This window comes from Hesperophylax consimilis, chromosome 1 (genome assembly GCF_061612785.1).
Source record: "Hesperophylax consimilis isolate HC1 chromosome 1, BYU_Hcon_1.0, whole genome shotgun sequence".
Lineage (NCBI taxonomy): Eukaryota > Metazoa > Arthropoda > Insecta > Trichoptera > Limnephilidae > Hesperophylax > Hesperophylax consimilis.
The window spans coordinates 34,814,959-34,883,320 of NC_142836.1; the positions used below are offsets into that span (position 1 = coordinate 34,814,959).

The following is a 68,362-nucleotide window of genomic DNA, read 5'->3' on the forward strand; positions in this document are numbered from 1 at the left end:
TTCATTTGATATTGATAGTTTCAGCAGATTGTGATTATTGTCCTTTTATCTGATGTCTGATATTTTATGCATTTGAAATAATACATAGAATACATGCGCAAGTCACATCCATCGTAGATATTGTTTTGACGTTTCATTTGATATTGATAATTTCAGCAGATTGTGATTATTGTCCTTTTATCTGATGTCTGATATTTTATGCATTTGAAATAATACATAGAATACATGCGCAAGTCATATCCATCGTAGATATTGTTTTGACGTTTCATTTGATATTGATAGTTTCAGCAGATTGTGATTATTGTCCTTTTATCTGATGTCTGATATTTTATGCATTTGAAATAATACATAGAATACATGCGCAAGTCATATCCATCGTAGATATTGTTTTGACGTTTCATTTGATATTGATCATTTCAGCAGATTGTGATTATTGTTCAGTATAAGTAAAAATGCGACCGGCACAGTTATATACTCTTAAAATCCTTTGAAGTAAGTCTTTCATAGTTTGCCGTATTAATACGATCCATAGAAAACACTTTCAATATATATTTTTTATTCATCTCCCCAATTGGAACAAATGAGGTAAATAAAGATTGATTCTTAAGTCTAAACAATATTGATGTTTTAAATGATAATTATGACTGTTAATTGAATGTTCTGAGATTTTGTGAACAATACTTTTTGTCAATCTGTCTTTTTGAATACATAAAGCTTACACAAGTTAAAAATGAATTACTACCCTTTTTTCTTATCAAAATCGCATTAAAAAATATTGAAATCAAAATTTGGGGTTGTATGTATTATCAGATGAAAAAGCAGAAAAAAAAAAAACAAAATTCGTTGAAAAAATAAAATAGATCTTGACAACAGCGCTACCTATCAGGTCCAAATCTATCCTATGTTTCAAGCCGGAACCAACCACACAAATTCACAAAATTTCATTGAAATCCTTTGGGCGGTTTCGGAGATTAGCGTGTACGAACACAGTGACACGTGATTTTTATAGAATTCAATTTTTCCGTACTAAATATTTGCTATAAAAATAAAAATTATGTAATTCGGTTAGGTATTTTGGCCTCAAATCCAAATTAAAGTTTTGTTACATACAACATTGCTTTTGTTTTGCAGAACATAATGGGACTTGGTCTAGTTATGGATTCCTAATAATAGCAAAGGGCACTTCTAGTGTATTCTTTATCGAGATTTTTGTACTAGCGTTAATTTTATTGCAAGGGATGTTTATTAAATGTTATTTACACAACTCGTGATGTCATTATAAGTTACATATTATTCGAACTTTTCAATTTTGAAGACAGTTTTGTCTGTTCATTCTTTGGGTCTTTTTGAATATTATTCGGCATAAACAAGATCAGTTATTTTATTTAAGAATGAGAGTAAATACATATGATACTAGAAATAATTGAAAATCCATCACAGGTATTCAAATAAAGATCTAAGATAGGACATATGATTAAATCTATATAAGTACATAATATAATATGTACATGAAAATAATGTTAAATTTAATTACATAATATGTATTTATGAAGTTAAGTCTTATTTTAAAATTTTTGCAGAAAAAAAATGTCTCTTTATAAATTAAGTCTTAAAATGACAGTTAAAATCAAAACATAATAATTATTAGATAATAAAATCGCCATGGATGCATTTTTCACACATTTAACTTAGTTCATAAATCACGAATGTATATTATTAGAGTAATGTTCTGGCAATAAAAGGTAAAAACATTAACTTATTATAGTTAATAAATGTTTTCTGCCAAAATGGATAGTATTATCATCTTTAAATACTTAAAAAATTTGCACACAAGAGTGATTTTTCAGTGGCAGAGATTTACATAATGGTAAAAAGGATGTTTGAAATTTCTATAAGCATTCCATAGACATCCAAATTGATAGACTTGCCCATACATGAAATCTGGATAGCATTTCGGCGAGCTGGAGGCAAACCATGTGACCATATTTTTGGCACCAGGGGGGTTTGAGAATGCTTTGAATTAACTACGACATCAGTCATACAGTGACCACACATCGAAATAACTAGACCTTGCGCAGAAAAGTAAAGTTCACTAAAGTAAGGCAATGGTTTGTAGCGTGGTCCATTGTGGGACTTTTCTGACCAGGATGTGAATGTTCGTAAAAACAGTTAAAAAAAAACCAAAGTGCCTTTTAAATTGGGTTGCATATCGACACTAAAAATGAGCGAGGTGGGTAAATTACAACACATTTATAACTTAACAATTTAACAAAATATTGAACTTTGGAAACAGGTCTGAACTTTTGTTTACCCGATTTGGAATTTGTAGATAAGTTTCTTACGCAGCCAGCAATTAGCGCGTCATTATAAAAAGGACTAGTAATTCATAGGCAGATTTTAATTTCCCAGACTAAATGGTGATATCACAATACGACGATAATATCAGATTAATTTATTGACAAATTACAGAAAGGAGCGAGATGGTCACTCCCCTTCCCCGCTCCGTGCAACTAGGTTGGTTCCCTTTTCCTGATGGGCTATTCTTAGTTATAGAAACAAAGGTTGTGTATGCTGACGAAAGAAGAGACACTATTCTGGTTTTTAAAATATAATTATTGAAAGTCATTAAAACAATATGTCATGAGGTATTGAAATGCATTATGTATAATAATGTATATGTGTTGTTTAACCCCCTTTAACCCTAACAGTTTTTAAAAGGTCCAATTAATCACCCCCAATGTAAACAGGCGCATATTTGGATTTTTTTTTTAAATCAGTTTCTTTTGCCAGTTTCTTAAATTTTATTAAATGGTTCGTTAACGGGATTTTATTTATGAAATTTTTTACTCCGTTATAAATAAACCTCTCATTTTTGGCTCTCCTAAAAAATTTCCAAATATGAGATACACCCGTTTGTATTGTGGGTGACGAATTAGAGGTCCTACTGGTATTTCTTTATGTATGTTTGATATTACTGACATGAGATAATGCATATCAAGGAACGCCTAGCATATCAAAGGCGAGCTTGGTCTGTTCGGGTTAAACAACAAACTTCCCTATCTCTCAATAGAAGGGGTGCATTACCGAACTCCGTATTATTGCATATTATAAAATTATTGCTTTTTGTAACCATAGGGTACCGAAGAAAGGCTGTAAGATGTTTCTTATACTGAAAACAGGACAGTCCTTAACTCTAACTCTCAATTAATTAATTTATTGGGTTCATTTGATTGTAACACCTTTGGTTTTAAAAAGTTAGTTACAATAATTTCACACTTCTCGCCATGAGTGAACATTCCAGACGTTGTACTAGCGTAATGTAGGGATATCTGTACATGAGTCAAACGTTATTTTCTTAAACGTACAATGAAAATAACTGTAGGTAAAATACAATAACATGAATTCTTTATAAACCTTTGGTAGAACAAACGATAGAATAATATTCTTGGTTTTGAAACAATACCATATAACTCATTTGTTTATTGAGACTATAAAGGGAAAAAGAGACTCTTACGTATTATAATAACAACTATGTATTAACATATTGTTTCTACTTGTTAATGCACTAATTCTAATGTTAATGCTTTAATACATCAACTAATGGGAACACAAAATAAGAATACATAATTATATAAATATAGTATAGGATTAATTTAAGCGCAGGTCACTTCAACTTCAGGGCTTGTTCTTCTTGGTTTTCTTCTTGTTCTTGGCTTGCTCCCCGCCCGCCCCCGCTGGGGGCATGTTCCTCGCAGCCCCAGGGGTTGACTGCCCAGTCTTTGTGTATAAGTTATTGAGGAAATCTTCTAAATTGGCATCATGAGAGCTGCAAATTATAATAACATATATTAGGGGTGTTGGTGTTCTGTACAATGCAGAAATAGATAGAAGACATTTCCCAACCTTCCTTCATCTTCACATATACATAAGATGCCTGAGGGAGATATGTTAGTTACCTGCTATTGAAGCTTTGTTTTCCACCGGGCGCGTTGCTCGCTTGTGATTTATTTCCCAGAACGATTCTGTACTGTACATGGTGAGAGTTGGCAACCAGGTGCTTCAAATTCTTTTTCTAAAACAATAAACACATAATAACATCAATTATTTATTTACTTATAGTTGTAAACGGTTAATGATTTTACAGATTATGAAAGAAGATACATATAGAAAAGACTATTAACTCACAATATAATATACAAATTTCAACAATATTAACGGCCGCTGTTCCCAATCCTAATAATCAAATTCTAAGCGAATCACCACTGCACTACGTAATTCCAACACACAATAATTGCTTAAGCAAGCCGCCCAGTCTAAGCCAGCCGGACAGCTGGATTAGCCATTTAAGCAATATGTAAGGAAAAAAACTAGTTACAAAAAGTGTCGACAGAGTGAAAAAATACCGCGAATCAATGATCAAATGTCACTCTGACAATCGACAGTCGCGCTCCTTTCAGTTTTTTGTGTTGCATTTGTCATTATCGTTTTAAAATGGATAGAGAAGTTTTAGACATTTTAGATATACTAGATATTGCGGAATGGGCCGAAGTAATCGATGAAAACATCGGGTTATACAGGCGGCGACGGGGTGTGGATGTCAATTACATCGAACTATTAAATGACAAAGAATTTTTTGACCGTTTTCGTATGACGAAAATGTGTTTTTTGTATATTTTGAACCTAATTGAGGAGAATTTAACTTATGCAAGCGAAAGGTAAGTTTTTATTTACGCAAGTGTCATTTTTGCGATCAATGTGCAAAATATTTTGCCCTTACCTCATGTCAGATCTGAAAACCTTTCTATTCTATCAATTTAATGTTATTCTTCGCACGCTTTGCTTTGATCTCCATTTTAAGGTTTGTTTGGGTTTGTTTTGCTGTCGCACGGAGAAAAAACTTACGTCGATCTGCCAAATCAAATGGGAAGTCCCGATTGTGGCATCACGTTCAAGTTGTCACTTTATTTTTAATATATTATATACGTTAGTTTAAAAAATATGAAATACCAGTTTATGAATAACGGTATTTAAAAGAAGTAATGTGTATTAATAAGAGCTACAATAATTAACTCTTTAATATTAATTTAACATAGAAAGTTTTTAATTTGATGTCATTTTATTGTCTATGGTAATGTGCGGTAGTGTGTGGGGCTACTTAAGATTTTCAAAGATAAAATGATGGGAACAACGCAAATCGAATGTTCCCTACAAAATGCTTAAAAATCGCTTGGCTGAGCAAAAACAAAGATGTACTGGACGGGAGTCCGCACAAGACTGTAGATTTAGGCGCCGGGTCCAAACCGTGTCTTCAACCGATGAGATGCTCCTTTACGGCCGATGATGATGATTGTAGTTGATATTGGTGATGAAATCTGCCTCCCGCACCCAGGCTTGGTGAATGGTGGGCACTGGGTGTGCTTTCGTCTCTGCTCGCTTCTGGTGTTGGCGGTTTTCCAAAGGAGGGCCGGCTGGTCTCGAAGAGGTAACACCAGAAGATCTTGGAGCAGAAGACTCGGCGAGGTGAGGCAGATGTTGAGCAGGAGTCACTTGTTGATAAATAAAACGCTTGGTTTTGGTGGTAAAGATGAACTGATTTATTTTGAATTATGGGGCTGCTTATATTTAATTAGCCTGACTCGCGCCCGACATTGGGCTAGGAGCCCAAAAGTGGTGGGGGGTTGTACCCGCGCCAACAATGAGTTTATAGCCTCCGACAAACTGTTGCATATTCATTTTGTCGGTAGTACTGGTGATAGTAGTCGCTTAAATTTGAGAGTTAGAAAAGATTTTGAACGCTTACATGAATGATAATTACATAGTTTAAAAGCATAGTAGTTATGAGAATGTGTATCTTGACAACTAGATTTTTTGTTTGCCAAGATACGACAAAAAATAAGAAATGTTTGTAAAATAAATGTGTAAAAATGATCTCAAGCGATCAAATTTGTAAAATATGTTAAGTTAGTATTTTTCCGAGGTCCCCCGTAACATAGCGCTCAGAAAGAGATAAGATTCACTATGCTACGAGGTTCCTGGATTTTTGTACACGCAAAAAAGGTAAAAAATATTGTTCAAAAATGGGTTTACATATGGGTGAAAAACAGCTTTTTTAATATCTCCTCAGCGGTAGTATATCGAAAATAGTGTTTATTTGACTACCGCCGAGAGGATGAACAAGTAAAATATACATATTTGCAATGTTTAAAAATTGATTTTTCTATGTAAAATTTACATAGAAAAAATGCTGGACATTGATCCACGCGGCAGGTAAGCCGGCGATGTGGTATCGAAGCCGTTCGGAGTCAAAGTTTTCAAGCCGCTTGGGCCGAAAACTGGACAAAATGACCAGTGGCGGGGAGTGGTGATTTTGCCAGTGGCGTGGAGTAGGGACATTTTATAAAAGTAAACAATTTTTATGAAATTAAATAATATGGTCAACTACGTCCGTTACAAAAGATTTGAACTTAGATAACGATTAAAAAGTTGGGAACAGCGGCCGTAAGTGTATTAAACTATTATATTTTTCCTTAATTAGAAGTAAACTTGAGCAACAATTCTCCCGTCTCCCACATTGCAAAAAATATCGAAGAATGTCAGGAATACTAAAAACTAATGAGAAATGGATTTTTTTTTTTTTAATAAAAAAAAAAAGAAAGACAAACATTCCCGGGTTACGAATAACCTGACAATATTTGAAAATCTCCTAATACCACCACAGTAAGCTGAAAATGTTGCTTGTGTTGTGATGGAGGACTTAGCCAGCCGAGGAATTGAACACACTACACCCGAGTGGGGCCCAAGCGCGATGTCAACTCGGCCACCGACCGGTCATTACACATAATTTTAAGACAACCCAAATTCAAAACCATGAAAAAACTACAATAATCTCCCTTCTGTGAATTGCACTGTTTTATAAAGCAATCAGACCAAATAAATAAAATTAAACAATAAAAAAAATATATTTTATACAAAACATATATGTAATATTTTTTAAATTTTTATAAATGACTATTTTAAAAAGTAGTTATTCACAGTCCTCTTCACTGGGTATTCCTATTCCGAGGTGGACTGCAGGCGTGGGTATGGGTTTTCATGATCATCATCTTTATGTATGTTGACTATATGTTGTGTTGGTTACTTCATAACTTTAATGTTTTCCTCATCTTCATGTTTAGTTTAATGTCATTTTTAAAGTTTTTTATCTCCATGGTGTTTTTAATTTCACTTGGAAGGGCATTACATATATAATTTTGTAGCATGGAAATGATGGTTTTTCTGGCCAAAAGATGTATTTAATTTAGGCATGTTCGGTAGATTTGAGGTTTTCGTCCTTGTTGGTCAGTATAAGGGACTCATGAAAAAATTAAAGTTTTTAAAAATTTCTTTTGTTGGAGTTCTTATGGGCACTTTTAAAATTATTTTTATTATTACTTTTTGTGTTTAAACAAGCTGCTTCATGTGGGTGTTTGAGGCAGATCCCCATCTAAATATCCCATATTCTATATGTGATTGGCAAAGAGTATGGTAGACTTTATACAGATCATTTTTACTTAGTATATTGCATATGTTTTGAAAGTAGTACAAAAGCTTTGTGAGTTTCTTTGTGATGCTGTTTATGTAGGAGTCCCATCGAAGATTTTTATGAAACACAAAAAAACATCAAAAATTTAGTTTTGTTAACATTAAAAGTGGGAGTGAGTTTTGCTTAAGCCATTTTTGCAGAAGGACAAGCCCGGATTCAGCTTCTTTGTACGTGGTTATCCAATCACTTTCATTAAATAAAACTACTGTGTCTTCGGCAACATACTACCAAAGTAAGAATCGTGGCTCCTTTATCAGACACAAGAGTTCCTCTTTTTTGATAAGGACATGACTGTATAAAATTAAGTCACTATTCGCGTCTGTCTGTTTGAGAGATTAGTTCATCTAAACTGCGCAACGGATTTTGACAGGGTTTTCACTATCATTTAGAGAATTTCTTCCGGAAGGTTTATATATACAAATAAGACATATTATGTATATTTATAAAAAGTAGAGAAAAGTTGATGTTTATCTTAGAATTCACAACCTCAAAACTTTACCCTAAATCATTCACAACCCCGAGCAACACCGGGTACACATCAGCTAGTTTACAATAAAACAAAATAAAATTGGTTAACTTAAACGATAAAAGGGGGGTTAATAAATTAATAAATAATGTAAAATTCATTAAAATTTTGGTTAGAGGAGAAATATGGATATATTTTTGTTCTCACATACCTGGCAAGATGCCCATTGCGTTATTTGATAGACAGCTCCGTCCATACAAGCGAAGTACATCCAAATGAAACCCCAGAAGTTGGATTCAGCCCAAATGTCACCCTGTTGGAGAGCAATTAAAAATTTTATAACTCGTCCATACTTACAATTAGCATTCATTGACTCGAGGAAAACGAGCCGGCGGGAAAGATAATGCAATAATTGAACAACCAGAATATTTATCGGCACATGTCACTGATTCTTAAAAGAAGGTACATAATATTGGGCTAAACACAGAGGTGTAGTGGTGTGAAAAGCAAGGAGCATGCAGCATTACAATCCCTGGATAGGAAGTAAATGTTCTCTAGCAGTCTAGCAGGGGCTGATAGTAACTGATATGGTGGGTCCATAACCACTCAGGTGATTTTCGGCATATTATGGTAAATTTGCAAAAACGTTTTGAGCGTCGCTTGTGTTTTGAGTGTTTAGGATTATGGTCGGGTACCGAATTTAGATAACATATTTACATAGGATAAACGGTGAAATCTTGGTGGATCCATTGGCTTTAAACCATAGTAAGCAGTTCACATGTTTCAATATTAATATTTTGAGGAATGATATTAATTAAAAGTGTGTATATATATGTATATATACAACCAATCACTGAAGTGGATAAGGACCAATGGCGGCCAGTGACTTTTTGTAGAAGTGATGCTGGACAACATGTATGTACATTACTACCATCAAATATACAAATCAATGGACTGGCCCATGAACAAGATAACAAGTACTCACCAATACATAACAAGTAATCACTGACAAATTTAGTACGTGCATGTATCAAGTCAGCTCTATAAATCTTTTATGCTCCGCAACATCAATAATGGATGCTGTTGTCAAATACGTATTTAGCATTCAAAGACCTAGGCAGGCAGGACTGAATGTGCATGATGAAATTCAAATACTTTCGAACTTTGTGGATGCGGAAAAAACATAGAATTCGCTCCACATATATGCAAGCATATTTCTGTGTGTACTGTGTTGCCAAATGCACGGTTTTTACCATTTTTGCATGGTTTTTTGGATCGTTTATTATTTTTGGGCCAGTATTTCAAAATGCTCTACTCAAATAAAGTCAATCAAGAACCTTACCGACCAACACACCTACAGTGCTACAACTATGTCTAGAAATGTATTAAATTGGAACTAAATTTTTCATTACTATGGCAACACCGAATTAGTTGCTTTGTCTATGACGTTTCGTATGTCTGTCATGTTATGGTCATGTTGCTCCGATTTACTGTCTTAAATCCGTGTATGATCCGCTCATTTAATAATTATTTTTTCATTGTTTGCCTGTATATTGTTTGAATTTAATTAAAATGAACAAACCGATACGTAGTGGTGCAAGAGAAGTTATATACAGCGTTTTTCAACGCTGCCTAGCCGAATATCGCGCGAAGATGCTCCTATCTAATTTAGAAGATGTTTACAAACGAACTGCAGAAATGACTGGTACGTAGTATAGTTTTTTTAATAAATTTCATTAGTATTAGAAGATTTATGCCAATTTTCGAGCGATTATAACCGTTACAATCTGATTTGAGGTTATGCTTAACAATCCGAATTTGACATTTCCTTTTGACAGTTCATATGAGGCCACAGGAAAAAGGGAATAACTCAATTAAAAAAAAAATTTGCAACTTCTTTAAACTCATAGAAAAGTAACTTTTTTCTTAATTTTATCTTTCTTTCTTTCTTTCTAAATGAATATTATCTAGTATGTGTTTTTTTAACTATAATTTTTTTCTATAATACTAATTTTAATGATGTTTTTCACACACAGGAAAATCTGAATCAACGGTAAGACGAATCGTCAAGGAAGGGGAAAAGGCAGACGGAAAATTTGAAACACCGGGAAAACGGAAAATAGGACGCCCTAAAAAAGAGTTGGATGATTTTGATATTTGTGCCATTCGACAAAAAATTCATTTTTTTTACATAGTGCGAAAAGAAGTCCCAACTTTAAGAACATTACTAACTGTACTCAAAGAAGACATTGGATTTGATGGTAGCCGGGAATATTTAAGAAGAATTTTGCATTCCATCGGCTTTGTTTATAAAAAGTGCAAAACAAACAGAAGTGCTCTTATTGAAAAAACAAATATTGCGGCGAAAAGAGAGCATTACTTAAAAATTATCATGGATAACCGAAATTTACCTGAAGAACTGCAAAAAAATATTATTTACTTGGATGAAAGTTATATCCATTCATCCTACAAGCTAAAGAAATGCTGGCAATCTATGGATGTGACAGGAGTTCAACACGATATTTCAAAAGGTAAGCGCTGGATCATTGTTCACGCTGGAAGTGAAATGGGTTTTGTCCCTAATGCCCTATTAATTTTTAGTGGAACAAACAAAAAAGAGGATTACCATTCTGAAATGAATGCACATAATTTTAAAAAGTGGGTTGTTGAGAAGCTCATACCCAATATAGCAGAGCCCTCCATTATTGTCATGGATAATGCGCCTTATCACAGTGTTGTGAGAAACAAGGCACCAACAACCTCAACGAGAGTTAATGACATAAAAGCATGGTTATTACATAACAACATTGTTTTTGACAATTCATTAAGGAAACCATCATTGTTGGCTCTGGTTAAAATGCATAAGCCAGAGCCTGTATATGATATTGATGAAGTATTAGGAGAGCATGGTCACACGGTTGTAAGGCTTCCCCCTTACCACTGCGACCTTAACCCGATTGAGCTAATTTGGGCACAGGCCAAACGAAAAGTTGCATCTCAGAATATTGGAAACACGGTCAATATAAAAGAGCTGACAGAAAATGCTTTTAATAGCATAAGTGCTGATGATTGGAAAAATTGTTGCAAACACGTGATGAAAATTGAGGCAGAATATTATGCACGAGGCAGTACTCTGTATGATGATATCGATGAACTGATAATACGTTTAGATGAAGATGAAGATACGGAAGAAGAAGAATCGCATGAGGACGAAGATAATAATTACATGTCAGGTGTTGAATTAATAGACTCAGATTTTTAAATACCTTTTGTACCTACGTTTTTATAGCGAAATAAACGCCCACTTAAGACTTGTTTTGTTTTATTTTACTTCCATTTAAATTACAGTTTTTTGTGCAAAATTTTTGAAAATACAAATACGTTATGAAATATGCATTTTGGCTGAAGTGTTTTTTTTTTAACATACATTCATTGTCCTATGAGCCATCTTGGTGTTGCCATTTAAAACCTAGAAAACGATTGCAGCGCCATCATTTGTTTTCTACACTTAAATGTCGAGCTGTACACTACAAGGTTTTATTGAAAAAAAAGTTGAAACAGACTTTGTATTTTTATGGTCATGAAAAATATGTACTTTTGAGTGAGCTATGATTTTTTTAGAATGGGTCGCGTGGGGGAAATCCCAAATTCAGGAAAGTATTTATAATATGGGGTCACAATGTCCCCTTATCTAATTATTATCTTTGTCAATAAATAATAAAAACACATTAATGATATGAAATGATATCACGTAAATTTGATTAGGTTACCTAACCTAACCTAACACTGTAAAATGTAGAAAAAATAAATTAATGGACTTCGGGGGGAATTTCTTCTCCTTCATCTCATGGATATTAAAATACCAATACTATTTTTTTTAAATATTTTAATATTATTACATAATTTAAAATGGAGTTATTTTTTAAATAATTTTTCTTCGTATTATTCAAAGAAAATTTTTAATGAGGCTTTATGGATAATTTACTTTGGTAACGTCGCATTCTTATTTAAATTCTCAATAAAAAGCTTACGGAAAAAATGTATTTTTTACCCCTGAAATAAGGCTTTTTATTTTTAAGATATGGCATCACTGACTGTGTTTATTATGTGTGATTCGAGTATATTCGAGCATTAATAATGTACATGTATTTCGACTCTCTCCGTGCATTGTGTTAAGTCTCCGAGGACGGGATGGTGTTAATAACTACAATGGTGCTGTTTACGGCTAGAAAAAATAAGCCCAAAAGCTTTTTAATTGAAATAAATAAATAATTTTTATCGACTCTAGAACACAAGGGATGCAGAGCATCCAAAGCATGTATGGAGGGACCGCGCTTGGTCCAGATGCGCATAGTGTGTAACATAATTAATGTATGAACGGCACACAATCTCAAATCGAATCCTGTTGTATTATGGGGGTTTGATAAACACCTCTTTGGCAGCGTGGTGAATCTTGCACTGGTGGCAGTATCGCGCAGCGTAGGCGGGCCTGGTGGTGAGCGTGCGCGCATGACGCCGCGAGCAGTTGGTGCAGCGGATGGTGGCAGCGGCGTGGCGCACCTTGTCATGCAGCTGCGCCAGAAGCTCTGACACCTCGGACCAAGCCGCCTCCATGTGCGCCGATTCCACCAGCTTGCGGTCGTAAGCCTCGCGCCGCTCCTGTAACACACAATACATTCTCATTCACTCATAAGTCCCAGAATTCACATGTTACATCAATGTTTATACATAACCACATTATATGCCTTAAGACAGTAAAATGTAGGTCAATAAAGTAGAAAAGTTGCTCACAGGTTCACCGATCAGGTCAAAGGCATGTTGCAATATCTTAAAAGCTTCCTCCGCCCCCGGCTGCTGATTCTTGTCTGGGTGAACAAGGAAGGCTTGTCTTCTGTAGTATCTCTTTATGTCGTCATCACTGCACTGCACACCGACACCCAAAATACTAAAAAAACATTAAAACAATGGTAAGTATTAATACAACATCTACATGTGGTCAAATAATTTGTGAGACTTAATTATCATGTTCATTATTAAAAAGTTAATGATGCATAAAAAACTTTCTAAGTGTCATTTAAACAAAAAACACTGGAAAGCAAAGGAGCATTATTTAAAGCAAGTTTAAATTCTAAATAGAATTCCTTAAAATTTTTAAGTTGAAGGTATGCCGTTGTCATGTACAGCTAGTAACTGTTTCAATGCAATTCACACCATAAGCAGGGTATCAACATAACTGTTGAAGTACACCATTGTCAAGAGTCGGGTACTAACCTATATGGATCCTTTCCTTTGCATGCGAGTAGCCGTTTCATTGCATCATCACCAGTGGCTGGCAGAGGTATATTAGATTTACTTTTCTTTTGGTTGTCCTTTTCATCTTCATATTTAGCTAATACAAATAAAACAAAATAACACTTTCAATAATTTATAAAAAAACATGTTATTTATTGAATATTTTTACAATAATTATTGCTACAATAGTCTGAGACGTCACTCAACAGTAGAGTTATAAACAAACTACAGTGTTTTTGCCTTTTGGAATCTACAATTGGATAGATGGCTGATGTTGATACAAAACAAGTGGTTGATAAAACATGGTGGCAAACATGTTTGGGTTTGATGCACATATTTAAATGTTTGTTGAGCATTGCTTCTTCAATAAATGCATGTTATATTCAATTAATATACTTAAAGGAAGAAAAGGAAAGGGGCAAAAGCACCACTTGAGGGATCCAAGCAGGCCGTAGGAGTAGCAGCTTGCCATACCAAAATACATTTTGAAAGGTGGGTCAAATCCCAGCACTGGGAGGAATAGGAAAGGCACCCGGAATGAGGCAATCCAAAGTACTCATAAACGGACCAGACCCAAGGAGAACAAGACAACTACTCAATACGGACAGCAACTCACTGAGGGAACTGGTAGGACTACTAACGGGACACTGCCGTCTCAGGAGACATTTGCAGTTGTTGGGAGTGGAAAACACCAACAGATGCGTGAAATGTGAAGAGGATGAAGAGACTCCAATTCGCCTTTGGTGCCAGAACCAGAAGATAAAGCCACAAGTGGCGGTTCTTCCCTTAGGTCAATTGGTGTTTGACCCCCCAAAATTATAAGACAACAATAATAATGAATTATGTGCATCAAAACAACTGGTCTTATTCTTAATTTATTTAAAATGTGACGCGAAACAGCGGTGGCGGCGAGTGACTAGCAGTGACATCTGTTGTCTCTAATAGAAACTTTCATTCACAAGTCCACACGATTCGCTGGCTCAATTTAAAGAATGTCTACTTTGGCATCTTCTGTCCCTATGCGCGCCATATAATAAACGAGATGGCACTATATTTTTCGTCGAAGTAAAAATTAGGTACCGAAGAAAGCTTAGGGACGCTTAGATCATGACCGTGGGGGAGACAACACGATGAATATTATATGTTTTACAGGGATGGTGACATAGAAATGTCGGTATTTCATTTTACACGCTTGTAGTGTGTGGAACAATGGTTGTTTTTCAATTGGATTGTTCGGGAAAGGTTTGGAATAATTATTTAAGTTGTTATCGATTTAGAATGAAGCTGAATAATGAAAAAAAACAAAAAACGTAAAAGATCACTGTCAAATAGAATCAAACTCTTATTTTATTTACTTTAATGTTGTGCAAAACTACATTAAAACTTAATATCTTCAAAATAATTTGCCATAAGTACATGGATTGTGTATTTCCAATTTACTATATTAACATAATATGTATGTAGAGTTCGCGACGCAACAAATTGATATAGATAATAATATTTGGGCATTTTTCACAATATCAAATAAAGATTAGTCACACATTTTTTTCAAATGACCTACCACGACTGGATCCTTAGAGCCGCCTCTGATAGGCACATATCCAATGACAACCCTGGTGAACTTTATAAAAGGGACCGGGTTACTGTTAAAGGAATGTGGTAAAATGGGAGATAGCACAATGGGGCCTGTGGCGTAAGTGCTCACGGGAAACTTACGTCAGAAGTCTCCTCATTAAAAAAAAAATAAATAAAGGAAGAAAGGAAACTTGCAATTGCAATAGGATGATAAAAACACTGCCAGAGGGAAATATGTATATTGAATTCACACCACAGTATGATAATTATATATATAATGAAACTCACAGTTCATCTTCATCCATTTCAATTTGCGCCAAAACCCGAACCATGTGTGTCCCATTTTATTGTCAATATAAACTCCAATACTGCACAACCATTCCGTGCTTGTAGCCTTTTCCTTTATCAATATCCACAGTTCTGATGCCCAGGAATAAGTATTTTTGCATGTCATTGAAAAGCTGAAAAAAAAAAAATTAACTCATATTCTGCGAAACTAAATAAATAATATTGAGGTGAATTGATTTTATCAATTTAAACCAAATAAACTTGATACAACTTACAAATCAACGGAGAGCTGAGCGCTCATTTGAAAAATGTCTGACACCAGATTGAAGAACCATAACAGAACATGTTTCAAGATAATGATCCAACTGTCCATGCAGTTCTGTAACTTGCCCATATAACCTGAACCCTTAGATTTCTTCTGGCGATTCTGCGAGTTCTTTTTATTTTTTTCAGAAAGTATTTTGCGAGAGGCATTGCTTGATTTATCTTTATTTTTGCGTTTCAATTTATCTGATTCGTTGATTGTTTCTTGATATATGAATGGATCAGCGTCACTGGTATTATATTCCGAATTTATTACATCGGGCTTCTCACTTTTTTTTACATTGGTTGTTTCATGCTTTTTAATATTCTTCTTTTTTGGGTTACCCTTTTCCTCTGGTTGTGAAACAAATACAAATTCTGAGTCACAGTTTGTGTAACCAGGCTTCTCTTCTACGGTTGGATCGTTGTCGTTGGAGAGATCATCCAGAGACACCCACTTTCTGTTAACATTGTCACCTTTGGCTCTATTCTTGCCATTCAGTTTGTGGCTTTTAATAGGAAACTCAATATTTGGCTCACCACTCTCACTTCCCGATGATACCTGGCTTTGGAAGACAGTCTTGCGGCCAGAATCAGACTTCTTACTCTTTTCATCAGTTAGTAAAGGCTTTTCACCCAATGCAAAATGATTCCTGGCTTTATCAGACTTAATGCCTCCGGCCTTAGAGGAATTAGGTTTCAATTGTTCTTTGGCATTGTAACCCTTCTTTTTATTGCTTTCAGGAACATTGGGACCCTTGGGTGTTTGAGATAACACAGCAGAATATGAAGGTCGCATAGGTTTCACTTCGGCAACAATTCGTTTCTTCCCAGTGGTATCGGAAAATATGAAACTTTCTGTTTCTTTTCTGCTTATTGGCTCTACAAGTTTTATTTTTTCTGGCTCAGTATTATAGAAAACATTTTGGTCTGGTATAACAGGGCTAGCAGTGTTACTTACATTTGGAGACTCTCTTTGCAGAAGTAAGTTGGGTTGAACGTTGAGAAAGGAATGGCCGAAAGGCGTGTATGTTCCTGATGGATTATTGTTCCAATTACCAAGAAAGTTATCAATCAGTTGGCTTTTCCCAGCTGGTTGTCGATCAAAAGCTTGTGCGTACTGAGCTCCAGCGTCCAGCGCAGAGTGGTTGTTGTCTGGTGTTGCCTGGTTCACTTCCTGGTAATGCTGTGGAATGAGAGGATCCCGCAAGTGAGCCTGGTTGAAGGACTCGGCTTCCATGCGCAAGGCCGAGTTATGTTGTTGATGATGTGGGGGCATATAATTCATCATCATAGGATAGCACTGCTGCTGCAGATTCATATTGTGACTCAAGTCCTGATTGAAGAGTTCATAACTATTGGCCGGGAGCATATTATACTGGGGCTGGTTATTACCATTTACATTATTATGATGGCGCCCATTGCCCATTTCACCACAGGCAAAATTTTGTTGAATTGAATTTGCATCATAATTAGCGTTTTGACTCACGAACATGCTTTCGTTGTAATTGTTATGATTACTGGTGAGTGGCGAAGAGTTTCCTGTCAAGTTATCAGACGTCTTCGTTGTGTAAAGCATATTTGGTGAATACAGTTCTTGGTTCACATATTGATTTTGCATGCAATAGTCTTGATGATTCTGGAAACCTTCGTTTACATTTTTTGGTTCATTCATTTTCATGCGGCTATAAGAATTTTCATCTTGCATGTTAGACCACTGACCCTGCAACTCGCGGTACATGGACAGATCGTCCCGTTGGTCTGACATTCTTGGTTAGGAGCGTTTCATTCATTTGATGAATAAGTTCACACCGTTGAATATGTTTAATTGTGATGTATTAATATTAGAACTAATATTGTTAGAATATTACCATAAACCTAATAAGTTTAGTATTAGTCAATCACTAAACGAAAGAAGTCAAAAATAAGAACTGACAGCCCGACGCAGAGATCACAGATGCCATAGACCATAAATAACCATAGACAATACATTTAGGCATAAATAAACCACTTTGCATTTAGGTCAAACCCAGTGATACCATACCGCGAAAATGAAAATCGGTATATTTTAGTGAAAAAATTGCTAGATTAGTGATGATATACCCAAAATTTTCGAGAAAATAATTCACCAAATATTCGGCGGGGGGATGAATTTCAGGGGGGGGGGGGGGGTTACTCTTTATGGCCTTTATGCCCATTTTCTTTGACTACGAATTTGAGAGCTTATACTTCCATTCATCCCAGTCGTTATTCGATAGAAGAAATAATACAACATTTCATCCAAACGGACATAAAAAAATGATATATCGGGCTGACTGTGTTTTTCCAAAATATTACACACATTTTAAGTTTTTCACAAAATCTGAAATAAAATAAAATTAAAAATTTATTTTTACTAGTAACCTTCCCAACATATTATTAGGGAACTAAGTACTGTTAGGGAACTAAAAATCGCCACGGACTTGAAACATATGTTCACACCAGGGGCATTTCTCTCAGCTTTGGCCTTGAAACTCATTTGAAACCGCCACGCCCACCTCAAAATTCTTATAGAAAACGAATAATATGGCTAAAATCTCAGATCTCATTGGTGAGAGCAGAAGGATTGGTTTGATCCAGTGTTGCCAAACGTACGAGGTTCCTCGTACAAATACGAGATTTGTGGCCTTCCGTACGAGGTACGAGGAGACTATCAACCTCGTACAATTATGTACGAGATTTTGATAATACCTATGGCTATACGAACATTTTACATCACTATTATATAACAGTAAAACTTAGTGCCATCTATCAGAACTTGTAGGAACTTCTTACACCAAAAATTACATTGCCGTATTTGCGCGATGATTGTCTATGGTAGTTATCCCACCAACCGAGAAATCCCCGAATAATAAAAATATTGAAATCCCTGAATAATAAAACAGTTCGTTCGTTCTTCGCATTAGTCGTCGCTATGACACAGAGCGCAAATTTCTACTATCTCTGTTTTTTACGAGTTCCATTTGTTGCATGCCGGCCGTGTTTAGTTGTACTACGATTTTTATTGTTAAATACCTAGTCTTTTCGTTGTTTCGTCCAATTGTTTAGCGGTGTAATAGAAGAATCGCTATGAGTGATAACAACGAAAACAATAACAATAAAGATTTTTTTTAATACCACACAAAGGGATGTTTTATTTAGTAGGAAACTTGCAATACTTTATTTCACTGAGTAAAAAGTCCTAAATCCTACCCCCCCCCCCCCCCGAAGCGGGTTTTGTTTGCCAAGATCTTGTTATGTTCAATGCGAAATGTAGGGAAATTCTAGGGAAATTTCGCCTCGAAATCTGGGGAAATAATTATTTTGGGCATACCATCTCTGGTACGAGGTTTGAAAGTCAAAGTACGAGATTTTTAGCTGCATCCGTACGAGGGATTTTTTTTTACGGTTGGCAACCCTGGTTTGATCTCTCGCTCTCTACCATAATGACTGGTGTAACAGAAAGAGATGGCGGAATTTTGCCGTGAATGGTTTATTTATACACGCGGGTTGTCATTTGCTGCCGAAATACTATCATTTCCGTCGTTTTAAAGTTGTTCGTGATAAAAATACAATATAAGCCAGTATAGTGTTAGCGAGTTACAAACATATATTCAACCTACCTACGTAAGTTCAAGTTTAAAGTGAATTGACAGTTTTTAGGTTATTACGTAACATACTTGGCATATGTCTTCCTCCACAACGTATAAATGTTATTTATTATATCGACCAACTTATTCATGTTATTGATTAGTGTTATCCTGTATTATCTTATTGTTTTGGTGAAATTAAAGATTTTTAAACATATGTAACCATGAGTTCATGAGGCTAAAAAATGTCGGAATTCTTCGTCGTACTGTCGGACAATCATGTTTTGGAAATTTTCTTCAGTGTTGTTGCAAATTTCTCGTCATTTTGGGTTTCTTCTTCTCAGATTAACAAGTTTCATCTTAAGGAAATGCACTGTAAAAGTTTATTTTCTTAGTCAGATGAACCTTGCCCTCGGAAAACATTTCGACATTTTTCTGCTTCAAGGACATTTTTATTTTTAAAATATTTTTTTGGGCTAGTGAATGAATGGAGTAGGCCGAGAGCAATTATATTGTCTATGGTTGCATCTTACTTTTAGATGACCTTGAGTTTTTTCTATCTTGTCTACTGCTCTTTTCCGCACGGTAGGTACTGCTTGTATATCTGTGGTTAAGTACTGTATAATTCTGTTGTATACAAAAAGCCCGAAGATATCGATCTAGAGAGTGGTATATTTATGGTTCACACGTTTCGATTCGGTGGGAAAATCGAACGATGACTCATACTTGAACAACAAAAGTAGACGGGCTTTCTACTTTCGTCGTTCAACTAAAAACTTGATCAACTATGTTGAAAGGCACACTTGCCGATTTGCTTTCAAGTGTCATTCAACTCCGACTTGATCAACTAAAATCACTCTGTGTTAAAGGGATCTAGTAAATGTTCTAAACTAGGTTTGTGTTCAAAGCACACTTATCTATGAATTGAACGTCAAAAGTCAAAACACGCCTATGTTAATGTCAAAATGACAGGTGACGGAATAATGGAGTAGAGCGGTGAAGTAAAATCATTTAAACAATCTCCACTCTGATTAATAGTATTATAATATACTTAGTGTTTAGATTATATATTTATTGAATGTCTCATAATGGAAGTTAATTTAGCTGGGTGGATAACTGTAGTGGTTTTCCTATTTGTAACAACGTTTGGTTTACAAGCATGCATTAACATTGTATTAGCATGTATTGCGTTCATTGCGGGTGTGTTGACAATGCTTTATTTGGCCAGCGATAAAGAAACAACAAATGTGACAACACAGGACCTTTTGGATAATCCTTTAGACCAGTCGTCATACACAAGTTCTCTGGTGCAAGTAATGCGCATCTTCAATGAACCAAAAAAAGTTACCAAGAGAGACAAAAGGATTACTGGGAGTGAATCCGTCGATACATTCTTACATGAAATATTTGGATATTTAATGAAGGATTATGTTACACCATGGTATAGCATCATAACATCTGATAAAGAGTTTGAAGAAGGCATCAGACAAACTGCGCAATCTGTGGCGGTCAATCTGTCTAACAGGATCAAGACAGTCAACTGGCTGAATTATTTTATGGGTCGACCTGTTGAGGATCTGACAGGACACCTCCGCCTGTTCCGAGGGGCCGGAGGGGGGATGATGGGGGCCGCTGCTGCCCCCTCGCGTCCTCCCCGCCGAGGATCGCCTGCTCGCTCTCCCCCCAACAACTCCCCTCAACAGCAGCACCGCCGCAACAAGAGTGATACAGATGTAGCAAGTTACGCCGGCAAACAGAGAAATATAGCTAACTCCAGATTTTATGTTGAGACCAACAACACAAAGAATCTCTCCTTCGAACAGCAGTTCTTTAAACTTGAACGAGAAATGGAAAAGAACTTAATTTCACGGGAAAAGATGTGTACCGATTTAGAAACGGAAACATCATTCATTGCAGAAATATGCCAGTTGCTCTTTTATATATCTTTGGAGGCTGATGACTTTAAAGGTGGTGCTTCTCTGGCTATCATGAGAGTGATCTCTTGCGTGACTCTTCAGTCAGCATTAAACTACATTACTGACCCAGATACTTTGAATACTCTGGTTTTAAGATTTATTTGTTACGACGGCTTGTCATCAGAATCCTTTTTGTCTGTCATTCGTTCTTCAGATAACGTTGACGAATTGAAGTGTACTTTAGATTTAGTACAGCAAGAAATCCAAAACTTGGTGTCCCACGATACTGTCGGAGAATGTGATATAGCAGTTAAGCAGCAATTGTCATCTTTACAATATTTGGTTCGAATGCTGAATACAAGAAGTTCAGCGCTGACTCCATCCGAGTCTTCCCAACAGAGACAAGCTGTAACACAACTTCCCATGAGTTTTCTCTTGGAAAATCATCTCGCCTTGGGCTATTTCCTAGATTACGCACAATCCATGGGAGCTCACGAATACATATTTTGTCATTTACAAATTCAGGCATGGAGAGCGGCTGCTGTAAAGCATTTAGCAACACAAGTGAGCGGTAAACACAATGTTCGAGAGGGAAGTGTTTCAGAAATTAAATCCGCTGCTCAAGCTATTTATGACCAATATTTGGCTGGAGGAATACTGAACAGTGGCGATGTTCCTCACACATTAGTGCGGAATCTTATTACAAATTTAGGCATGCCATTGGATGAAAAATCAATTGTGTGGTTTCAAGAAGTGGAAGATTTTATTTTAACTAAGCTGAAAATAGTGGGTGCGGGTTTCAAAAATTCAAGACAATATACAATGCTCTTAGCGGAGTTAGATCTTGAAAATTTCAATTCATCTGAATTAACTAAGTTCGGTGAACGGAATGATAATGGCTCACAAAATTATGGTTCGAAAACCAGTCTAAGTTCACTATCTGATTGTCGTTTAAGTGATAATTCTGAGACTGATGTTGAAAGAATCTCTGGATCCTCAAAATTCTTTATTGATAGTTTGCCCAACTCTCGATCCCAGTCTCCTGGCCCTACTAAATCTACTGAGCAAATCCCCAATGAAAGCGGCAAGGAAGTGAAATCTGAATCATCGTCTTCTGTTCAAATTCAGGATCCTCAGAAACAGATACAACAATGGATCATTCGTAAGGAGTCCTGCCTGCTTGAAGCGGATATTTATGAAACGGGCGTTGTTCACGAACGAGGAAAAGCTTTTGGCGTTTACGCAGTTAAAGTTACTCGACGCTGTCCGTCAACTGGTCAACAGTTTTGCTGGCACGTGTATCGCCGGTACAGCGACTTTCTCGACTTGTATAACAGTATTAAAGATCAGTACCCAGAGCTCGGCAAAATGGAATTTCCATCGAAGAAAACATTCCACAACACATCTCGCAGTGTTCTAGAACGAAGGAAGGAAGTCTTGAGTATTTGGCTAAGTGCTCTCGCCGCATTGGGATCTCCGAATGGGCCTCCTCGATATGTTATCTTGCATTCTTCCCTACTATTGCCTTTCTTGAGTCCCAAAGACGTTCACGATAAGCAGAACCAACGAGTTATAGACACAATGTTGGTGCAGCCAATTCGCCAAGGAATGCGGACATTGCGTGGTGTTCCGGGGCAACTGTTTAGCACCGTGGATGATTTAATGGAAGGTCTATCTAAAGTGCTCAGCAGCAGTAAGTCCGAATCAACCGTGGTTTTACCCAGCCATTTACAGACAGCGGGAGTGATGAGTTTACAGGAGAGAAGTGATATGGGGACAGAATTACCGCTACGAGTTTTACTTTTGTTGCTAGATGAAGTATTTGAGCTTCGGAAACGTAATCAGTGGCTTCGCAGACAAATATCGGCATTGCTTCGACAGCTTCTGACTGTCATGTTTTCTGATGTTTTGAATAAAAGAATCATAGATTGCATTTCGTCTTTAACATCACCAGGGACGATAGTGCAGTGCTTGGATATTGTAAAGCGTACTTATTGGTCAGTTGGCAATGGGATTCCCAGGAGAACAAATCCTCGTGATGCGGCTGAAAGAGCTCGGGCGCGAGTGGCAGTCAAGGCCGCCTTGCTCGCCGTTTGCCAAGAGGAACTGAAGCACATCATTGGGTCAGAGACCACACACAGGGGGCTCATGACGGTGTTTGAACTTTTCCAGAATCCCGTGTTAAATAAAAGGCTTTTGTATCTGTTTGCGGAAGGCTTGATTGGCGCTCTCTATCCCGATATGGATGTAAAAGGGGTCTTTAGGAAACTCTTGAGAACAGCTCACTCCTCAAAGATGGCACATCTCCAAGTGAATTGAAATCGTATTAGGTATAATTATTATTTTTTTTGTAATGATTCTTCTGTAGCACTTTATTAAGGTATACTTAAGGCAATGCACCACATTATGTTACGTTTGGAATTTGGCTGCTGACAATAACACTCCTTATGTAGATGGTGATGAGATTTAAATTCCCACTTAACATCAGCTGCCGGTTTTGATTTATGCAAAAAAAAATATTGTGTGTTTTATTTTATTTTGTGAAGTTCCAGCACAAAGATTTAAATGTTTTCCAATAATTTTCTAAAGAACTTAATTTACCACATTATAGTTCATAAGTAGGAAATTTCGAACTTTAAAGAATTTTTATAGGCCTGATACTTTATTTTTTTCTGGGCTTTTATAAAAAACCAATCAAATTTTCAAACCAAAAACATGTGATTTTGCATTACTTCGTAGTGCTTCGCCTTAATATAATATCACAATGTTCTCTGTAAAATAAGTGAGATGAGGAGAAAACAGGAAGAGGAGAAAAGAAATTGAGCTGGAAATTAATTTATTGAAATGAAGCCTTGGAGAAGTTAACTGATACATATATAGTTTAAAAATAATAAAATAGGTACATAGTATTAAAATGTATCTAAAAGAAGAAACTTTAAGTATAATGTTACATAATATGAATGCATTTACAACAATATGTAAAATAACAAAATACATAATATTATAATGTATCAAAAAGTAGGAACATTAAGTATAATTTAATATGCATTTACAACTAGTATGTTAAATAAATTTAAAAAACTTATTTATTGACTAAACTATATGCTTGTATTTTGGAAACCACCCTAATATTGTGGGACCTTCAGAAACATAATCATTATTTAAATACGTATTTCGAAGTCAACTTAGAATGGGTTGTTTCGGAGAATTTGAACAATTCATCAAATTTAAACGTTAATTTTGGGATCTGTGAAAGTCCTATTCAAGTTCTGTTATTATATCATTATAGGCTAGTTGCTTGACAGAACTGAAATAATAACAGAACATGAAAAAATCTTTCACAGAACTTGAAAATTAACTATGAAGTTTGAAGAATTGTTCAAATTCTACGAAAACAACTCGTCCTTACAGTTAAGTATAATAATGAAAAATGATGTATATTAGAAACTGTAAAAATAGTGGGAAATATATTTAATAAAAAAATAAGTTTAATTTAATTGTTTTTATTCCATCCTATCGTAGTTGTTGGTTCTACAGAATAAAATATGAATATTGTATCAGGGTTTGAAATAAATGAATGTATCAATGTAGTATAGTAGGTGCACCCAATAGTGTCAAGTCCTTCACAATTCACTACCAAGTCAGTCTTGAAACGTGATCAGTCTTCCTCTTGGAGGTTTTGATGAAGCCAAGAAACTGCAACTCCGATACGGCGCGGGTGAAGCGTGCTCTGAATACTAATTAAGGAATAATATTATTTGTATTACTTGTCATTATTATTTACACTAAAAGCTTTACTACAAACACTGCCACGACAGGTATGTTGGATTTTTTGTATAGGTACATTAGTCGATATTACGGAATTTCACCTCTATTAAACCAGTGTTAACACCTCAGGTTAAGTTTTTCGCTTTTGGGAACAGTTCTCATAGGTCTCATAGAAATCGTTGTATCTCCCTTACTGCCATGGTGAGAAATATGATCTAAGTGTTAAAAAGAGAAAACATCACGCTTTATATTCAAATTAAGAATATAACCATAGAAAATTAAAATGTGCACCTCTATTAAACCAAAGTTTCTGACTGCAATTTAAGAAAAATTTATGAATATTATATTATTTTATTTATGAAACAACGAAAATGTGAGGTGACAATAACGTTTATAATACATTTGTCAACCGCTATCTTTATTAATACAGGCCGTGCTGTAGAAAGTGAACCGTTAAAGAAACCTATTTTCGGACTTCTTGCCCTAGATTTTTTTTTACATTAGCTCCACATGGGAGGCCCTAACGAATTAAAAAAAATATAAATATAGTATATTTCATCTTTGGGGATGTTGTGGGGAGGGTATTTTTTAGGGAAATTAAGTTCTGGTAAGGTAAAAAAAGATTGAGAGGGGTGGGTAGTAAGAATCCATCCCTCCCATTGCTGTGGAAGGCGATAATAATAATAATAATAATTGGATAATTTGTAGAGCGCCGTTTTTGTGAAAAATCACAATGGGTCGAGAGTACCGTTGGAGAGGTCAAAAGGTCAATCTCCCTCAACCAGTCTCTCCAAATCCAGCCTGCCACGCAGCAGGTGGGCAAACACATCCGCCGCCAAGACCTAGACAAACCTAATCCCGTGAACCCGGGCACGGGCTAAGTCATCAAACGTAGCAAACCACTTGGGGTGATTTATGGCATGGGTGTTGGTTATCCAATAAATGGTTCCCAGGGCGGCGGTACCCTTACCCGCCTCCCAAATTTCACTTGGTTTAAGTAGGTTTAGTACTGAAACTAAAGTGCAAGATGTCCGGAAATAGGTCTCTTTAACTGTCAGTTCATTTTCTACAGCATGGCCTGTATTAATAAAGATGGCAGTTATTTGTAAATAAGTAATGTTTTTCATTTCTTTCGTTAACAGTAATTCTAGGTGAGCTATTTTTTAAACTTTTTATGTTTATAATGCTTATAAATATTTGTTATATTTAAAAAAATATTAATGCAAACATAAAAATTATTTGTTATAATAACCTTTGTAAGCGTCTTTCATCACTTTTCAAAATAGTTTTAATTACCTTCAGAAATGTTAATTTTTTTATTATTATATAGTGGAAATTTTCTGACCTTCCAACAGTATATGCCCGAGACCTGAGGGCTAGTAAAATAATTAATCAACAAATTCTTCTGGTGTCCTCTGCCATCCTAGGTTGGCTATCACCAGGGCAGTGTTAACTCTGCAGGTTACAGACCGGAGCAACTTGTGCAGGATGATAATCTAACATCTAATATCACGCTTTAAAGGATACTGTATTTGGGGATGGATGTCTCTTCTTTCTTCATCATCGTTCTCAGTGCATTCAATGGGGTCTACAATGGTCAGGAAGGCTTGCAGCCAGTCGTACAGATTGATGAGCTTCCCACACTCCAGGTGCAGTTTATACACAATAGAAAGATCGGGGAATGTCGGTAGGATCATCTCTTGGCTCGGTAATTCACAACATTTGCACTGAAATGGAAATAAAACCATCAGCCTTTACGGAAGTTGCTAAATGAATATCCACCGCGGTTGTCGTCACTTTGCAAATAATTTAAATCTCGTTAACGTGTTGAAGAAAAAACAGATAAATTAAAAGACTTAAAATGTTACCTGTAAATAGGCAGAAGGGTTATTGAGTGCTGTATGAATGGATGCTCGAGGGGTTCCCACGATATGTCTCTTCACTTTGTAAACATCGCTGAAGAAGAACAGTTCGTAAAATGGCTGGGTGTTTGGAGGTTGTAGAAATGTTCCGAAAACTTCATAAGAAAGGTATTTTATAAGTTCCCCGCGAACGGTATCAAACTCTGACACGGGTTTTTCTTTTGTGGAGGCTTTCAAAAGTTTCTGAAATGAAGAAGTATGGTACTAAGGAATGTATATAATTTGATAGGTTGGAGTATAATATGGATGTTAACACATTTCTGGTGGGTATTATTTGCGTTAAAATATTTTAGTAAAAATTTCTACGTAGTAACTCAGCAAACCCAAGCTATAAAAGTACCAAACGAAAATCGAATATTATTTGAAATGGAACTCAATTAACCTTGTAATATGTTTATTACGGTTCGCCTATAGGTATTTGCCCATACCTGCTTTTTTTAAATACGCCCGACATCTCTCTCTCACTTGCACATAGGAGGGGTGCGGAACAGAGATAGAGATTCGAATCGGGTTTCACGGTCATAAAAACCCTCATTCCAGGAATTGAATTATTACAATAACAAATAATATACTATTCTTTTCTTGAAATACCGATGTAAATGAAAGGCACGAAGATAAATAGAAAAAGAAGACTTGCATTACGATTTGATAATTATGTACATTTAGTTAGGACCTTTACAAAGAGATTGGCATATACATAATATTCATATAAAAACATTGAATAATTCCGTTTTTTCTGCCATTGAAATGAGGCCGGCGCAAATGGTAGAACTACTCTTCCCGACGTTAAGCATCAATCGATTGAACGGGTAGAACTACCTTTCCCGGCCGAGTGGTGTTAACATAAAAGATTACAACAGTGTTTAAATTGACAGACTATTGGACAACCCTCAACAAATCAATATAAAATATGCCAAATAAAATGTATATGTAGACCGTACCTCTCTTAAATTTTGCCTGTTTAGTTTTTCTATTATTTCTTCAGTTTCATCTTCTTCTTTAATACTGCCGCAGTCCAAACTGGCATTCATTATTTTCTCTCTAAAAAGTACCAATCTCTCTTTTACTGCAGACATTCTCTTTGTGGCAGAGGATTTTGGCGTATTCGTATCTTGGGACTTCCTGGATGATAATGATAAACGTCTTTTCTTGGGTGTGGCCACTGCTTGACTTTGTAGGATGCCGTCAAACTGGGATATAGTTTTGTCAAGGACATCCAGAAACTCATCTTTGGATTGGAAACCAATAAGGAGCATGCATTGCTTGTACTGGGGAGACTCCACTACACGGGATGAAACACAGGATGCATACAGTTCTCTTATCTGTAAAGAAAAATAAATCATAAATCAATTTTTATGATATACATTCGTAATGTATTATCATAAATATCTCCTAGTTGGTTCCATGATAACTCAACATAAAGAAAATTCAACACACCTTTAAAAAGTGATATAAAGTCATTTAAAAGTGATGAAAAAACTAACCTATAAATCTTACCTACGTAACTTAGTTTTTGTTTCATCACTTTTTAAAGGTGTGTTGAATTGTCTTTTTGATGAATTGTCTTTTTGATGAATTGTCTTTTTGATGAATTGTCTTTTTGATGAATTATCCGGTCGCAGGTTATTCGTAACTTTGGAATGCTCATATTTCTATTTAAAAAACAAACAACTCTACTAACTTAGAGTTGGTAATTTAAATCAACTTTTCATTATGTTACCTGAACTTTATTTTCATTTCAAATTATGTGATACATATAAATATTATGAAAATATTGGTTAAATACAAGTAGTGCTTGGCTATATTGTTGCAATCACCTGCTTTCCTAATGGAGCATTGGGAAGATTGCCGACAATGGTAAGAAGAACCTTCATTGTAACGTGGAAATCATGCAGATAGTCGTGCAGATTTTCAACAGCCTTAGCCAAATCAATTCTGAAATAATCATCATTTTGCAAAAGGGATATTCTGGTAGAGGCCGGTTTAGCTTCCACGTAGGGCCTGAAGGAGGGCAAGTGCCTTACAGCCTCCAGATCTTTGGTCTCCATCTTGGATATTGTGGGAATAATATTTTTTCTCGGACAGCAGAGGGCACTGATCTTGTTGGCGTAGTAATGTTCCATCATGCAAAACTGAAAAAAAAAAATTATATTATGACACACTCCCAGTCGCGTAGCTACATGATGAATAAATAAATTGCATTGGATTTAGTCAATTGTTTAAAGAGAGATGATGGAGAGATGAAAAAATATTGAAAAAAAACAAGACCCTATTTATTTTACCAATATAAAAAGTAATTTAATAATTACCTTTATGCTTTGAATAAATCCAGTGACAGAAAAATCGTAAAACAGGAAGACATCAATTAACAGTTTAAAAGCTTTCCCGGATAAATGGAATGGGCATTTATCAATTAGGAAAATATTCTCCAATACCTACAAATATAAGAATAAAAAATTAATATTTTGTAAACAATGTCTACTTGAAATACATACCATCACCAGGCAAAATTCACCAAACCACAACACACATGAGATACTGCAAATTTTTTAATTGTTAATAAAAGTGTTAAAATATTACATAAAAATGGAATCGGAATTAGGTTAAACAATTTAGAAGCCCTTGAAATTAAAAAAAACGGCATTAATAATAGTTCAAACATAATTAATAATCAAAAAAATTTAACCAATAGTCCCATTTTGAATTAATTCCGAAACCCGGTTGGCTATTGATTCAAAATAAAATGTGGTGTATTACAAAGTGTGTTTTTTCAATTAATATAAATGATTGAACATAATAACTTTGTTGTGAAATTATTGAAAATAGAAACCTGATTTAAATACAGCGTTGAAGAGTGAGATTGAAAGACTTGAACCATTAGTCTGGATGACACGTGGTAAGGAAAGCTCTTATGCAATGCGGAGACGGATGTGGCCACTCCGAACACTAATACAAATGGCATTACTTCTGTGTATCCGCTGTAATTGAAATATTATATTCATTAGATAGATGATTGATATTGTTGACGAAAAAAATTATTTCAAGACACCTACTTACCTCAGAATCAAAATGAAATCTTGCAAAGTCTCGCAGTTAAAGCTTTCAAAATCTGGGATAATGATGACAAGGTGGTTCCTTGCACCGGTAGCCTTTAATTTCTTGGACGGAGATAGGAAGTTGGACCCGTTCCTGGTGCCATACAACTCCTGAAACCAGGAGGCCAGCATAGTCATGTTGCACTGGGACTTCTTGATCTTCGAAGGTTTGCTCATTGACTTGTTTGGACTGTCCAATAACTCGCAAGAGTCAGAATCCTAAAATATAAATACTACATAGTAATTTTTAGGTTGAAAATATGTAATACGGGCAAAGTTGCTTTGTATAAAGCTATTTAAAAAGAAAGTAATGTAAAAAGTAAACTAAGGAAAATTTGTACACTTATTTAACTAATATATGTCTAAATAATAATTTATTTTAACCGTTTGAGTGCCAATCGTCGATTTCCGTCGATTGCGTCAGTCGTGTTCTGATTCGCGCGTACGTCGGTACGTAAAATTCTCATTTTTTCGAAACGCCTGGACTTCTAGATCCTCCTCCACGTGATTCTAAACCAATATTCTTTAATAAAACACCGAAAAAATCATCGAAATTCTTGAAAATTCAAAGAATTTATGGGGTTTTAAAAAAATATATAGTTTCATAAAAAAATAATGTTTTTTTGGTGGCATTTTACAAGCAACTGTATGAATTTTTTTGGCACTCAAACGGTTAATGTTAATAATGTGTGTGAGCATTGAGAAGATTCACTAAATAGTCATATTACCTCAGAATCGTCATCATTAATGAACTGCAAAATCATATTTTCAATAATTTGTTTCACTGAATTGGCATCCTGAGAATAAATAATGGCAACGTGAGAAGTCACTTCAGATCTGAAAAGTAAAAGAAAGGATATTTATTTTCTCAAAAGGGAGAAAAAAAGATGGATAGGTTCTTGAGAATTAACCTGTTGGAGGCCAGAGCAAAAAACAGAAAAATGTTTAAGCCTTCAGAGTGGCGCCATTCATAAAATTCAAAAGTGGAATCTAATCTCGTCAAAATTGCACCGCAAAATATTCTAAAATGGATAATATTAGAATGCTCTTATGTTCTCCAGAGACCCATCGGCGTTCCACTGGTTCATTAATAATATGCCTACTTACAAAAGCTGATCTTTCAGAGCTGTAAACTGCACAATATGATCCGGTTGATTGATTCCAGTGAGAAGAGTTGCGCATGGAATAATTTCATCATAAAACACTGAATGGCTGTTGTAGCATTCTTTCACATAGTTTACTAAGTCCCGTAAAATACGGTTGTAGGTGGTCATGTTCAGCTCCTGTAAACATATAGCTTTATGGTAAAATCGTTAATATTGTTGAATTCCGCTGCACACTTAATTACTAAAAGAAATAACTAAGTGGTGGGATATGGTTAAAGGTGCATTACAGTTCAATTTTTCTCAATCAAAGTTAGGTTTGAAGGTTAGGAAATATGCAAAAATTATTAAAATATACTAAACCCTAAAAACTTATGTTGTGCATGTTTACTTAAACCCCCGACCTAAATAGTTGCCTCGGTTCGTTGTAAGTAGTAAGTAAATAGTTAAATCAAGTGTTGTTTTTTTAAAGAGCCTTTGAATGCAGCGGAATTCGACAAGGTTAACGAAGAAATGACTATTTATGTGCTGGGAGATGGTAAAAGATGGATTAATATTCAAATTTTTCTCAAAATTAGGATTGAAGGTTAGGAAAATAACCCAAACTAAATCCTAAAAAAACCTATTTTGTGCATGTTTACTTAAACCCCCGACTTAAATAGTTGTCTCCTTTCGATTTGTAAGTTGAATTAAAGTGTCGTTTTTTTAAAGAGCCTTTGCGTGCAGCGAAATTCGACAAGTTTACATCTATCTCAATTATACTGTTGGTTCTGGTAAACAAATTAATACAAGAATAAATATTTAAATATGCACCTCGATTTGTTTCTCAACTTTCTGCCAGGAGTTTCTGTAGGCTTCATACCATAATTCCTCAGTAAATTGCTGTTCAAAAAGGGGTATTGAAACTTCCCTTTTACTCTTCTGTTTCTTAGAGACATGCTCAAAACCATTTTTGAAGACAAAGCACCCCTAGAAGAAAGTTTATTATACGTAAGTTGTTCCATACAAATGTAAACAATTATAAATAATTGAAAAGCCAACCTTAGAAACAGAAACCGTTGATTCCATTTGATTTAGAAGCAGGAAGCACGTTCACAAAATTTCAAAATCAAAACACGATCAAACGACAACTATTTACGACAACCACCGAATTTTGACAGCTCTGGTGTAAATTAAATAAAACGAAATTTGGAGGGAAACCGGCAAGTGAAGGTTTCGCGTTTTGTCGGTAGAGTTGTTGTAAAACTCTGAAGTTGTAAAGCAGGTTTTCAAAATATTATTGTGTCGTTTTAGTTCAGACAAATATGCATAGGTGGTGGAAAAATTTTTGAATTATTTTAAGTTCACGATATTTATAAAAAAAACACAAAAGGTATTTTTATAATCTTGAAAGACTGTTGGACTGCATATAAACAGGACAAAATTTTCCCAGGCTGAACCACGAAATATGTTTTTTTATTTTTTATATTAAATACCTCACAAGAGTCCCAACTGCTCCCGTCTGGAGCCAGTGAGACTATGGCATCCCCAATTGGGGGATGTTGTGAGGCTGAAGGTAAGTGGGGAAGAGAAAGAGGAAGGTGGGGAAGTACCTGGCTATTCAGATCTAGTCACTAAACACGGCTAAAGCCATTTGGAGCAACGTTTCAATTCTGAATGGTGGTCTTACACCAGGGCGATACTGGTAGTATCTTCCACTCTGGAACGTGCCGCAAATATACTATATATTATTTTAATTCATTAATTGTGAAATAACACAAATTAATCAAATAAAATTTATTTGCGCACGCCGGGTTCGAACCCGCGACCTTCGGAATGGCAGTCCAATGCGTTACCACTGGACTATGCCGGCCGTCGAAAGGAACGAAGCAACCGCAAACGGCGCGAAACTTTTATACTGTTTATACATTGACTAAGTTTATATAAACCCTAATAGTTTATCGCCCGTGAGGTTATTTTTCACAAAAAACGGCGCTATATGAATTTATTATATATATTATATGAATTTATCAATTCATTCAGAATTAACGGAAGAAGTGAGGTTTACATAAAAGTTATTGACGGCCATAGTACAATGTGAAATGAAAGGAAAAATTTTAAGATTACGTACGTTAATAGGAAACAAAATAAAATAAATAAATTATTTTTATTGATTGGTTGAAAAATGTTAATATTTTTTTTTTAAAAGAAGATTCATTCCCGTGTTACGAATAACCTGAAAATATTTGAAAAATCTATCATAATAGTTGCTTTTCGTGTGTCGTGGTGGAGGACTTAGCTAGCTGAGGAATTGAACTCACGACGCCTGGGTGGTATGTTACATTTTTCCATAAAAAAAGTAAGTTTAATTTTTTTTATTCATTTTGTTTAGGTATATCTAAAAAACACGATATTGGAAATTGGTAAACTTCCCGAAAGTACCTACATATCAATACGTAAAATAAGTATCGTGGTGATACCAAATACCTCCAACTTCTGACATTTCCCATACATTCTGCTAGCAACATGCTACACTAGCATCTCTAGCGGCCAGCGTTGTTGATATTGCCAATATTTTATGGGAGTTGGACGTATTATTAATATTATAGGTTATTTTTTGGTGATAACACGAGAAGAAAAAATCGTGGATTGAATGTAAATTTTTTAAATATTGGTAAGTATGTACTAAAAAATATTTATTTCCAAGTAGGTGGTCTATTACAAAAAAATAATAAGTGAAGGAATTAATAACATTTTTGGCCTAAAATAAACCAAAATTATTATGTCAGTTGTTCAAGAGTGTTTTCTTGATTCATGTCTTTGAACACCAACATAAGGTAACTGTTAATAATAAATAGTTAAAAACAAATAATACAAATTATTATTCAGTCTTCTTCACTAGAGCTTAAAGCAAGATTTTAGTATCTCAATTTATGACATAACACTTAATACTTCATCGGTAAATTTACTTCTTCAACCACACGATTTATTTTTCAACAATTAAAAAATAATATGAAACAGCTGAAATTAATAATAACGTATTTAACAATCGAAGCACCTTGAAAATGGGGTAAAGCACAAAAATGATATAAACATAGTAAAATTTATATAAAAAATAGCAAGAACAATAATCCCAGCCGTTTTTATGAAGAGTGGCCGTCTTAAGCCGTGAGGGGGCCCTGGGCAATTTTGGGGGCCCGCTTTGAAAACAACAAAAACAGTAAAAGAATGTTTATCTACTATGAGTTCCGGGGCCTATTCAGGTCGGGAGCTTCTGGCAAACACCGATCTGGATAGAACCCCTGTTACCGAAGGGCGCAGATTTTCACCCGGGTATAAACCATTTTACTGAGTGAAAATTAAAAAAATAACGCACCTGCCACTCTTCGTATACATAAATATTGTACAGAAGTTAGAACTTTGGTATTTAGAAGCTGAAGAAACCTGTAATCTAACGAGGATCTAAGTTCCAATTGTACCTACCTGTTATGGCACAATTATGCAGCAAATGCGTATTACTCTAAGTTCGTTGCACCTAACGAAAGGTCCTGCGAATGGTAAATATCATTTCTAACAAAAGTCACAAGTACCTATTCACGATTCTTGGTTTTACATTTGGGACATCAATCAATATAATTAATAAAGTAAAAGAACTAAATACCATCACTTATTTTCTTCAAACCGATTGTTTGAATACACATTTAACAGGATAATGGATTATTAATGTTACTGGATTGCATCCGAAGACGAATTTTACATTTCATAGTATGATGCATCGTTACATCATTGGAGATTCAATTTAGTCAGAGTAAATCCCAAAGATTTCACAGAATTAATATTACAATTTTTTTGTTCTCTCTTTTGTAGTCCAAACCGAATGGACTCATTTCTATTTATAGAAACATGAAAATTCTAACTAATGTAGGTATATATAGAGATGGCAAAATTTCGTTTTAACTAAAAACGCGAAAAAATATTTATGGTTCGAAAATAGGGCATTTATAAGTTTTCTTTGCGTTTCAAGGCATTTAAAAGTGTTTCCAGTGATTTCTATTTCGCGAATTAACGCGAAAAACGTGATTTTGGCCGTATTTCAGCTAAATTATTCTATTTAGCGAAATAGGCGCGAATTTCCCGAAAATACCGGGTATTGACTGACAGTCGTACGAGAATGAAGGAGCCCACTATTGAAACTATTATATAATTAATTGTTAATATTATTAATTGTTTTTTGTATTTACCTGTATTTCAAATATGCCTACTTTATTTCATTTTTGGAAGCCTGTCCTACCTCTTTTTACATTTTTTTAACTATTTTATGTGTAAATATTTAATATTTTTAATTTATACTGTACGCTGAATTTAAACGCTTACCGAGAATATAGCGTATTTCAGAAGTCAAAGAACCATACAAATCGGAGAAGCTGATACAGTAATATTTAGTCCAGTACAACTAAAGAAGAATTGGGAAAAATGCATAAGGAAGGTAGTTTCATGTGAATGTGCAGGGAAAAGTATTATGCCTACTTTATTTCATTTTTGAAAGCCTTTCCCACGATTTTTTTTATAATTTTGTTACTATTTTATGTGTAAATGTTTAAATTGCTTTTTGACATTACACAATTTGTGCGAAATAAATTACGCCTATTGATGTTAATCGCAATCTGCATTTGTTGTGTTTGTGTTCGACCCGTACTTAGAGTTTCCTTCCTTATTAATTTAATATTAAAATTAATTATTTATAATCTTTCACATGGAAATACTTGCAAATGAAGGTTAAACATATATTTTACCAAAAATACTTAAAATATGCGTTAAAAACATTCAGGAATTACGTTTTTTTCTATTTTGCTACAAAACGCTAAATTATGCCTCACAATGCTATAAAACGCTAAATTTCCAATTGTTAATGATAAAAATACTGAAAATTAATGCTAAATTTTGCCATCTCTAGGTATATATTATATGTTGGTATTGTGGTACCTTTCCTCTGAAACAAGGATGAGGAAGAATGAATACTCAACGAAATATAAAAAAATGCTTTTTGTTTTCAGGACAGCTTTATCGGTAGGTACATCTACAAAAGTATTTTATTTATTCATTGGATATTTCTACCTCAAACCATTTAATCGATATGATTTGAGATTTTCACGGCCAAAAGTAATACAGTGAATTATTTTTACCTCCTTCTTTAGCCAACGTTTCGGACAGCATTAGTGTTTATATTCAGAGCAGATGTGTAATCGAAAATTGTGGTGAAATGTCAGTGGCTGAGTTGGCATCGCATCTGATTCCCACCCAGACGTGGTGAGTTCAATTCCTCGGCTGGCTGAGTCCTCCACAGCACAAGGAACATTTTCTGCTTACTGTGGTGATAGTAAGAGATTTTCAAATATTGTGAGGTTATTCGTAACCCGGGAATGTTCGTCTTTCTTTAAAAACTACCTATAATAATAGTTAAAACATTTACCAAAATACCATGGAATCTTTATCGAATGACCAAAAAATGTGAAATTGCACTAGCTATAAAAATAAGAAAACTCCCATAATCTAGGTCATTTTTAAAATGGTTATTTCAGCAATATTGTGTAACTCTTTTAAATCCGACTTTGTTTTTGTTGCACATCAATGACCTTTTGACATGTGCACCGATTCATTGTTACGCGGATGACAGTACAGTTCATGATAGCTTTTTGTTTGACAAGCCCCCAAAGGGCACACAAACTCCAACGGCTCGGAGGGCTTTGAAGCAGAGAATGGACGGTTATCTCGAGAGTATTTCCTCCTGGGGTAAAAATAATCTCGTCGAATTTAATGTTTCAAAGACCCAATCCTGTCTGATTACGTCTAAAAGGGATCCAAATGATAATCTAGTCTCCTTCAACGGAAGCAATCTTCCGAACAGGCCTTCCATTGATATGCTTGGTGTAACTATAAGTGACCAGCTCAGGTACGGGGGCTCCATCGAAGCCAGAGTAAAGTTGGCCTCTCAGAAGCTGGGCGTACTGTACAGGGCCCGCAGATACTTTAATAGTACACAACTGCTGACCCTGTACAAATCGCAAGTGCGCCCTACTGTCGAATTTGGCAGACATCTCTGGTCCGGAGCCCCTAAATACCTGAAAAAAACCCTTGACTCTGTGCAGAAACGGGCGGGCCGTTTGATAGATTCCCCAATCTTAACAAACGGACTGCAATCTTTAGAGCACAGGCGTCAGGTAGGTATGCTGTCCTTGTTCTATCGGTATTACAATGGAAGATGCTCTGAGGAACTAGTGTCATTGATCCCTTCGGCACCGGTGCGTAGTCGGGATACACGCCAAACGCGCGCCCAACATTTGTACACGGTTGACATTTGTCACATGAGAACGGGTCGCTTCTTTAAGTTCAACAGCTCGGCTGTGGAACGAACTGCCGGCCTCCGTGTTTCCTCCCTCCTACAACATGGGACTCTTCAAGACCCATGTTCACTCCTTCCTCTATACAAAAAGACCCTACACACAGCATCCCCAAAGATGACATAGGCCCTGAGGGAAATTATTTTCTTCAGGGCCTCCTGTGTGGAGTTAATATAAAAAAAAAAATGGAATGAATATGCTTAAATTGTCTGACGGAAGGATTTTCACTGAATTAGCATTTCTATACAAACTTCTAAATGATGCATTTGATAGTCCAGAATTGCTTGCATTGATAAGCTTTCGGATTCCAATACGTAATACTCTCTCTCTGGTTTCAATCCTGGGATTGGTTTGCAGCAATTTCATCTAATCTCCTCTTCCATTCTTCCCTGTCTTGTGCGGCTCTTTTGACTTCTGCATATGATGAGCAGCGCACGTCCACCAGCAGGTCCTCCTGGTACTCTCGGCGTGGGCGTCCCCTAGAGTTGGTCCCCTCGGTCATACCCTCCATTATGACATGCAAGAGGCCTTCTTGTCGTATAACATGGCCGATCCATCTTGCACGCCTTTCGGACAAGGTCCTGAGCAGGTGCCTTCCTCCTTCGATTCTTTGGAGGACCTCCTCATTTGTAATATGATCTCTCCAGGAAATTCCTAACAGTCTTCTATAGGACCACATCTCAAAAGCCTCTAGTCTCCGTTTATCTCTTTTGGATAGGCACCATGTTTCGCAGCCGTACATCAAGATACTCCATACATAGGTATTGATGAGGAGTATTCTCAGTTTTAGGTCTATATTATTCGATTCTATTATTTTCGACCTTTTATTGAATGCAAGCCTAGCCTGATGTATACGGTTGTCGACCTCGCTCTTAGACCGACCGTCCCATGTTATTTTGCTCCCGAGGTAGACAAACTCCTTGGTGTTCTTTAGTGGAAATCCTGCCATCTCTACTCTCATCTGATGTTGCGTTCGGCCTACAGTCAGCAGCTTTGTTTTGTCTTTATTTATTTTCATGTTGTAGTTGTTTTGAAGAATGCTTTGCATGGTTGTTAAGGCCTCTTGCAGTTCTTCTTCACTTTCATCAACCAAAGCAATATCGTCAGCAAACCTTATCATATCCACCTTTTGCCCGTGTATCTTTACACCTTTTCTGTGACTCATTCTCTCTCTCAAGTCATCAATCGCACTCTGTATATAAGCATTAAAAAGAACAGGTGACAGAGAGCATCCCTGTCTCACCCCTTGTCTTATACTGGCTTCTTTTGTTTCATTGTCACATCTAATTATAGCGGCCTCATTCTTGTATAGCGCCTGGATTATTCGTCTATCTCTATATTTTATATCAATTCTCTTCAGAATCTCGAAGAGTCTTTTCCATTCTACTTTGTCGAAAGCCTTCTACAGGTCTATGAATGCGATGAATGTGTTTTGGTTTCTTTTTATTATTTTTTCTAGTAATATTCGTAGCGACAATATTGCTTCTCTGGTTCCTACACCTCTTCTAAAGCCATACTGGTCTCCGGAAAGGATGTTCTCTACTTTTGGTTCGATTCTTTTTAGAATGATATTAGTCAATATTTTTGAGGAATGGGATATTAGGCTAAGTGTTGTTCACATTTCGTCGTGCCTACCTTCTTTGGTAATGCGACAATTAGGCATTTCTCCAAATCCTCTGGTATCTCTCCAGTCTTATACATGGTTTGTATCATTTTAAACAGGGCATCTGTGGTTCCTTTTCCTGCTGGCTTAATTAGTTCAGCCGGAACGTCATCGATTCCGGGTGCTTTCCCGTTTTTGAGATTTTTCAGTGCGAGGTCAAACTCTTCTCTAGTGATTGGATCTCCCAAATCATCTGCGTCTACCTCATTTTCTCTTTCTATCAGTGTTTCGTTGTCACAATTTCCCTTTCCATTGTACAGCATTTCGAGATATCTCTTCCACCTTTCTCCTATTTGGTCATTTTCGAAGAGTATTTTACCGTCTTCTCCTTCTATTGCATTACCCTTTCCAACTCTCATCCCAAAGAAGTCTTTCACCGCAGCGTGAGCTCTTTCTACATTTCCTTTCTTGAGGTCGTCGCTTATCTCATCGCATTTATTCTGGTAGAATGTTTCTTTGGCTATTCTTGACTCTCTATTTATTTTGTTTCTCAGCACTTTATATTCCTTTTGTGATTCAGCTCTTTTATCATTTTTGAGCTCTCTTCTATCTTTTATCATATTAAGGATCTCATCGGTTATCCATTCCTTCCTTGCTTGGGGTTTTTCCTTGCCTATAGTTTACTCTGCCGTAGTTATAATCTTCGTCTTTATCACTTTCCAGATCTCATTCACGCTCTCCTCTTCCATTAAATTGCACTCTTGCGTCTTTTCCCTAAAACTGTCGCTACGTAATACTAGAAGTCGGGATTTATTTCGTAATCTTCGTCTTTATCACTTTCCAGATCTCATTCACGTTCTCCTCTTCCATTAAGTTGCACTCTTGCGTCTTTTCCCTAAAACTGTCGCTACGTAATACTAGAAGTCGGGATTTATTTCAGTGCAGAAATTCTGGTACTAACTACCATACGTATTCTTCATTGTCCAGAATACTTATGGAGGGAAATACTTATGTCGAGTCAGTCAAGATGTCCATCTTTAATTTATCACTTAACAATACAAAAGATTGTTACTGAGACAGTTTTAGTTATGTATAATAAATATGTACTTAATAAATATTTTTTATTATTCATATGTAAAAATATTCGCCCTAAAAAGGGAGTTAACGAAGTAACAATTAAGTAATAAATAAATTAATAATGCAAATAACGAAAAATACAATATTATAGGCGAAGAGATTATACCCATGAGGGCAGTTTCCCAAGTTGTCCAAGGCTGCAGCCTGAATGACGATTGCTCTGATGATAGCCAACCTCAGGAGGGGGAAACAAAAGACGAAGATTTCTCAACAAGATGGTCGAACTAAGTAAAACGATGTTTTCTTTTTCGTTCTTGTATTTTAATGTCTAGAAGGTAGGTAGGGTCTGTACCAGATTCTGTCAGATTCTGTTAGCTTGTAAAAAATACCTACTCATGGAATGGAATTTTTTGGTTCAAAAAGGTAGAATAAAAAAAGAATACTGCTCATCTAAAAAGTTTTTGTATTTTTTTTCGAAAATCGAAGACGTAAATGCTAGTCCACATCATTGCGATTTTATCTGTTCGAATGTTTATTGGCCGATCATCATAATAATAAATTATCATGATGAAATTAGTACCCAGGAAATAATTAACAAGTACCTACCCTATTTACATTGTATGACATATTGAACTTTATTCAACAGGTTTAACGATTTTAGAAAAATCAATGTATTGCTACTTCAAGACGGGTTTCCAAGATAGATTGCCACAAAGTACGTCTTCCTACAGTTCTGCATTTAGCATTAATTTGTTAAATAATAAAAGTCTTGGGAATTCCTGAAAACTCTATACAAGTGATGCCCATTGATATGCTTATTATATACATTTATTATTTATTTATAAAATACATGAATAGCCAGTGAGCTCCTAGCTAAAGCGAAGGTCATAGTAATTATCTGATATGATAAAATCTTATCCGCGAAGAAGATTCGTTTGCGTTCATTAAATCTTATATTTAAATATGTAAAGTTTTCATTGTCAATATAATTAGAGGTATGAATAAATGAAAAGAAGGTTTTGTCAGATGCCAGATGCGTATAAAAGGTATATAGTGCGTAATTATATACCATTGTAAGGAGGAGTCGATGACAACGAAAAGTTTAATAAAAATAATATGAATGAGATACCTATCTAATAATATACTTGTATTTATATATGGATGGTTTGCATGTAATTAATTGTAGGTGGGATTTCATGAAGCCATGTACTTGGTTTGGGAATATGCTCTACACAGAATACCAGAAACTTTTTTGGAATCGAGAAAAAAGAAAACCGTAAAGATTTTTAATAATTTTCCAGATGTTTTATTTTTTTCAAATTAGGTAAATTAACTAAATATGTATATTCACATTCAGTTGTCAGTTCGGATAAAATCTGTATAAAAGGAGATTTAAAGGTTCAGGATCCAAGTAGACTAGGTTCTCACGGAAAGGTGATTGATTCAGTGCGGAAAGTCGTGCATTACTTACTCTGGACTTACGGATCCTCGAAAAGGAGTGAGAAAAGTCCAAACCTGATATTTCAGATTCAAAGTAAAGAATTTACACTTAATGTGTCAGTGTATGGTCAAAGATTACCGTCAGGTAAACAAGGAATCTTGGGTAAAAGGGACCATTAAAAATATGTCTCTCTAGATTCTTGTAAAGGGAAAGCCTCTTCAGTTATATAGTTATTCTCATCTTCGCTTTGAATCTCGTCCAAACTGGCAGTCCTCGTCTTCAGGAGCTGATTCTCCCAGAGAAAGACTATCTTCTTAGTCGATTTTTTCTTAGATTTTTAAAATATCGTTACTGTTTAATATATTAGACCATGACATATTGGTATCTGAAATAATGCCAAAATAAACATGAAATGGACAAAAATTAACGAAAGTAAAAACATATAATCTTAGTTAAAAGTTACACAAAGCCTAAACATACGTCTCGCATGCGTACTATACCTCAAAAAATCAAAAATGGCTGGACTTACCTTAGTGAATGCAGGTACCATCGGCGAGCTCCCGTCGGCCACTAGGTTGGTTAATAGAGAAATAGAATTAAAGATTGTGTGTACGCCTCGCAGGCGTAGATAAGGCTTTTAGGGTTAAGTAACTTCAGTTACCTTCGATCATGGAAAATGGGCATGCGAAAATAATATTTTTTGTTAAAATTAAGGCAATCTTGTGAAAGTTAAAACATGAATTGATATTCGGGTTCTGACAGAACGTCGTCAGTCTGAAATAATAATTTTCTTTCAATGTGAAATATTGTCTTTTAATTTCCTTTTGACTAGACCGATATCTCACCATGAAACATAATAGTAGATTCAAGCTATATGTGTTAAATAATTGTATTGGTAAAATATGTCATGCGTAATATTTCACTACGTGGTCGAGGGGTAAGGCTCTCGGCTAGCAAGCCGAAGGTCGCGAGTTCATTTAAAATAATAAATAGTATATTTGCGGCACGTTCCAGATTGGAAGATACTCTCAGTATCGCCCTGGTGTTAGACCACCATTCAGAATTTAAAGTTGCTTGAAATGGCTTTAGCCGTGTTTGGTGACTAGATCTGAATAGTCAGGTACTCCCCCACCTTCCTCTTCGCCATCTCCCCCTCCCCACTACTTTCCAACTCAAAAACATACCCCAATTGGGTATGCCATAGTATCACTATGAACAATAAAAGTTAACTTCTATTGAATTTCTGTTTCATCTCTTGGACTATTACAGCATAAAATAAATTGAGATTTTTATGAAATGTCTCTCGCGCTTGAAGAAAAATGATAGTTACTTGTTAACTTGTCGTAACATCCCGAACCTTGATGTATAATATTATGATAGTTATATGTTGACTTCTCGTCACATCCCGAACCTTGATGTATAAAGTTACATGTTAACTTGTCGTAACATCCCGAACCTTGATGTATAAAGTTACATGTTAACTTGTCGTAACATCCCGAACCTTGATGTATAATATTATGATAGTTACATGATGACTTCTCATCACATCCCGAACCTTGATGTATAAAGTTACATGTTAACTTGTCGTAACATCCCGAACCTTGATGTATAAAGTAACATGTTAACTTGTCGTAACATCCCGAACCTTGATGTATAAAGTTCAGAGATGTGCTTTATTTCAAATAAATCCATTTCAAATGGAAATGCAAAATAGGTATTTTCCATTTTGCATTTTTAATGCTTTTCTAAAAACCATTTTGAATTTTGCATTTTAAATGCTTTTCTCAATGCATTTTCCATTTTAAATGCTTTTTTGCAATATTCTTCCTACTATCTCCACTCATCTTTTTTTCATAAGCCCCAAATATCAGTCGGTCCTCAACCTCGCTATGAGAGATAATTTTCATTTGTCAAGTTGCTCCCTGGTAGGAGCCCTGGCAATTGAGTGATACCATTACAAAAAATACTGATTCAAATACTGAACATGGGGCTATGACGTTGTAATATTAAATGTTAGATAGCAGTTTTTACGTTGGCAACATTAGTCCCGCGCAAATTTTTTGTGGTTTCATAATCTGTAGTCGTGGTGTTTTTGGATTTAACATAATGTAATATTTTTGTTCTACATTGATGTCCATTATGACAAAATTGTTTTAAAATTTTATAATTATTTTAATTGTTTGACATGAAAAACCATTTTGCATTTTGAAAATAGGTATTTTGCATTTTGCATTTGAAATGCTTTTCTAAAAACCATTTTGCATTTTCAAATGGAAAAGTTTTGACCCATTTCCATTTTGCATTTCAAATGGTTTTGGGTACCCATTTTGCACATCTCTGATAAAGTTACATGTTAACTTGTCGTAACATCCCGAACCTTGACGTATAATATAATGTGTATTTTTATGGTTACGTACAACTTTCAACATTTGTGTTCCAGTGGTTTCATATTAGGGACATTATTTTTAGCGTATTTATGAAGTAGGTGGTTTTCTGTCCAAAAGGATTTATTTAAGGTGGCACGCTTAACTTTAGTGATCGCTATATAATATATCTACAGGATTTTTGATCAGTCTAATCACGATGACATTCTTCCACACTAAAGTGACTCTTTTTAGTAAAAAAATCTTATAGCCAGGCTTAGGGAAGGACTTAAAATGGTGCTCAATTTCTCTGGCTTCTTTAGCAGCTTAGCTTTTAGTCTTTGGCTTAGATATTATCATTTTTAAAGCTCCTGTCAGAATGGGCTATTTTGTAACGGGCGGCAAAATTTTGCGAATGTTTTTCAATGGTTTCGTCAAAAGTTCAGAAGTAAAAAATACAAAACAAAAAAAGAGATTATTGCTGCTCTAAAAATAATGCCTGGAATTCTGGAGTACCTAATTTATGCTTCAACTATGTTAACCATTTAATCAAGTGAGAACTAGTTGAATTGTACAAATATGTACCCACCTGTTAGCTACAATTAGGGTGATGTATTGCTATTAACCTTTGCTTGTAAGACATGTTGTCGGATCGATTAACTTAATTTGGCTTCGAGCTTAATATCGATATCAAGTAGGTACGCGGTACGTACAAACTTAAATACCGCGTTAAATAAAATTAAAATAAAGCATCTCACCTAATAAAGAAGTTCGGACAATATATCATCACACATACATTCGCAGACGCTTACACATATACCAAAAAGGCTCACCACCACGCCTTGCCCTCATAAGGTAGGTTAGTTATTTCTGAAATTATCTTATGAATTCTTGAATATGCTTGAATTTTTTTCAACTTGATGTTCAAGGAAGATTATAATGTATAATCCACGTTAATTATACCTACATTAATATGGTCAAGTAACGCGCATTTCGATGGAACAATAATGTCTAGTTATTTTATATAATAGGCGAGTTGAGACGGGGCACTTCCTTCCAAATGATATTTAAATGTCGAATATGCAAACCTTGACCGCAGATGGCCTTCGAAATCGTCCGATCCAATCCTGTTTCAAACTATTAATACGTTAAATTATTCAGAAAGAAATGGGAGACGACATCTTTTGGTCTTTCATAATCACGGGTTTAGCGTTGAAATGTTTGAACTTTGCCAGCCGAGCCCGTGGCCCGTGGCGGCTGCAGTGATTATGAATTTAAAAAACTTGAACAAATCAATAAAAGTTATCGAACATAAAAAGCGAAGGTGAAGTCAAGTACTACGGGAGTTATGCTAATCAAGCCAAACGAGTCTGTAGGCGTTTGGTGATGACCACCAGCACCGACACCAGATGGCCTTGCGGGGCTTTAATTCCTTGGCCAAATTAGTATTCCACTAAAAAATATTATCAAAATAAACGAAAAAATATAACGATTGATGAGCATTTTATTGCAAACTTAATAGGGTATAGAATTTATTCTATCGGTTATCTGCCTTTCGATTTCAAGACTGAGAAATGAGAATGGAATGCATTGCCGAGAAGAGCCAAATTAAGTTTTTTTTTCATTGAAGATTAAATGATTTGTTGCGCAAATGGTGGGTAGCGAAACGATGCACATTAGATTATGTTGTTAGTTATCGTTATTAGATTAGATGATTTTACCGACACCGAATTACACTCAGTAATAATAAGAACGTAGGTAAATGTTTATATTGATATACGGGATACAAGTATTAAGTAACAACTTTATTTGGGGATTGATGAATAGCCAATCAAGGGATCAAGGCTGCCTAGTAAGCGATCATATTGGAGATTTGAAAATCACAATGAAATCGCATTGGGTTATTAATCAAAAATTATAGGAGAGTTTCTATTACCACATCTTATAAAAATGTAAATGTTCGTTTCTTCAAAATCTCAAATCTCCTAAAGTTCTTCACCGATTCCTTTGAAATTTTGACACAACTTTTCATTCATATACGTGCTTGTTTTTATATACGTATATTATATAGTTGTCACATGTGAAAGGTTAAAATATGCTTTTTTGAAAACAGCGTAATCTGTAGGACAAACATGCTTTAAAAAAAAAAAAAAAAAACTGCGCCATCTATTGGACGTAAAAGCAACACGCGCTATTGGTTTTATATCTGCACCGGCTGACTGAGCCATAGCAACTCGTGGCGGGATACAATTAGTTGTAAATAAAATGATTTAGGTAGTATACATAATTAAATGATGCTTCGTTTTCATTCCCCAAAAAGTTTCGATTATTGGCAGCCTTTCACTCCCTGGCGAAGCGCCTTGGATGCGCACGCATCTTTAAGAATCGTATTACACCCGCGGCACTCTTGTTTTTTACTAGCGATAAAAAATATTGTTTCAATCATTGTAATTAGGTAAGACAATAAATTAGGAAGATGTTGTCAGTTGGGCGTATAACAAACATGGTCTGTAATTTCGAGAGTCGATGACACCAACAAAGTTTAATAAAAATGAGGTGTCAGCCGAATTGACACTGATCTCTGAGTAGGATATTCTTAGAAGTTACTACTAGAAGGCACTAAGCTTATACTGAAACCAAAGAGGAGAGATACAGATAGGTTGTCCTTGAGGACGTGGACGTGATCCCACTAGGCGGGGCAATTTCACAGAATAATTATCTGCATTTTAAACACTTACGCAAACATCTCATGTCATCTTATTAGGTCAGATCTCAGATATGCGGCATTATCCCCATTATTTAGTGTTTTTTAGTACTTACGCACAATTTTACAATGAAAATTGTTTTAATATTTAAACTTGCTTAACCTAGAGAGTCTGTTTTTTTTGCGATGTAATTTTCTCAGTATCCTGACAGATACAGATTCCACGAAAATTGTGAACGCGTTACATTTGATTCCAGATACATTCGCTCTTCTGAACGTGTTTCCAAATAAAATACTGTTCTTGAAAGTAGATGGAAGACTCTTTCTGATTTAAGTGTTACAAAGCGACATATGCAATTAAAAAGAATACATTTTTGAAGGCAAACAAACTTAATGTTTTTTAAGTCGGTTATCGACTGTTTTTATCGTGTAAACCGTAATTACTACTTTACGTGAAACTTAAAAACACATATTAAAAACATAAATTAAACAGAGAAATTTAAAAAAAAACTGTCACTTCAATTTCTTTCGTTTAATATAAAAATATTTATTGAAAATTTGCAAACTTTGACAAATATTTTTCTTAGGCCAAATGCTGTTTCGAGTAATTATTTTAATTTTTTTGCGAACGTTTATGTTCACTTTTGAAATGCAAAATGAAAGCGCAGTATTCTTTCTTTCTAACACTGTTTAAATTACATTTCTCTCCGTATTACAAAATGAGATTTGCAAAAATTTTACGAGTTCGTGTCAGGCTGGTATGTTTAGCTCCCAAAAATACTACGGTTGTTGGTTTTCTGTGAAGAATATCTCCCAAATTTGCCTAAGGGGTTAAATCGATTAGAATTCAAGCCTTGACTTGACAAGTCAAGATGGTCCTAAGGATAAGGAAATCAAACTTATTTTTTTAAATTTCCAAGAACATTCATTCAAAAAACGACATTCACAGAAGTCATGCTGAATTTCCTTGATAATATGAAGGTGTTTTCAGACTATTATAAATGAAGTAGGTACTTGTTATTTTCAATTGCGTTTCTTAATGATTTGTTTAATTTAGTTTTAAAAATTAACACATAATGTTTTTAACCTTATTAAAATTGGTCTTCATGAACGTTTCCTAAGCCTCAACTTTTCCAAATTGCTTCCGAGGAAGAGTATTGAAGAAGGTCACGACTCGTAGCGCAAAAGTTTATAAATTATCTTCTCATGTGATTACCGAAAAACGATTGGAAACATGACTAAGTGTTATATATGATTAAATATATTGGCGAGATTAAATGGTTAATAAAAAGCAGTGCATGCTCTTTAGCTCACAAAATATTTTTGCATTGCAATTTTTTATTAATCACCTGACAGTATATACCTACTATATTATAGTATATTGCTGACGTCAGATTAATTAATCGTTATTTGTGACGGTAATTATATTTCCCCTACCTTATATACTGTAATATAATAACGCGTTATAAGAAATAGTTATTTATTTAGTGTGAAAAAGAACTTTCTCGAAGGTAATCTGTTAAATCATTCAAATCGCTTATATGAAAATGCATCATTTCCAACAGGTTTCAATGTTCGATAAATTATTTATATTTAGGAAGTTATCTACTTTATACCTAACCATTTATGTTGATTTTACTTAACATATAACTGATTGGTTGTTGGATAAAATTTGCAAATAAACAGAGTTTCTTTGACAAGAATCTACAAGTAGATATTATTGAATATTTATTGATATGTAAATGAGTTGTAAATATGCCGTGTCATCAGAAATCATAGCTCAAAATTAACTTCATTCAGCTAAAACGGAACAACAACTTTTGGAGGTTAAATAGTTATGGTTTGTATAAAAGGTATGCGCAAGCATTAATAATAATAATGGGATAACTTGCATAGCGCTATTTTTGTGAAAAATCACCTCAAGGGCGCTGTACAATTTATTACAAATTTCTAGTCTCTATATAGTTTTATTATTTACAAACAGATTCAGAAAAACATAATTATTATTTACAGACAGATTCAGAAAAACATAATTATTATTTACAAACAGATTCAGAAAAACATAATTATTATTTATAAACAGTTACAAAACACACTTTTATTAAAAAGTTTACGACTTTGCACGCACAGGAGACTGGACATTTATTTTACATTTGCTATTTTAACCTCCATTAGTATTGATACTGGATTTATTGGAAGATTAGTGGCAAGAGTAGAATTAATATAATATCGGTTATAATTTCATCACTGGAAAGTCCTGAATGTCTTCAAGAAACTCCTCCACTTATGACAGTCTCTTATAACCCCTTAACTCGTCGTGTCCTTGGATATTCTTGTTTCTTCAAGGTTGCATTCGAAGACGTAATAGTGTCCAAATAAATTTAGGCCATTAAATATTTTTCCTAGTAAATGATATGTATCCATTCCGGTAATAAGTATTGCTAATTTATTAAGAATCACTTCAAATTATTGGTAATCCGGTTAATAATGGGATTGCAGGACTTAACGAATGAATTAACAGATTTCCTGATAATCTTTTAGTAAATTACAAATATATTATTATCACGATGTCGGCACACATGTTCATGAAAATTCGAATGTTTTCGCTTTTCGTAATGATATATTATTGTCAAGGTAAATGTACGCGCACTTGCCTGCAACCCCGTTTTTAACTGGATTACAAACAAGTTGAAGAGATTCTCAATAAATTAGCGATTCTCATTTTTCTCCGTGTGAGGAGGTTCGCGCAGTTCCAAACATTTCAAAAAGATTATAGATTAGATTATGAAATGATTAGGTGAATGTAAGAAATGCTTAATAACAAGAAAAAAATAAGCATTAAAAATAGTAAAAAATGAGGACTAAAATTATGAGCAATAGCACTTTGATTGTGAGGATGGTTGAATTGATGAGGCGGTCTTCTATGATGAGAATATTCCCGGAGATGTTTATCCGTTCCCTCATTCCTGCCACCCTGCATCTTATAAGGGCTGCAAAGCTCTGAAATCGCTCCTCCGTGAACATAATGGAAGCGCCGCAGTATTACAGGTATAACAGAGGATATATACACATTGAAGATGATGGCGTTATATTTAAATATTGTGTTGCTATGTACCTATCCAAAATAGCCCGCAGAAGTAGAATTGGCTTTTTGAAACAAATACAAAATTAATATTCATTTCCGGCGCCTTTGCGGTGTGCAAAAAATGGATAATGCTGGCGATTTGTAGTGCAAACCTGATAAGTGATGCTGATACTGACCATGCCTCGGTAGGAGAGTCTCGCGCATACCATTAGATAGTCAGAGATGCGAGCTGCGGAGGTTGGGGAGATGCGATGTGTGAGGTGTAACATGAGGTAATCGCCGTTCAAACATTACATTTCCAACGAGTGTGTTGACCGCTGACAGCCTAGAGCCATCTAACACCATGTACATACATGTACAGTACATTCACAATCGAGTAGTACAGTATCCATCTCTATCTACGTGTGTATTCTGGTACTCGTTCCTGTGGCGGTGTACGCGATGTGAAAGAGTATAATATGGGCGAAGATGTGGATGTCTGTAACTGGTTAAGAATGTCGGTGCTAAGTAGAACAAGGTCGTTCTGCGGATGAAAAATGCAAAGATGAAAATGAAATTATTGTAATTGCGAAGGAAGATTCGATGATTATAATTATTATTGTTTTTCGATTAGATTTTGTTATTTGAGCCGTAATCAACGACAATCGAGTTCAATAAGCCAAAATTTTAATTGAAAAATAATGATATGAACATTGATCAGGGTGTCAAGAACGACGGGGTAATTATATTCTGACGTTTGCATTGAGACGGAGCGAATTGAGCTTTGCGAAAACACTAGTACTAATAAAGTTTCTACATAACGGCTTTCAGTGGGAAATAAATAACGTAGAAACTTCCACGAACTTTAACTGTACCGTGTATATGTCACATACATTCACGGGCCTTCGGGTTGATGAGGCTACGTCACCACTGACATCAATCACAGACGGGAAGCTTACTCATATTTCAGATAATATATGGTCCTGCAACTGAAAACTCGATGTTACCTCTTTCTATTTTACGAATTGTGCATGACAAAGAGAAACATATTACAACAGAGCCACCAGCCTTTATTATGAGTCTTCATAACAATTATTCATCCGACATTCCGAAATACTACCTAAATATAACATACTTCCCTCAGTGTAAAAATGAGTGTTATTTCTTAATGAAAAAGTAATTATTTGAAATTCCGTCGACAGAAAAAAAAAAATCGCAAAGTATGCTCCAAAGATTATGAAAAACAGACCTGGTTTTGTTATTAATGAATATTAACCACGATTTGAAAAAAAAAATCAAAGTGTTTCTTTTTAATTTAAATAAGTCGTATTTTATGAAATATTTTCTCAACAGTCACTTACGCTTATTATAATCGTTTGTTTTTAGCGCTTACTACGGAGCCTTTGTCAAATAAAACACGGTCTTTTCCACAAGGAGACAGAATGAACTATTGTTTATTGAACAGGTTATAGGCCCAGATAATTCCAGGCGTTTTAATAATCAGTCGCGATAATAGTCAAATTGTGTTAAAAACTAATTTCTTGTTGTCGCGGATATATTTTTCGTGTTGGGAATAGGGTTAAGGAGTTGTTGAGGACTCATAAAGTGTTGGACATTTTTAACAGAAATGGCGTCTAATTCAAGTATAACCAAGTTGAAAGGACAAGTTAACTACGATGAGTGGGCGTTCGCTGTGGAAAATTTACTTATATTGGAAGGTATGGAACAGTGCATAAAGTCCGAGAAAACTGAAGATATATCAGTAGCTGACGATGCGAGGACAAAAGCCAAGTTAATCCTCACAATAGAACCGTGTCTGTACGTTTATATCAAGCAAGCTAAATCAACTGCAGATTTATGGAAAAGACCGTGATTTATTTAACAGCCTTACGTGTGTTAACTGAAGGTTGTGTATAAAACTTTTAATGGAACGAATATTAAACTTTCTTTCCAATTATCCGAAATCTTCTTTGAACTTTAAGTTAAGTTGGTCTGTAAAAATGTGATAATATCGTGAGCATCGTTTGATAGTGAGACAAACGCGTGTCCACTGTGCAACAAACCCGATCAACCTTTTACTATTTGGTAACATACGTTATGTAAATTTCCTTTGACATAGATTGACCGACTACCTCACTACTCTGCTCCCATCTGGCGAGCTAGGTTTCCATATATCTTGGAAATAATATCCTTCCACTTAAATTTGAATGATTATTGGATTCCCTGTGTTGAGTTATTAATAGTTCCCCACTTCGAGGCATTTTGAGGCGCTAAAACGCACCAATGCCGTTGACTGGTCAATTATTTTTATTTATCTAAAGAAAACATTCACTGGTTTGGCGCTTCACGAGGTTGTTCCGTGACTCGAGCGCGCCCGGGGCCGGTCTTACGACTGACAAAAATGTAAAATGTTTCTTTCTCCAACATTCAATTTAAATGTTTAAGCTTCAGTTTCTTTATACTTAGGTCGCCTTAGGTTAGAGTATTAAAAAGTAGAATATCTGTTTACTGAGGAAATTAATGAAATTGGTTCCGTACCATTTAAACAATAAGTAAGCATTTCTTGAAAAATATAAAAAATTACAAATACAGTCGGCATGTATGTCACAGCCAAAGTAATAAATCCGGATATTATATATACTATCCAGCTATTATTTATAATGTCTACCCAATTTAGACAAAGTGATAATTGACACATAATTAATCACATTAACTAGCCATTTTATATAATATCTTCGAAGACTTGATAAAGTAATAAAACAAGTAGAAATAGGTGAAAATTATATTTCAATTTGCCTTTAATTTATAAGGTTGGGTTATTAAAGGTAAGGTTAGGTTGGGTTGGGTTAGGATGGGTTCGGTTATTATAGGTTTGGTTGGATTATTATAGGTTAGGTTAGGTTGGGTTATTTTAGGTTAGGTTAGGTTGGGTTATTATAGATTAGATTAGGTTAGGTTGGGTTAGTTTAGGTTAGGTTAGGTTAGGTTAGGATAGGTTAGGTTAGGTTGGGTTATGATAGGTTAGGTTAGGTTAGGTTGGGTTATTATAGTTGGGTTGGGTTATTAGTGGCATGGCAAAATTGAACTGCTACAAGGTTAGGATAGGGGGGTAACAAGTCAGTTGGACCGTCTTTATTACTTTGGCTCACTTTGACACGATATTATGAATAATATCCGGATAAAGTGATTAATTTATCACATTGACTAAACATTTTTGTTATTATATATAATGATTAGTCATTATGTATAATAACTATCTAATCACTATGACTGTAACATGTACACTACACTAAATATTCAATGGGAACGCCAGAATCCCAACTGCTCCCAACCGTCTGTAACCAGTGAGACAATGGCATCCCCAATCGGGGTAAATTGTGAGGCTGAAGGTAGTGGGGGGAAAGAGATGGGGAAGAGGAAGATGAGGAAGTACCTAGCTATTCAGATCTGGTCACCAATTACGGCCAAAACCATTTCAAGCAACGTTTCAATTCGAAATGGTAGTCTCACACCAGGGGGATAGTGAGGGCATCTTCAGCTCTTGAACTTGCCGCAAATATACAACATTTTATTTAAAATGAGTAAATTGTGAAATAATACAAATTAATCAAATATAATTATATAAAATTATATTTTATAATAATTATATAATATAATAACCTGCGACCTCTACCTCTACCTTACCCCTCGACCGCGGAGGCCGTAGTAGAAACTCTTATTTGGCAGTATTTTATTAATATTATACTCTTAGATAATTAAAATATTTATTGCCATCTTTTGAAATATTAGTCGGTTGTTAGTTTCTTTGAATCTTAAAACGATTTTCTTCTGAGAAGCATTTTTATTTGCGAATAGTTCCGGGGAAAATCTAACAAATGTACGAAACTTCAGGATGTATATTTTTAACATCTGTTTTGTTGGGTGAAAACATCCTGACGATCACTATAGATAGATCGTTTCCTTGTTATTATGTCCTCCATGTAACCGTGTAGGTTATATAATGACCGAATGCTAAATTTGCTGATGATTAACAAACACTTTTTATATTTGTCACTATTTTGTAAGCTGTAAAGGACAAATCTGAAGAAAACGACGTATAGCAGGTTCTGCTATCGAGATAAAAAAAACATGTTTTTGGTTATCCGTCCAGGAGTCGTCTTACGGATTTAATAACAATTTATTTCATTAACAGGTACATAATAAATCTTGCGTAGAATAAGCATAATAGGACGATATTAACATCAATTGTCTTTTTGCTGAGTAAATACAAGGTGCTCGTAAAATTACAGATTTTGTCGACACTTTGAGATAATCTCAATTATTGCGTATTATTTTTTACATTGTATACGCTGTCCTACTATGCGCTATATAAAACAATAATATGCCATTTAATCAGATAATAGAGTTTTTTTAAATAATGTAATTTGAAGATGAATATCACTCTATCAAACTCGAAATAAAACTGTGGGTTTGTACAAAAATTGAATCCACTCCGCCCACCTGCCTGCCACAGACACTCCTTTATATAAATAGATTATTGCCTCTAGTACCATCTCAAAAAATAATATAATTTTGACTTTAATGACCTCGATAACCTAAATGTAACTTTTGCTTTTTAACATTTAGGTCAATACCTGTGATTCTACGATCACAACACTAATAAAATCAGCTAAAAATTACTTGAAATCTTCCCAAGACATTTTCTGTTCTCCGTGTATGTTATAACCTATTACCTACGCTTTGTTAGACGAGTTAGCACACCACTTTCACTAATAATATGTGCACCTACACCTACGTGTATGGCCCGATCATCAAATGTCAGAAGGTCCGAGCGTGACCTCTGCAGCACGATAATATATGTTCTATGCATGTACGTATACGTACACATTTATCTACACGTATGTACATGGATATCTACACTTACACAAGTCTAGCCACCTAATCATCGACACCATAGCGGAATCACCGCCATATCGGTATGTGGGATTATTGATTGGGTAACGGAGTATTGAGTGCGAATACTAACACTCGAGACCCTGAATAGAAACGGGAAGATGTCTGACCTTAAATGAAAGGGAAAATGTTTAGCCTACAACGAATGGGAATGCGTAATTTATAAACGATTTTACTAATATTATTTTGATGGGACAGGGAAGGCATTACATCATTTTGATTATCATAATGCCATTCAACATCGCGAAGTATTTTTTACTAAACACGGAAACTTTTTTAATACGTTGGTCTTAGATCAATATATTACGATGAGTGTAAAAGTGTTATGGTAATTTTGTGATAACAGTATTATTTCATTCACCAAACAGGCACACATGTTCATACGTTTAGGCTTTATAAAAAGTTGCATCGCATTATTGAATTACGAGAAAATTATGAAGAAAAAATTACTGCACGTACATAAGCCTCTGTCTATCCCTCTCGCTCTTTAAAAAATCATACACCATCTGACAGATCTAGATTACTGTATATAATAAGTACTTTTTAGGAACCTGCACCAGCGGTGTAAGTACGTCAATATTTCCCTATGATAGATGTGCATTATCGCATTATAATTTACCCTAAAACATTTAAGGGCATCATTGCCAAAGTTTGTACATTGCATTTTTGTCATGTCCAAAGATTTTGATTGGTTTTATTAGTAGTTACGTACTGAAGAATATTAGAAAGTTATATATTTTAAATATGAAAAATTATTGAGTTACTTTATTTAGTCACTTAAATGCATCTGTCGAACCTGCAAATATTTTAATTAATTATTTAGGTCAAAAGGAAGTGTGTTTTCACCATATCCCATTTCTACATACAATTAAAGTAAGTCTGATTTCGTATTTAATTTTATGTATGTAAGCTTCATTTTGTTGCATTTTAAAAAGCTCACATAATATATTTTATAAACAGTTTTTACATAAGTTTAGAAAAACAGTGAGAAAATAAAAAAAGCTGCTAAAGAATCCGTTAGTTCCATTGCTTATGTATTTTTAGGGGCTTTAGCGTAGGAATAGTTTATAAAATTAAAAACAATTGTATTACTATTTAGAATATTTTACAGATTAAAATAATGTACAAACATAACTGAAGTGCTTTCTCTTTGAAAATCTTTTGTATTCGTAAGCGTTAAATTGAACTAATTTCCACTGAATACTTTACATTATTACCCTCCATTAATAATTAGTATCCTGGGAAATGAGGAATATATACACGGTGTCCGGAAACTCGTAGTACAAGCGGGAAACTGGAGAATCTACACCACATGGGGAACCCAAAAAAACATAAAGTTTTTTGATTTGAGCATTTTCACAAAAAAAAAAAAAAACCAAAAAAAAATATTTTTCGGCTATTTTAGGGTTAAAGTTTTTTCTGGTATTTAAGGTTGAACAACAGATGTTTTAACCCTGCAGAGCAGAAATATTTTATGATTACACCGGGTTAAATGAAGGGTGATTTCAAAATAATGCTTCAAATCCGAGTTTCTTCATTTGTTTTACTTTCAAATAGTTTTAATTAGTTGGGTACTTTGATCTTCAGTAATAATTTATAAGAATTTGATTAAAAAAAGAAAAAAAAAATTTAAAAAAAATCAACTTCAAACTCGATTTACTCGATAACGAAAGCTCAAATCAAAAAAAAATATACTACAAAATCGACTCCAAATGTGATGTAGATTCACCAGTTTCCCGCTTGTACTACGAGTTTCCGGACACCCTGTATAATGGTAGTTAATCCCAGAATTTCCGCACTACAAAAATCCAGACTTCTAGTAATATGGTATTGGTGTAAACTTAAAAATAATTCCAGAAAATAAGTTTTTACGAAATTAAAAATGCTGATTTTAAAATGTTTTATAATTTTTAATTTTGTATTTAGATGTTCGTTCGATGTGTAAACTTTAAATCAGACAGACGGATGCACAATTACTGACAACGACCTATAGTAATATCGCAGCGGTTAATTAGGAATCTCTTCAAATTATTGGTAAACAGGTTAAAGACGGGAGTGCAGGCCATTTCCTGATAAACTTTTAGCACATTCCTAATACAGCGGAACACGTGATCATGCACCAGTGCAGTTGATGATATATATTGACAAAATGTGAAAATATTACGATTTTTATGAACACTTGTTGCGACATCGTGATAATGCATTTCGTAAAGGGACTGCATTCGTCAAGGGACTGCAATCCCGCTTTTAACCGGATTACCAATAATTTGAAGTGATTCTTAATAAATTGGCAATACTCAAACATACACTCAATACATGTAACGATATTAAATACTATGAAATAATACAATGACATAAATTCAAACATTATGTATAAAATAAATTGAGTTGTGAGGAAAAAAAAACTCTCATGCAAATCTCGCGAAACAATAAATAAATTTGCATAATCATATTTTATTAATAATCGCCTGCATCAGCGATCGCATCAGCACCTTAAATAGATTTTAACTTATTATCTATTTATCAAAGAAGATTTTAAATATAAGAACTTGCTTATTGCTTTGATGTGGACTTAGATATATGCATTACCCAAACTTACTAACACTGACCAATACATTTCATAATCACTCGGTAAATGTCTCGATAATAGGTTCAAAACTATACACAAAACTAATTTAATGAACGTTCATAGTATAAATGGGATGTTTTTTTTAATACATTGTTCTGATCTAAACATTACATTGAATATTTATTAAATATAAGATAAATAGGTTTGAGCTGTTGACACCGGAGAGTAATTGTATTTTGTAATGCCTTGCATTCATGATGTAAAGATAAGCACGGAAGGTGTGATAATGCGTATTTCTTATTTAATATATTTTTAAGATGCATAAATCTGCATTATTAATGTAAACAGAGCGTCCATTTGTAGGTGGGGAAATTGTGTGCATCAGTATATGAAAATGGTCGAAAAACGACATTTCTGAAAATGACTAATATTGCTAATATTTAACTCAAGTCATTCATGTATTTGCTTACTGCTTTGTATAACTGATTACGTAAGTCAATATTGCAGACAGAAATGTCGGAAGAATTATTACCACTTCAAATATGCCACTAGTTTAACAGAAGCTAGACATTCCGCTACCTGACTTTAAAAAATCTTAATGCTTTCCAAACCAAGTCTAGATCGAGAACGTGTCGGTGGTATTTATCACCGACAGCTTCAGGTTTTGGTAAAATTTTGATGATATTACACGTTAGTGTAAATGAAAATTTTTAAAATTATTACTCGGGATGAACGTATTTATAGCAAACGCCAAATCACGACAAACATTAAAAATACTTCGCAGTAAAAAAAACTATTGTTATTTTTACATGAAACATTCGGAATTATCTGATTCGAATCAGATATTTAATGCTTTATGGCTAGACATCCGCGGAAAGGCTTCCAAACCAACACAAGTTAGTTCAAAGATTCTCATTTGAGTTATCACGATCACGGAAATGTTGTATTTTTGGATTGGTCTTATCTTCTGTACGAGTATAATTTTGAAAGTTTTAAGCTGAGGCAAATAGGTAAGTACCTGAATGTAAAATGACGCATCTTCACTTATTCAGCAGTGGACATGTTATATGGGAAAGTTCAAGGTCTCTCAATACCACCTTTCAAAGTGTTGTAACACTTATTATCGGCGGGTTCTAAGATTCTAACATGTCACTAAGAATTTATGGTTATACCTTTTCCACTAATTTATTCCCAAAGGCTAACATAGTTTATTTAAAAAAATAAGCAAAGTGAGATAACTTCCGTGGAATCGGAATGCAAAAGGCTACCTTATTTGTCACCGCTGAAGGCTTTTAGGACAGACAAATTAAAACTAATACCAAATTCCTACCAACCTGCACAATGGCCAGATATATTTAAATTGAATAATATATTTATAACTCTTGGATTGAATAACATTATTACAGAAGTTACCAAAAAGTTATTTATTTTTTGGTAAAAAGCAGTCACTTTGTGGTTTAACATATTATTAAATAAAAATAAAACACTTTGTTTAAAAACCACGAATTATTGTAAATTTTATTAAAACCGACCGGTTTCGCTTGGTAGAAGTATCTCCGGGGTTCAAAATTTAAACTATGATTAGTTATTTTTATTTAATCTGATAATATTATTACTCCAGCGTCTGGACGGTGTAGGCCCTGTGATTGGTCAAATTCAAATTGTGTTTAAACAAGACTTTAAAGATTAAGACACCATTTCATACTGAAATAGAATCGCCACATGTAATACGATATTTCTTAAAAAATATCGTTTCTGCTTATACAATTTTTGGATAATATCGAAGAAAATATGTCTTAGAAAGTTCATAATCCATTGGATTAATTACATTACAGTGAAAATTATCCACAATTACGTGATTACGTTTGACGTTTGACGAAAAAAGCAAGCGTTAATTCAATATGGCCGATACCCGAATACGCATCGCGGCTAGGTGGCCGACAGAGCGCCCCTCTGGCGGTGAAGAAACGAATCAAATGACTGGCGCGTATATTTAAATATGCAAAATTACTTGAACATCAAGTGTTTAATAATAAGATTTCTTCTGGAAGTTTAGTTCTACTTTGCAATGGCATTTTTCATTATTATTTATAATTTTTTTTTGCTTATTAATTACATCTGATTTTATATTGACATGTTTTCTAATTTCTAAAATTTCTAAATTATTTATTTGCGATGCTTTAATCCTGAGTGAAGTATTTTAAGACCTGAATTTTTATCGAAAGTGTGATTCAAAAGATGATTTGCAAACTCATATTCACTATTTCCATTTAGAACCCTGAGATGTTTTTTAGTTCTGACTTCAAAGTTTCTATTGGTTCTACCTTTGTAAAATAAATTACAATCCAGCCCAATTGAGTTTATAAACTCCTGATTTTTTTGTTTGATTTTCGCAATCTATATTATTAAGAATATATTTATTCATTCTGTTATTAGTGTAAAACGCCGGTTGAATAGTACCAGGAATGTTTATATACATATATAATTTTAGAAGTGTCGTTATCCACAAACAGAATTCTACGCCATTGTTTATTTATATCTTAAGAACTAGGGTAAAAATACCGTTTGAAGATAATATGTTTAATTATTTTATTTAGTATTTCAACTATCAATTTATTAGAATAACCGTTATTAAATGTTATTTGTCTTATGAATATATTGTTTTATGGTTATATGCAAAAAAAAATTTCAGGTCTTAAAATACTTCACACAGGATATAAAGCATCACAAATAAATAATTTCGAAATTTTAGAAATAAGAGAACATGTTTATAAAAGTAGATGTAATTAACAAGAATTTTTTTTTATAAACTCTCTTTTAAATATTTTCCCACTTAACTGGTCTTTCATATTGTAATTCCTAATTCTTATAAACCCAGCCTACTCTTACCCCTCCCCCCTCCTTCCACTTCTTTTTTCCAATTGTAATCTATATTTAATTTTTGACTTCGGTGTATACTTCGTTCATGAAACATGTATTGGTTGTATATAATAAAGTGAAGTTAAAAAAGTTATTTGTTTTTTAATAAAATAAAGTTTAATCGGATAACATTATTTTATCTATTTCCATTGTATATCAATGCATACGTACATAATAAAATGTAAACATTATATTTATTTATTAATTGGACAATTTGCATGGCGCCGCTTTTGTGAGATATCACCTCAGGGGCGCTATATTGTAATAATCTACCTTTATATATAGATTTTTACTCTCCTGATGAAGGTGTATATATAATCTAACTTTAAACTTTATTAGATACAGTAACAGTTTTAGGAAAAGAATTACCACCAGTTGGAGTAAAATTCACACCTTTTAATTAAACCGACTGCTAATCACATTGCACAATTACCCTCCTTTTATCCATAAACACGGGTACAATTAATCAATATGTAATAATGTATTATTTCAGTCAACTTTGTTGTAACTATCTTTAATTGTTGTGACAAACTATACGATATTGATTCAACTTATAGACATTGACGGTTGTAACACATATTTAAGCACTGCAAGTCTCCTATGAGCAAATTATATTAGGTACCATAACAGTTAATATCAGTTGTAGACATGTAGTCAATAATAGTGTTTCATTTGAAATAATCCATCACAAATACGTAAAATTTCATTTATTCAAACAACTGTCATTCTTATTATGCCTAAATTGAGCATGTTATTATTCATTAACTCCTTCCTGTTCCGTGTTTTAACAATATATACTCACCCTCTCTCTGTGAATGACCTAATATCTATCTATTAAATGTAACTGTTGTTAATATCACTACTGGGCGCAGCCCAACGAAATGCCGCCCGCAGGGCCTAGCAGCAAAAACCCGCGGAGCGGGTTTTTAACTGCTAGTCATTTATTATTACCTAAGCTACAAGCAAGCTACAATTAATAAATGTTAATTATTTATTGATTTTTTCGCTTCTTTATAAAATCTAGGTACATAAGTAATTAATTTGACAATTTACTACCAGAATCTTATTTATAAAACAAAATTTTCAGAACCTACCAAGCAGAAAACAAATCTCGTTAAGTGAACTCTATCGCCACAAAATTTGCACAGATTCACAGTCTGGATTTTCAATTTAAACGAAATCACTTTCTTCTCCGAAGTAATTATTCCCACCATTAGTTTTTGAGTTTTGAAAAATTCATGTAACTGTCAAAACAAAAGTTTTTTTTTTTAAATTAAGAAGTCGCTTAGCCTATTATATTATTTGATTTAATCATCTCGTGTGAAATATTCAAATTGAAGCCACTAGCTACATAGCTTTACGCGTCGCGTGTAATCTTCTACTCGTAAGTTAGAGATATTGAGAAAAATCGTCCAAGGTCCCAGCTTGGTGTAAATCAGTGACCCGACCTGTGGTGTAAATGAAACTCATCATTATTAAATGGTGCCTACAAATGTCTGAATGTCGAATTTAGGTGATTGGAGTCAACTTAACATATATCATTGATGCGTAGACGTTCAATAAAACCATTATTATGTATCTATCATTTAGCGGAATACTCAACAAGAGTTTACGCGCAATTTAAACATCGGAGAATTTTGTAATTTTTTTTAGAGAAAAGGTTACGCTGTCAAAGGTTGTAAATTCAAAATAAATCAAATTTCCACAATATTTTGAAATTAAAGTGTATGTATTTGTAGGTGTCTTATACTAAAATCAATAGTTGACTAGATAAGAAATAAATTTTGCAATATTTAAATTTTTATCTTTGACATGATTTATCAACCGAACAAATATTGTGAAACTTGAATTCCCATTGAAAAAAGTGACAAAAACTTTTTTATTGAATGCGTGACCGTTGGTTGTAAGGTGTTCAGCAATATTTTAGAATCGCGCACTAATAATTAATGAAAAACTTGTTTGAAAATATGTTAAAAAAACGATGGTATATTTAACCGAGTGATTTTTTTGTTGGTAAAATGTTACATACAAGTATGTTATAACTTTCAGGAAAAACATATTTATTTAACGTACAATAATGAAAGAGGACAAACGATTTATTTATTTTTTGGTGGTAATCCATTATTATCATGTATATAGTAATATTAATAATGGTTCAATTTATATTTATTTCTATTTTATTTAACCTATTTTCAGATGATTTTTTTTGCTTTGACTAAGGATTTAACCTTCCTCCCCAGGAACTGGCTCTCAAATGCTGTGAACTTTTAAAATATCTTAAAACTTGTATTTTTTTGTAACTGGGGATTGAACCTTCCTTTCCAGGGACTGACTAAAATGAGTGAACCGCGCTCTCACTTAAGCTAAATTCTAATTAGATGGTATATAAGTATATATTAACAGCTGAAAATGTTCATAATGTAAACCAAAAGTTGACAGAACGCATTTTCATCTATCTGGGTTTATTTCCACTTCCCAGATACCATTTCATTCATTCAGTTCATTTCATGCATTCAGTTCATTTCATGCATTCATTTCATTTCATTCATTCATTCAGTTCATTTCATTTATTCATTCCGTTAATTTCATTGATTAAGTTCATTTCATTCATTCATTCGTTTATTTCATTAATTCGTTCAGTTCATTTCATTCATTCAAGCAGTTCATACAATTCATTCATTCAGTTCATTTCATTAATTCATTCGTTCATTCATTCAAGAAAACAAAATCTAAAATCAAATAGATGTTTAAAAAAAACTGTTGCTACGCAATTGACAGAACATACGTAAGTTCTGAAAATATTACCAATGTTTTCTAATATTTATAATGTTCATTGATACCTTCTGCAAACATTCAACATTTACACAATATTTCACCAATGCGTAGGGATTATAATATTTCCGGGAAAGCTATTGTGACTAACAAAAGACATCAATGCGTGTTTATAATGAAACTCCTGTGACATACTCTAACTGACAACTATTGAACTCATATTAATATATCTGGGTGGCTATATTGAGGATTTTAGAAAGGTCAGTAATATTTTAATACACAATGTTTTTTATGACATATTCAATGAGTATTGCGATGACACGAATTCCGACATTATTTATTTCCAATAAATGAATATTTTCATTGCTATCGACTTTTATGGCGCCACAATATAATGAATCAGTAATTAGCTATTCGTCTTCATGAACCATATATTAATATATATTAAGTGATTTTTATAAACGGTTAGTTCAATTGTAAGGTAAAAATCTTCAAAGTTTAGGTACGGATCTTAAGGTCGACAGAGGAAAAAGACTCTCAAGATGAGGAAAAAAAAATAATTAATTGAGTTCTTAAAATATTTTTTACAAACAAGTCCCAACGACACGGTGAAATTTCATGGAATTTCGAAATGCTCCCGAGGTATCTAAAGTGTGCTACATATTTCTTATTTTTAAAGTTGTTGTAAAAAAATACCATTTTAGAAACTAGATAAAATCATCTTTGAAATGTTTGTATTTGAGATGGACATTGGTATTTAAAAAAACATATTTTAATATCACACACGAAAATGTTAACAAAAAACTTACCGGGACATTTTGAATCGAAACGTCCTTAATTTTGAAAGAATTCGATATTTAGAAAACACATTCCTTTTTTGTAGGGAATTAGTAAGAAAACTGTCACTTCACTTTTTGTGCAGTTTATACGAAAATATATATAAATAATTTAATAACTTTCAACTGTCAGTGAAAAAATCCCGCCAATTTGTAATTCCAATCTTCAATATTTTTTTTGATTTTATCCATGTAATCATTTATAAAATATTTGAGACAGACTGAAAAGAATAATTATTTAACTTTCCAACCAAGAAAAAATCACATTTCTATGCATTATGGAAAAAAAAATTTAAAAAAATACTTTGATAATGTATGGACGCCCCGGGTCAGATCTGTCCTTCAGAGCCTCTAATGGAATATTATGTTTGTGGCTAGTAATGTCCTTCCGAGGCTTGAAGGGTTAAACAGTTCTACTTTTTTATTAGAACAAATAAACACCTAAGGCAGATTAGATGCTATGTTTTTTTTAATATTAAGTCTACCTACCTGTATGCTTTGAGTACCAAACCTTTAACGATGAGTGATTATGTTTAGTTCTTGGATTATCTGCGTAGAGCCACGTCCGCCTTCAAATTGAGAGATTATAGATATATTATATCAAATGAATATCCTGGTTCTCATTACATTATTTGTTCTGGATGGGCCAAAGAACAGGTTAGTAAAACATTAAGCACATCACATAAAGTAACAAGACAAAAAGTATTATCGTAAAGGTCGAAGCGATTTATGCAAACCATAAAAGAATCGTTAAATAATTTGTTAAGTCAATACGTTTTGTTGCTGGTGGGTGAATATAATAACAAACTTAATTCTAAAAATACGTTAAATTTTTTTAATTAACATAGTTTTATAATAATCGATAATGACTGTTTTCTGAATGTCACGGATTTTTTCTAATGATTTTACTTTTACAAATTATGTCATTCCAAAATTTTTTCATTTCATTAGCCTCAATTCGAGGCCGATGGCGGCCTTGAAGGCGAGTATGACACCGGCGACTATTCTCGGTATTTCGTATCTAAATGGCTATTGTGGGTAAAAATATCGAGAGTACCCGACAGTAGTACTCGTTCCTAGTTGCGTTGCGCAATACCGACTTATAAAGATATTCGTGTCATATGTACAATTACGTCATGACATTTCATTAGTCAGAAACTGGCGAATCGCAAAGGTTATCAAAGAGATATCAAAACAACAAATTATTCAAAACCTGTGCAAAGTGCGGATGCTCTTTTGATACAAAGAAACTGAAAGTAGGCAGGCGGCAGAAAATGCGGAGATGGCCTGCTTGCGTGTGCCATGTGCCTTGTGCCGTGTGCCGTGTGCCGTGTGCCGTGTGCCGTGTGCCGTGTGCCGTGTGCCGTGTGCCGTGTGCCGTGTGCCGTGTTCCGAGTGCCGTGTTGACTGGAGTGGACTGGAGTGGACCAGCTAGACGCCAGACAGCAGACGCACATTTCATGAATGAAACGTCTTTTATCACCAACTCTAGGCATTTCATTAAGTGACCACCTGGCCTTTTGACATCACAATGCAGAGAGACAATACAAAACATAGACAACAATCGGATCTTTTAAGTTAAATCAACAATCCAAGATTGAATAATAATTAATATTTGCAATAAATAATAGTACGTATCAAGAAAATTACTAAGTTTGTGATAGAACATTATAAAAACAAGTTTCATTTTAGGTTAAGGTCAATAATATCGAAAATATTTTAAAATAACTTCTCGGGGCAGATTTTAAACGGATTTTGAATTTTCGTTCCTGAGCATTAAATGAATTTATTGAAAATAATAACGAAATCAGTAGTTAATTAGAGTATACGATTTATTACCTAAAAGATGGTAAGTAAAGATACTATCGATATTACAAAAACTAAAGGCTTTTATACATTGCTATTGTATAAAATAATTCAGTCTTTATAAATCGCTACAACTCGAAAAACCACGATCAAAACAATGCTTTGAATATACTCGTAATTATGTGTCTACGTTTTTTAATAACATTACACAAAGTTCAAAGATATTCCAGCCGTTATCCAAATACCGATAAAGTAAAAAAGCGCATTTTTTAAAAATTGTTGTCTATTGTTTTAAATCTCAAATTTAATATACCTCTTTTCAAAGGAACACGATTAAATCATACACCACTATCACGATTTTACCCAACATTCAGATACTTACGAATAAATTATGTGAGTGTTACTTTTAGGAGCACTATTAAATTATTTATTAGACGACTTTGTTAAGTTTAAGGCGATGCACTACGTCGTGTAATATTTTAAATTGAGCTTCTTGAACAACCCTTACGTAGATGGCGATAAGGTTTAAATTCCCGCTTAACACCATCCGCCTGTTTTGATTTATGCAAGAAAAAAACATGGCCAAAAAGTGCCTTTTATTTTATTTTGTGGATGTTCAGGCATAAATATTTAATTTTTTTTCGATCATTTTATAAATAAATTAATTTTCCACATTGTAAAATAAAATTATAACCGAAAATGGGTTCGTAAGTAGGAGATTTTGAACGTTAAAGCAGTTTTCATAGGACTTATACATTATTATATTTTCTGGGCTTATTAAAAGACTTATCTAAAAATACTCGATTATTTCAAAGGCCAAGACCAAGAAAAGGCATCACTCACAAACACACAAGATCACATTTTAAATATATTATTTTCTCTTTAAATGTATTATGTAGATTATATTTTCATATTATAAAATGAAGACCTCAGCACGTGCAAGACACACAGTGAGGCCAAAATTACTGGAAAACTTTGAAATTTAAAAAATTTAATACCAAATTAATAAAAAAATATATATTTATTAAAAGTAGAGAAAACTCGAGAAACGCCGTGTACACGTCAGCTAGTAAAATAGTAAAATTACCATGGTAGCAAGGCATTTAATTTTAAGTAGTAAAGTTTTAAAATTATGCAAATATCGGATTAAGGTCAGGGTGTTGCAGTAGTTACACCAACGCCAAATAACGTCATATTGTTGTCATAATATTACTTATGTCAAAAATGCCTGGAAAGGCTTTCATCTGGCAGTAATCAAGTTTCTTGGCCGATAAAAAAAGTTGTATGCGATTATTAAATTAAAATATTGTTTTGAGTAGGTATTAGTAGGTATAGAATCAGGCCATGCATCGCATCGGTGCGATCTTTGGTCGTTCATTGCAATATTTCAATACATGTCAGAATACGTAATAATCTTAATTGGGTTGAATTCAAGTCCACGTATAAAAGAGAATTTTTAAAGAAGAACACACTTTTCCTTATAAGACCGACGATACGACCGAGTGGTAACAGAGAAGGTCAAATAAATAAAACCACACGAGTTCAGATCTCTCGAGAAATATTATGAAAGCCAACAAAACATTTCTATGTTGAATTTGACTGAACTTAATTAAGCTAGCTTAAGAGTGACAGAGTTTTTTAGGGTTTGTTATAGCTTTGCGGCTTATTTCTCGGAGCCGGGGGACCGATAGCATTCTCTATTAAGGGAATCAGGAATAAAAGAAGCTTTTTGATTCTGAAATCTTCGCTTTTTTATATGTATTAAAATAACCATAAAAAACGCACTTACATACGAGTACATAGTGTGTGTGGAAAAAGTTAAATATTTTTTTGACGACCTCTCCGCGGTCCTTCAGGTCTTAAAATACTTCACACAGGATATAAAGCATCGCAAATAAATAATTTATATTTTTAGAAATTAGAAAACTTGTTGATATAAAATCAGATATAATTAACAAGATTTTTTTTTAATAAACTCTCTTTTAAATATTTTCCCACTCAACTGGTCTTTCCCGTCTAACGATATTGTAATTCCTAATTATGATAAACTCCGCCCACTCTTAACCCTCCCCCCTCCTTCCACTTCTTCTTTCCAATTGTAATCTATATTTCTTACTAATGATGAGGTGAACTTCGTTCATGAAAATAATGCCATCACAAAGTGATAAGCTTCCAGAAGAAATCTTCTTATTAAACGCTTGTTAATGGTCAAGTAATTTTGCATAACTATGCGTATTGTTATTGATTTACCCGAAACATACGATTTGAATTCGACCAATCAGAGGGCCTAGATCGTCCAGACGCTAGCGTAATAATACTATCAGATTTGCGGTACGTTACAGAGTGGAATATACTCTCAGTATCGCCTTGGTGTGAGACCACCATTCAGAATCGAAACGTTACTTGAAATGGCTTTGGCCGTGTTTGGTGACCATATCTGAACAGCCCTCACTCCTCACCTCCCTCTTCCCCATCTTCTTCCCCTCCCCACTGCCTTCAGCCTCTCAAAATACTCCAATTGGAGATGCAAGTCTTACAGAGTCCAGACGGTTGTGAGTAGTTGGGACTCTTGTGCGGTTTCAAATAAAATAAATACTATGTACTTTTCGGTAATCCGTGTGGCTACGTAAAAAATATATTCTTTTGTTACTTGACCATTACAACTTAAGGATAATGAAATATTTGATTTATTATTCGCTAATCTGAGAGGTTTACATAAAAAAAAGCTTTAAAGCCAACAATAAATTTTGGAAATAAACACATTAAGGTATCCGTACAACAAATAATAATCAATAATAATATATCCTCTCTTTATATTAATTGCATCAGAGGATTAATGGTATATGGTACACGTTTATAATATATCCACGTTTACGCGCACGCGTGATGAACCAGGAATTAAAATTCCCAATGAGTTGCCTGTTTTAAAAACGGTTTTGTTTAACAAATTATCAAAAAGA

General features: G+C 34.3%; 3 protein-coding genes across 3 annotated transcripts; 1 reads left to right on the plus strand and 2 right to left on the minus strand.

The window, feature by feature from the left end:
* Positions 1 to 2,137: 2,137 nt before the first annotated feature.
* On the minus strand, positions 2,138 to 17,464 carry LOC149426731 (uncharacterized). Its single transcript, XM_089638208.1, has 8 exons — positions 15,479 to 17,464; positions 15,204 to 15,376; positions 13,320 to 13,437; positions 12,840 to 12,993; positions 12,480 to 12,707; positions 8,260 to 8,361; positions 3,957 to 4,072; positions 2,138 to 3,826 (listed from the first exon to the last, which is right to left on the minus strand). The coding sequence occupies exons 1-8, from the start codon at positions 17,272 to 17,274 to the stop codon at positions 3,676 to 3,678; spliced, it is 2,838 nt and encodes a 945-aa protein (XP_089494334.1). The 5' UTR covers positions 17,275 to 17,464; the 3' UTR covers positions 2,138 to 3,675.
* Positions 17,465 to 20,061: 2,597 nt separating this feature from the next.
* On the plus strand, positions 20,062 to 24,522 carry LOC149426732 (sorting nexin-13-like). Its single transcript, XM_089633068.1, has one exon. The coding sequence runs from the start codon at positions 20,203 to 20,205 to the stop codon at positions 23,347 to 23,349; it is 3,147 nt and encodes a 1,048-aa protein (XP_089489194.1). The 5' UTR covers positions 20,062 to 20,202; the 3' UTR covers positions 23,350 to 24,522.
* Positions 24,523 to 24,546: 24 nt separating this feature from the next.
* Orc3 (origin recognition complex subunit 3) lies at positions 24,547 to 32,051 on the minus strand. Its single transcript, XM_089633069.1, has 12 exons — positions 31,960 to 32,051; positions 31,732 to 31,887; positions 30,923 to 31,098; positions 30,544 to 30,652; positions 29,778 to 30,034; positions 29,551 to 29,698; positions 29,030 to 29,155; positions 28,538 to 28,852; positions 27,662 to 28,042; positions 26,667 to 26,903; positions 26,326 to 26,525; positions 24,547 to 24,760 (listed from the first exon to the last, which is right to left on the minus strand). Exons 1-12 carry the CDS (start codon positions 31,984 to 31,986, stop codon positions 24,664 to 24,666), a joined length of 2,229 nt encoding a protein of 742 aa, XP_089489195.1. The 5' UTR covers positions 31,987 to 32,051; the 3' UTR covers positions 24,547 to 24,663.
* Positions 32,052 to 68,362: the final 36,311 nt, after the last annotated feature.

Excerpts from the sequence above, each read along its gene's own strand:
- LOC149426732 (XM_089633068.1), top strand. The coding sequence starts at position 20,203 with ATGGAAGTTAATTTAGCTGGGTGGATAACTGTAGTGGTTTTCCTATTT.
- LOC149426731 (XM_089638208.1), bottom strand. The coding sequence starts at position 17,274 with ATGTCAGACCAACGGGACGATCTGTCCATGTACCGCGAGTTGCAGGGT. Across the intron at positions 8,362-12,479 it reads TTCACCACGCTGCCAAAGAG|GGTGACATTTGGGCTGAATC; the intron begins GTGTTTATCAAA and ends GCTCTCCAACAG. Across the intron at positions 3,827-3,956 it reads AAACAAAGCTTCAATAGCAG|CTCTCATGATGCCAATTTAG; the intron begins GTAACTAACATA and ends TATAATTTGCAG.
- Orc3 (XM_089633069.1), bottom strand. The coding sequence starts at position 31,986 with ATGGAATCAACGGTTTCTGTTTCTAAG. Across the intron at positions 31,888-31,959 it reads CAACGGTTTCTGTTTCTAAG|GGGTGCTTTGTCTTCAAAAA; the intron begins GTTGGCTTTTCA and ends ACTTTCTTCTAG. Across the intron at positions 31,099-31,731 it reads AAGTTGAGAAACAAATCGAG|GAGCTGAACATGACCACCTA; the intron begins GTGCATATTTAA and ends ATATGTTTACAG.